This window comes from Onychostoma macrolepis, chromosome 08, assembly GCF_012432095.1.
Source record: "Onychostoma macrolepis isolate SWU-2019 chromosome 08, ASM1243209v1, whole genome shotgun sequence".
Lineage (NCBI taxonomy): Eukaryota > Metazoa > Chordata > Actinopteri > Cypriniformes > Cyprinidae > Onychostoma > Onychostoma macrolepis.
In genome coordinates this window covers 24,967,033-25,039,121 of record NC_081162.1, presented here as the reverse complement: position 1 = coordinate 25,039,121, position 72,089 = coordinate 24,967,033, and the positions used below count along the sequence as shown (strand labels likewise).

The following is a 72,089-nucleotide window of genomic DNA, read 5'->3' as shown; positions in this document are numbered from 1 at the left end:
ATTGAGGAAAACATTCTCCTAGTGAACTTTATTTTCACATTCACATAATTTCCAACATGTTGTGCGTTGTGATGTTGTGGACAGACAATTACAGCATTTCAATAAATCTGTAATGAGAAGCATTTGTAAACCTGTTATCACAGAAAATGAAAAGTCGTTGTGCATCTTTTCTGCCAAAATTAAAGGGGTGGTTGACTGTGATTTCATTTTTTTAACTTTAGTTAATGTGTAATGTTGCTGTTTGAGTATAAACAATATCTGCAAAGTTACGATGCTGAAAGTTCAATGCAAGTGGATATATTCCCCCTGTTTCACAGACAAGGCTACAGCCTAGTCACAGGCTAAAATGTAAGTCTGAGCTGTTTCAGCTGAAAAAAAACTTGCACTGACTGATCTTAAAATATATCTTGAATATCCTAATTGAATTATGGCCTAATCCTGGCTTAGTCTAAGCCCTGTCTGTGAAACCAGGCCTTTGTCTTTTAAAATTATGGCATTTAATGCCTACAAATACGACTGGTAGGGACTACAGTGAGCTACTTCCTGGGTTGGTGACATCACAAACCCTGAAATTTACATAAACCCGGCCTCCGGATGCGACAAAGTGGGAGAGGCCATCTGCTTTGGAGAAGAGGAAGAGTTATTGCCATGCCGTCAAAACTAGGGGTGCACGAAAAAATATATTGATTCTGAAATGATTCTGTCTTCTAACTATTCTAATGGATTCACAAGTTTCAGAATCAATGTTCAAAAGCAGAGGTTCTTCATCCTGTTCCTCGCGTCCCCTGCTGTCTTTTTATTCTGTTCAATTTCACTGAAAGAGGTTTGAGCTTTGAGAGTTTGTTGTGTTTGAAAGTGCACCAAACTGATGCTTTTATCTTAAAAATGTAAAGTCCTAAACGCACATCTCAGAATGCTGACTGTTTTTCTATAGCAACCGGGACTTCTAACGGCAGCTGCAGTGACATGCTGACTTTACCAATTAGTGATTGGCTCTTTCATTCAGAAGGCGGGGCTTTCTGCGATTGAGCGGCCATATTGAGCGTTGCATTTTTCCTCATTCAAAACTATACGAGTGACACGTCTTGGGTATTCTATAGTCTTTGATAGAACATTGGCCTCAAACTCAATTCCTGGAAGGCCACAGCTCTGCACAGTTTAGCTCCAACCCTAATCAAACACACCTGATCCAGCTAATCAAGGTCTTCAGGATCACTAGAAACTTCCAAGCAGGTGTGATTTGGAGTTGGTTGGAGCTAAACTTTGCAGAGCTGTGGCCCTCCAGGAATTGAGTTTGAGACCACTGCCATAGAAGAACCATTTTTGGTTCCACAAAGAACCATTCAGTCAAAGGTTTTTTACAAAACCAGCTCTTCCTTACCTTTTTATAATCTGAAGAACCTTCTTTCACCACAAAGAACCTTTTGTGAAACAGAAAGGTTCTTCAGATGTTAAAGGTTCTTTATGGAACCATTTAGACAAAAAGGTTCTTCTATGGCATTTTTTAAGAGTGTACCTGGGGGAGTCAACAAAGGAAATGTATACATGTTCAATTAGTTTCTTTTTAATGCAGCACTTTATAGAAACCGCGCCTAGTCTTACCAGGGGTCAAAGACCACTGAGCCATCACTGAAGCCAGGACGTGGAATGGGAATACTGTTCAGTGACACATCACTGGGTTCTGGAGATCCTCTTCTCCATCTCTTCGCCTCTCCTTCCATATCTTTAAAAAGATTAGAATATGGCAACCACATGAAGTTCAAATAAATAAATTTAAAATTTATTTAAGATTTACTTCCTATAGTATTTGCAATTTTTTTCAAACCCTACTACCAAAATTTAGAACATATCTAAACACTGCAATGTTTAAAATCTGAATTTGAGTGATTTGAGAACATACCTGGTGGAACTATGATGTCACTTTGTAGGCAAAAACCCAGAAGTGAGTTAGCATTTTAGCACTTCCGGTTCCATTGTCCCAGAGCCAATTAGTTTTTTTTGTTTTTTTCGTTAGTTTTTTTTTTGATTGGGAGTTTGATTAAATCCCCTAAAATAAGGTCAGTGGTTCACACAAGCTCAAGATACTTTCACATTTTATTCTACGGCATAAAACACACCAGTTACACCCCACTCTTGATTTTTTAAAAACTGTTACGTTTCTTAAAAAAGACAGTTGCTAACAAGTTGCTAAATACACACACACACACACACACATATACACATATACATATATACATATATATATATATATATATATATATATATATTATTTGTTGGCTGTGGAGTCAAGACATTTGCAAATATGATGAAAAGATCAATATGAGACAAAACAACAGAATGTCACATTTTATTATTGGCCGTTTCAACACATACATGTTTTACCAAATAAAAAGAACAGCACTTTTAGAGTTCATCCCACTCATTGATGTGAGCATAAGTATTGGGACAGTTGAACATAATTCAGATATAAAAGATTAAAAGCTATTATTTAGTTGCAGATCCCTTGCGCACAATCACAGCAGTGAGTCTGTGACCCATAGACATCACCAGACTCTTGGTCTCATCCTTTGAAATGTTTTTCCCAGCCTTTAATGCAGCTAATTCCAATTGTTGCTTGTTTTGGGGAGTTTCTGCCTTTACTCTCCTCTTCTTCTGGTGAAATTCATGTTCAATCGGATTTATATCTGGAGATTGACTTGGGCAATCTAAGACTTTCCATTTCTTTGCCCTTATAAACTCCTTGACTGAACTGGCAGGGTGTTTTGGGTCATTGTCCTGATACAATATGAATCACCTCCCAATGAATCTGGTGGTATTTTCTTGAATATTGGTACGCAAGATGGTTTTGTACTCTTCCAAATTCATTATGCTACTGTCATCATACATTAAGTCATCAGTAAAGTTGAGAGGGCCTGTTCCAGAGGCAGCCATGCATGCCCATGCCATGACACCACCTCCACCATGCTTTTCAAATGAGGCTATATGCTTGGGATCATTGCAGTTCCCTTTTTTCTCCACATTTTTGCTTTCCCATCACTTCGATAAAGATTCATCTTTGTCTCATCGGTCCATTAACACAGTTCCAAAACTCTTCTGGCTCACCTTTGTGCTTTTTTGCAAACTCTAATCTTGCCTTTCTATTTCTGGAGCTGGTCAGAGGTTTGTATCTTGCTGTGTAGCTTCTGTTATTCTGTGTCAAAGTCTCCTGAGGACAGTAGATTGTCAGAGCATCACCCCAGCTTTCTGGAAGTTGTTGGTGATTTTACAGACACGTCTTTTAGGATTCATTTTCACAGCTTTTATGATTTGTCTGTCATCACCTACTGTTGTTTTCTCAGCCGATCAGTTTGTTGGTGGTGGTTTCCAAACACTTGATTTCTCAATGCCCTTTGTTTTTGCAAGAGCTCTAACTGACTTCCTCTTTTCTTTTAGCATCCAAATTGCTTGATTTTCTCTCAAAGTCGGCTACCTCGTCTTCATCCTGGTTTGTGTGTAATCATCAAATGCAAGATTCAGAATGCAGAAGTAATGCATATAACTGATACGACACATTCCCTGCTTTTAATATCTGAAGAATTAATGCAACAGGACACAGCTGATCACTTAGAAAGACCTGCGAGGCAACTGTTCCAATACTTATGCTCACATCAGATAGAGGGATGAAACTCTAAAAGTCCTGAACTTCTTAGCTGGTAAAACATCTATGTGTTGAATCACCCAATAATAAAATGTGACATTCTGTAGTTTTGTCTCATATTCATCTTTTAATCATATTTGTAAATGTCTTAACTCCACAGCCAACAGAACAATTTTGTCTTTACTGTTCCAATACTTTTGGAGGGCACTGTATGTAATATATATATATATATATATATATGTGTGTGTGTGTGTGTGTGTGTGTTTGGCTATACACATATGTAGTTGTTGTTGTTTTTTTTGGTGTTTGGCTTAGTGTTATGTTAGGATCATTATTATACTCATACGTTTTGTTGTTTTAGTATTTTGAATTGTTTTTAGCTTTATTTTTCGTTTTCATTTAAATCTGTAGTTTTGAAATGTTGTTGTATACATTTGTCATTTTTATTTAATTTCTTTATTTTCTTAAATATGTATATATAGTATTTATAGAGTTTTAACTTTTAGTTTTAGTTACTTTTTCTTATTTGTAAGTCGCTTTGGATAAAAGCGTCTGCTAAATGACTTAAAGTAAATATATAATATTATTTATTTCATTCTATTTCATTCTATTTTATAGATAGTAAAGTGCTTTGCTTTCCATAGATATATATATATATATATATATATTTTTTTTTTTTTTAAGAATAGAATTAGAATAGAGACAGCTAGAGTTAGAGGGTCAATTAAAGATGGAAGAGATGTGTTTTTAGCTGATTCTTGAAGATGGCTAAGGACTCAGCTGCTCGGATTGAGTTGGGCAGGTCATTCCACGAGGGAACATTTAATTATTTAATTAATTAATTAAAATGTTTAATTTAATTTATAGCTAATCATGTTACAGACCTGATGTCAATTAACTTAATTAGTTGCTAGATGTTCTCCCAGCTGAATCTTTTCAAAATTTCTTGCTTTTTCAGCCCTTTGTTGCCCCCGTGCCAACTATTTTGAGACCTGTAGCAGGCACCAAATTTGAAATGAGCTCATTTTGTGCATAAAATTGTACAATTTCTCAGTTTAAACATTTGTTGTGTTATCTATGTCCTATTGTGAATAAAATATTGGCTCATGTGATTTGAAATTCTTTTAGTTTTCATTTTATTCAAATTTAAAAAACGTCCCAACATTTCCGAAATTCGGGTTTTATATAACACTAAATAAACAGTACGAAACAAAAGCTTTATCAAAAATAAATTAAAAAAATGAAATAAATTAACTGTTTTAACAGCTTTAAGATTCTTGGAAGATGAAATAAATAATAAAGGATATTTTTCATTTTAAAAATAATAAATAAAGGTTTTTGATGAGTGAATTTACTGCGGTGATTATGAAGTTTTGCAAGAAGTAATAATAGGTTAATAATAAAATATTCATTAATATTATCTTTTTATATAGCCTATTAAAGAAGCCAAACAGTACTACATCCTTTAAAAACAAAGAGAAACCCTGGAACACACTGCGATTAATAACATTACAGAATTAAATCCAAAATAACTGTGTGTGAGGACAAATCGCAGAAGATATGCATATCAGGTTTCCACAAAAAGAAAAGCTTTTATCTATGTCTGATTTAAACTTTTTCAAAAACACTTTAGCTGCGTCAAATCTGTGTAACAATTTGACACTATTTCATTTTCTTTGTCAATATGCGCTGTCAAATGAGGTCAACATCCTCCACCAACATTGTTTGTTTACAAAGCCATTAACAAAAAGGTTTTTCTTGTTACGTGCTAAATCTTCTTAAAGACATCTTGAAATAATAAAACATCATAAAAACGTATTTAAAAAAAACCGTCAAACTTGAAACAAACATTTAGCGAATAAATTCCACAATCTACGTCTACCTGAATCAAGTGAGATGGAGATACAACGTATAGACTATACATCACTTTAGTCAAATATCTACAACAGTGTAATTTCAAAATTTTACATTAAACAGATGTCTCCATGATGTAGTGTGCTATCAGACAATGAGAAAACGAACTTACTGTGAATTTCTATCACTCTTTTCCTCAACGCTCTCCAAAACGTCGATGAAAAACAGTAGTCTGTTACTTTCGGTTTTGGTTTTAGTGAGGGCTGTGCGCAACAGACTGTATTTTGTGAACAGGCAGCCTATCGTGACTTCCAGTTCAAATGTTATGCGCTTCACATCAGCTTGGAGCTGTTTTAATCAAGGTGCCTTCAAATGACACCAAATATATACAGTACTGTTGTTGTAGTAATGTTAGCTATAGTAACAGGAGAGTTTGCATTGTGTTTTCGTGAATTGAAATGAAGAGAGGAGTGTGTCTGTATGGGTGTTGATTTCAAATATCAACAGTGTTTCAACTGAGAATTTATAACTCTTCAATATTTTTCTAGTATTTGCTGTTCACAATTTTTAGAACCATTCCAATGCAGTAACATGTAATGGAATAAGACATCAAACTGAATATAAACATTCAATCATCCTATATAATGTAATTTGCACTCAAGTGATTTTTAAAAAACAGCACATGTTAAAAGTGAGAGAAATATACACTATATGGACAAAAGTAATTTGGGAAACCCCCTTCTTTAGAAGTTCTAAATTAGAACAGAAAAAGGCACTTCCAATACAGTTGCAACAAAGATGGAAATGAAAGAGCATATCGCGAATCATTCGATTTAGATTGGGGCTTTGGAGCAGGTATTGCGAATCATTAGATTCCAATCGAGACTTTGGAGCGCTTGCCAATCATTTGATTCCGATCAGAATTTCGGAGAAGGTTTGCCAAACTTTTGATTCAGATTTGAATAATGATTCTCAAAACATTATTCAGATTGTGACTTTGGAGCATTTTTCACAAATCTTTCTGTTCAGATAGGGACTTTGGAGTGCTTACCAAGAATCATTTCATTTAGATCGGCACTTCGGAGCGGGTTCACTTCTTGAATTTTCAGTGTGAACATACTACTCACATTTCAGCAGCTCCAAACTATATTATATATTCACACTGTACAATGCAAGAGATTCAAACATTTCTTCAAGACCCAAACTACAAAGTTTATCTTCTTGAGGCACATTCAGAATATCACATAAATGATAATGCAAAAATTGGAGACCAATTCCAATCAGCAACCTTTAACACACACCAAAATGATGCCTCATCACCTCATCACACCACAGCTGTTTCCTCCAGTGAAAATGAAGCACACAACGCATACTTTATAAAACGATCATGTTGCACATATACAGGTGCATCTCAATAAATTAGAATGTCGTGGAAAAGTTCATTTATTTCAGTAATTCAACTCAAATTGTGAAACTTGTGTATTAAATAAATTCAATGCACACAGACTGAAGTAGTTTAAGTCTTTGGTTCTTTTAATTGTGATGATTTAGGTTCTCAACAAATTAGAATACTTCATAAGACCAATAAAAAAAAAACATTTTTAGTGAATTGTTGGCCTTCTGGAAAGTATGTTCATTTACTGTATATGTACTCAATACTTGGTAGGGGCTCCTTTTGCTTTAATTACTGCCTCAATTTGGCGTGGCATGGAGGTGATCAGTTTGTGGCACTGCTGAGGTGGTATAGAAGCCCAGGTTTCTTTGATAGTGGCCTTCAGCTCATCTGCATTGTTGGGTCTGGTGTCTCTCATCTTCCTCTTGACAATACCCCATAGATTCTCTATGGGGTTCAGGTCAGGAGAGTTTGCTAGCCAATCAAGCACAACCAACACCATGGTCATTTAACCAACTTTTGGTGCTTTTGGCAGTGTGGGCAGTGCCAAGTCCTGCTGGAAAATGAAATCAGCATCTTCATAAAGCTTGTCAGCAAAAGGAAGCATGAAGTGCTCTAAAATTTCCTGGTAGATGGCTGCGTTGACTGTGGACTTCAGAAAACACAGTGGACCAACACCAGCAGATGACATGGCAGCCCAAATCATCACTGACTGTGGAAACTTCACACTGGACTTCAAGCAACATGGATTCTGTGCCTCTCCACTCTTCCTCCAGACTCTGAGACCTTGATTTCCAAATGAAATGCAAAATTTACTTTCATCTGGAAAGAGGACTTTGGAGCACTGAGCAACAGTCCAGTTCTTTTTCTCCACAGCCTAGGTAAGAGGCTTCTGATGATGTTTCTGGTTCAGAAGTGGCTTGGTAGCCCTTTTCCTGAAGACGTCTGAGCGTGGTGACTCTTGATGCACTGACTCCAGCTTCGGTTCACTCCTTGTGAAGCTCTCACAAGTGTTTGAATCAGCTTTGCTTGACAGTATTCTCAAGCTTGCAGTCATCCCTGTTGCTTGTGCACCTTTTCCTACCCAAATTCTTCCTTCCAGTCAACTTTGCATTTAATATGCTTTGATACAGCACTCTGTAAACAGCCACACCTTTCAGTAATGACCTTCTGTGACTTACCATCTTTGTGGAGGGCGTCAATGTTCGTCTTCTGGATCATTGCCAAGTCAGCAGTCTTCTCCATTATTGCGGTTTCAAAGAACAAGAGATACCCGGAATTTATACTGTAGGGATGGTCATTAATTGAAACTCAAACGTAAATATTATAATATTTTGAGATACTGATTTCATGAGCTGTAAGCTGTAATCATCAAAAATAAAACAAAAAAACTTTTTAAATGTTTTACTTTACATGCAATGAATCTAAAATATATGAAAGTTATAACTTACAAGAAAAAAAAATCAACTTTTTCACGACATTCTAATTTATTGAGATGCACCTGTATGGGTACAATGGGGCCAAAGGCACACTTTAAGAAAAAATGTGCTATTCACTGCGCTTAAAATGTATAATTGCAGAAAAATATATATTTGAACATTAATGGAGCAACAGATTTTGTGTGAAAATAAATCATTCAAGTTTAATTTTGTTTAAAAATCTTATAAATGTATGAGGTGGCAAGGGGGGCCTTTTACCCCACACACGGGGTAAAAGGCTCACCAGCATCGGGTAAATGACACACGGTATTGATACAAATACTTCAGCTAAAATAATGTTTGCTTATTAGTTAATATTTGTTCAAAACAATCACTTAAGCAAAGTTTGTACTGTTTTCTGCTTATTTAGAAAAATAAAAATGAATTTTGTTCAATAAATATACTGTCATTAAAATGTTAATATAAAAAATATATTTAAAAATACAGAAACAAAATCATTTTAAGAAGTAAAGATTCTGAAAGCACTGAAGGAGATCCAATAATAATTGAGTATATATTTACAGTAACAACAAATTATATTTTAATATATGATATGATTAATATCATGTTTTTAAATATGATGGTTTCATTCTAAACATGGTGACTCCCAACATAAGATATGATATTTACCATCTGAATCTAACCATGTCATGTCAACAAATGCATAAGTCAGCCATCTATTAATTATAATGTTAATTACTGTGCCTTTTAGCCCCAACAGCAGGGGCGCTTTTTACCCCAAATACCATACCTTTACATATTCTTTCATTATTTAAAAACCATTGCTTTAATTCTTAAACAAAACTGAAAATTAAGACCATTGTCTCAAAATATATGCCTTAATTTTAGCGATTCTAATTTGCTACAACATCTACAACATTTAAAAAAAAAAAAAAACATACAATATTAGATCAAGTGCACAGAATCAACTTTGCGCTGCTTGAAAAGCTAATAGGTGCGTTTGAGATGCACTACACTAGCCTGCCACCGGCTGGAGAGAGCAGCCGCTTGCAGTCGGGGCGGAATTAAAAGCGGATACCTTCTGCTCCCGGTAGTGACGCTCGCACGGTGTTTCCATACTCATCACATATAATGTGAATTAAATGCAAGATTTGTCAAATACACAGAAACGTTTTTATGAGCAACAGAAACACTTTTTATATACTGCTTAATACAGCGCCATCTGTTCATGAATAAACTTCAACATAAACATATACCATTTAAATACCAATAAAGTGGGGGTATATATGCTTTTATCAGTGTTTTATTGATAAACGTGTTTCAATATAACAGTGCGACTACACTAAAAAAGCTTTTACTGTTAAAAACACAGATTTGTGAGCATTATTGGAATTGAATTGTTAGAATAAACATGCAACACACCTCGAGTGATGCAGTGTCATTTGAAAGCCAGAAGACCACGGGCATCTAACAAAGGTCTTCAGCCTTGTCCCTTATGCACAGAGAATTCTCCAGTTTCTCTGAATCTTTTGATGCACTGTAGATGATAAGATTTGCAAAGCCTTAGCAATTTGACGTTGAGGAACATTGTTTTTAAAGTATTCCACAATCTTTGTATGCACTCTTTCACAGATTGGAGAGCCTCTGCCCATCTTTACTTCTGAGAGACTCTGCCTCTCCAAGACATCCCTTTTATAGCTAATCGTGTTACAGACCCGATGTCAGTTAACTTAATTAGCTGCTAGATGTTCTCCCAACTGAATCTTTTCAAAATTTCTTGCTTTTTCAGCCCTTTGTTGCCCCCATGCCAACTATTTTGAGACCTGTAGCAGGCATCAAATTTGAAATGAGCTCATTTAGTGGATAAAAGTGTAAAATCTTTCAGTTTAAACATTTATGTTCTCTATGTTCTATTGTGAATAAAATATTGGCTCATGTGATTTGAAATTATTTTAGTTTTAATTTTATTCACATTAAAAAACGTCCCAACAATGTTGTACTTTGTATTGTTTTATATATGTGCTATTGGGGCCCCCTCAAAAATTAGATGGATCATCAAGGGGCTATCCTTTTAATAGATTCAATTCAAAATTCAATTCAGTTTAAAGTCTCTTCTATAGCCAGACGGCAGACACGGGAGGCAGGAGACGATGATGATTAAAAATTATTTTATTTAACATTTATTTGTGTCTTTGTCAAAGAACAGTCTGATCAGAAACAAATTCAACAAAGTGTTATCATACCAAGCAAAGGAAATGGTCACTGCTCTTATGTGTTTTGTTTTAAGGAAAGAAAATAAAATGTGTACTTATTATTGGGTTCGGCTAATTATTTTGCATGACATCCATCATACAAAGTTTTGTGCATATCCAAATCAACAGACACTGGACAAAGGTATATTTCCACAACTCTGCTCTTCATGTGACACTTGCACTAAAGATGAACAAGGGATGCAAATGCAGAAGCCTGCAATAATTTCACAGCCATCTATACGGCATTTCATCATCAAAGTGTGGACTCTGAGGTGCACTGCAAGAGTAGGCAAGGCAAGGCAAGTTTATTTATATAGCACATTTCATACACAGTGGTAATTCAAAGTGCTTTACATAAAAGGAAGTGAAAAAGTCATTAAAAAAAGGAATTAAAAAATAATAATAATGAAAACAATATATACAAATTGATTTAAAAAATAATTTAAAACAGTTAAGAATAGAAAATGATTATACATAGTGCAATCAGTTCGGACGTAGCACAGTGCTCATTTAACAAATGCACAGCTAAACAGATGAGTTTTGAGTCTGGATTTAAATGTGGCTAATGTTTTAGCACATCTGATCTCTTCTGGAAGCTGGTTCCAACTGCAGGCGGCATGATAGCTAAAAGCAGACTCCCCTTGTTATGTGTGAACCCTTGGTATTTCTAACTGACTCGATCCTAATGATCTGAGTGGTCTGTTAGGTTTATATTCAGTGAGCATATCTGCAATGTATTTAGGTCCTAGGACATTGAGTGATTTGTAAATGAGTAAAAGTACTTTAAAATCAATCCTAAATGTAACCGGAAGCCAGTGTAAGGACCTGAGGATTGGTGTGATATGCTCAGATTTTCTGGTTCTAGTCAGAATCCTGGCAGCAGCGTTCTGGATGAGCTGCAGCTGTCTAATGGTCTTCTTTGGAAGGCCGGTGAGGAGACCATTACAAGAATTCACCCTGCTGGTGATAAAGGCATGAACAAGTTTCTCCAAGTCTTGACTGGACACAAAACATCTAATTCTTGCAATGTTTTTGAGATGATAGTATGCTGATTTAGTTACTGCTTTGGCATGACTACTAAAATTAAGGTCTGTCTCCAGAATCACCCCAAGATTTTTTGACTTGATTTTTAGTTGTTTGACCCCTAGAGTCAAGGTATGCATTCACCTTGAGAACTTCATCTTTGTTTCTAGATGCAATGACTTCAGTTTTCTCCTTCTTTAACTGAAGAAAGTTCTGGCACATCCAACAGTTAATTTCATCAGTGCATTGGCAGAGGGAGTCAATGGGGCTGAAGTCATTTGGAGATAAGGCTAGGTAAATTTGGGTATCATCAGCATAGCTGTGATAGGCAATTTGGTTCTTTCTCATTATTTGACTTAGTGGGAGCATATACAGGCTAAACAAGAGTGGTGCAAGAATTGAGCCTTGTGGGACTCCGCATGTCATGGACGTCCACTTAGACTTATGCTCTCCTATACTCACATAATAACCGCTCCCTTCAGCTGCACGGGCTAACCTGCTACCGAGCGGACAGAGATACAGCACTGTCCGGTAAGACTCGCGGCGGCGGCTTGTGTGTGTATATTAACAAAGAATGGTGCAACAATGCTGTGTTACTGTCAAAACACTGCTTGTCGCTGGTGGAGTTTATAATTGTGAAGTGCCGACCCTTCTATCTGCCGAGGGAGTTCACGGCCATTGTTATCGTTGCTGTGTATATACCCCCGTGTGCAAACGCTAAGGACGCACTTCGCGAGCTGTACAGCGCTATCAGCGAGCAACAAACAAATAACCCTGATGGCTTTTTCATAATATCCGGTAACTTTAATCATGCAAACTTAAAGACAGTTTTGCCAAAGTTCTACCAACATGTGAACTTTGCAACAAGAGAAAACAACACATTGGACTTGGTTTACACAACAGAAAAAAAATGCATACAAACCTGCAACGCTGCAGGTCCCGACAACATACCAGGCCGCGTACTGAGAGACTGTGCTGAACAGCTGGCAGATGTCTTAACAGACATCTTTAACATCTCGCTAAGCCAAGCAGTTGTCCCCACATGTTTTAAGTCCACCACCATCACCCCAGTACCAAAGAATTCACCTGTGTCCTGCCTGAATGACTATCGTCCCATAGCACTGACCCCAATCATGATGAAGTGCTTTGAGAAGGTTAGTCATGCATCAAATCAAATCTCCCCAACACACTTGACCCGCTACAGTTTGCATACCGTCCAAACCGCTCCACGGACGATACCATTTCCTCCACCCTCCACCTGGCTCTTACCCACTTAGAAAACAAAGACTCTTATGTTAGAATGCTGTTCATCGACTTCAGCTCAGCATTCAACACAATAATCCCACAACAGCTCATCAACAAACTAAACCTGCTGGGCCTAAATGCCTCCCTCTGTAACTGGATCCTGGACTCTCTAACCGGAAGACCTCAGTCAGTCCGTGTTGGCCACAACACCTCGAGCACTACCACACTGAGCACAGGTGCCCCACAAGGCTGTGTGCTCAGCCCGCTGCTCTTCACGCTGCTGACCCACGACTGCACTGCCAAGTTCAGCTCCAACCACATCATCAAGTTTGCTGATGACACAACTGTGGTAGGTCTCATCAGCAAAAATTATGAAACACCCTACAGAGAGGAAGTGGCACAACTGGTTGAATGGTGTGGTGCAAACAACCTGTCCCTCAATGTGAGTAAGACAAAGGAGGTTGTGATGGAGCACTACCACACTGAGCACAGGTGCCCCACAAGGCTGTGTGCTCAGCCCACTGCTCTTCACACTGCTGACCCACGACTGCACTGCCAAGTTCAGCTCCAACCACATCATCAAGTTTGCTGATGACACAACTGTGGTAGGTCTCATCAGCAAAAATTATGAAACACCCTACAGAGAGGAAGTGGCACAACTGGTTGAATGGTGTAGTGCAAACAACCTGGAGGTTGTGATGGAGCACTACCACACTGAGCACAGGTGCCCCACAAGGCTGTGTGCTCAGCCCACTGCTCTTCACACTGCTGACCCACGACTGCACTGCCAAGTTCAGCTCCAACCACATCATCAAGTTTGCTGATGACACAACTGTGGTAGGTCTCATCAGCAAAAATTATGAAACACCCTACAGAGAGGAAGTGGCACAACTGGTTGAATGGTGTGGTGCAAACAACCTGTCCCTCAATGTGAGTAAGACAAAGGAGGTTGTGATGGACTTCAGGAGGAACTCTGTTGACCATCGACAGCTTGACTGTGGAGAGAGTCAGCAGCACTAAATTCCTGGGGGTGCACATAACAGAAGACCTCACCTGGACCACCAACACTACATCACTCTCCAAGAAGGCGCTACAGCGGCTCCACTTCCTGCGCCGACTTAAAAGAGCAAGTCTCCCTCCACCCATCCTCACCACATTCTATAGGGGAACAATTGAGAGTGTGCTGACCAGCTGCATCACTGTCTGGTACGGGAACTGCAGTGCTGCTGACCGCAAGACCCTACAGCGGACAGTGAACACAGCTGCAAAGATCATCGGTGCCCCTCTCCCCTCCATCCTGGACATTTTCCTTTCACGATGCTCCAGTAAAGCTACTAGTATCGTGAAAAACCCCACCCATCCCTCCCACAGTCTCTTTCAGCTCTTGCCATCAGGAAGACGGTACCGGAGCATCAGAGCCCGCTCTGCCAGACTGCTCAACAGTTTTTTCTCCCAGGCTGTGAGAGCCCTCAATTCCAATCACCTCACCCCCCTCTGAAACCTCATCCATAACTCTAGTTCCTGAAACCAGGATCCTCTCTCCCCCCATCCCCACAACACCACACCACACGCACCACTAGAAAACTGCTGGAAACCTCAAAAACATTATGCAATTCTGAGTGTGCTACACACAGGTGAGTGGGCTATACAAACGACCTGTGGAAAAACACACTCTTTCCTCTCCATATGCACCAGACACTTTTTTATAAACACTCCATGTTTCAAGAAAAACACTGTGCAATTCTGAGTGTGCTACACACAGGTGAGTGGGCTGGACAAACCACCTGTGGAAACATACTCTTTCTCTCTCTATATGCACCAGACACTTTCCTAAAAACCCTCCATGTTACAAGGACTTAATAAGATAATACAAAATGTTTACTTGTGAATGCACCACAAATCTTGTGTACTTCCTTCTTAACCTTAAATACCTCTATTGCACAATATCATGTACAGTTGTTGTTATTATGTAAGTAATTGTATAGTCTGTCTTAGGTTATGTGTATGTATAGTCAACTGTTTATAGTATATGTACAGTCAGATTACCGATTCAGTAAGTTAGCTATGTAGGTCTAAAAACTGTTCTTACATCTAGTGTTGTATGTTTATATTTATGCTTATTTATGTAGCACCGTGGTCCTGTGAGACATGACATTTTGTTCCACTGTATGTCCACACATGTAGCGGAATGACAATAAAGCTCGACTTGACTTGACTTCTAAATATGACCTGAACCATATGAGTACCATCCCAGAAAGCCTGACCCAGTTCCTCTTCAGGAACTCGAGCTGTGTCCAAGAACGCTAGGGGAACGCCTCCAGCGTGACCGCGCTCTGATACAAATGTAATCTGTCCAAAGGATGGGCGAGACGTCACGGGCGGGTGACGTAATGGCCAGGAGGCATAAAAGCACGTGCGGTGGAACCGGCGCCAGCTTTTGTCATTCAGCAACCGCTACTCTGTGTGGTGAGTCTTATTTAGTGTTGTTTGTCACTTGAAATAAGCTCCACAATGTCTAAAGTGCAGAGAAACTAGCACTTGGGCGAGAGCAGATCGCATTACAGGCTGTGTGTTTTTCACTAACAGTCCGTGTGTGGTCTGCTTGAGAGCTCTCGAGGGAGCTGACTGCCCACTTTGTGAGCGTTTGTCGCTGCGTATGCTTACTCTCAGAGGGCTCTCTTTGAGGAGGGAGCTTTCACCTGCGTTCCTTGCGTTACCGGCCCGCTTTCACCGAGGCGGAGCAGCGGCTGCGCTCGCGGGGATCGCAGATGGATCAGGTGGAGGGAATGAAGACGGGCGATCCCCTATCTTCTTCCTTCCCATCAGATCCAGCGCCCTCTCTCTGGGTTCGGAAGCCCCGCGGGTTCTTCCCCCCAGAGAGAGGGCTCGACGCTCCGCCTGTCTTTCTCCGAGGAGGTAGACGTGAAGGGCGTCGATGAGCTTTGTAAAATCGCAGTCTTTGCACGAGCATTGTTTGCACAAGCTTATTATGAACGAGGTTGTCATTATAGCAGTGTCCCTGCATAGGAACGGAGTTCGCGCTGTCAGCTCGAGAGAAAAAAGAAGAAAAAAAGGGCTGATCGTGCTGCTCCCCGCCGTATGATCTCGCGGTTCCGGTCCGCCGCTGCTGAGGCACGGCGGCGAATGAGATCGCGGGGATCGCACATAGATCTGGCGGACGGGTTGGAGACGGGTTCGCCCTCTCTCCACCTGCAATCCCCAGATCTAGCGCTCTCGCTCGGGGCTGGAAGCCCGCGGTGCGGTTCTTCCCCCTTTGAGTGAGAGCTCACTGTTGCAGTGCGCGTTGCCGAGGCGACGCGTGCATTATGTCATTCTCGTTCGTTTCATGAATCCTTTTCATATCAGACCGTATTTACTTGTCTGGTTGTTTTTCTCCATTTAATTCTGAGGAATTAAATTATCTATTTTATCTAACTAGGAGAAGTTAGATGTGTATGTGTAAAAGGAACCTAAGAAAACTTGGGATTTTCTCGAGTGAGAGCACAATGTTTTACTTCTCTTCCTCTGAGGAGGTTGATGTGGTCAGCAGGGGATGCTGGGCGGAGCAGCCCCAACCGTGTTCCAGCTCCTCATATAGGGAGCGTCACTTCTCGTACTCCCCAGTATGTTGGAGTCAGAGTGGCGCTCCTGGGCCGAGGCCTTCTAGCAGAAGGCGGATCTGCGGACCGTCACTCTCGCTGGATAGTCTTTGGCTAAAACATCCTGCTGCCTATGGCCCAGGACTTCTGAGGGCCAGCCCCTCTGGGGAAGAGTGGCATACACGGTGCCCGTCTCTCCTCAGTGCCCTCAGGAGATCGGTCTGCCAACCCTGCCACGTACGGTGTTCCAGGGCGCAGCGATCTCCAGCGAGCACACATCTCAGTTTCTTCCGCCCGGAAGCGTGGCGGAGCTGAGATGCTCGCCACCCTTCGGGGTCTCTAGAGCAGCTAGTTTGGCTTTCTCCTGCCGGTGTGCCGTTCAGGATACCGAACTAGCCGCTCTGATTATACCAGAGGCCAGTCTCCAGAGACTGGTTCCTTAGTAGGCACCTGGCGGTGTGGGAGCCCCTGCCAAGCGTGTCTCATTGGGTCCTGCGTTGCAGGCTCTGGTTCTACCAGTCTAGTCTTCCTAGAAGATGACGCGAGTCTGAGGACAGTCGCTTCAATAGGAGACTGCAATCCCCAGATCTAGCGCTCGCTCGGGGCGTGAAAACTACTGCCAAATGTGTCTCCATGGGACCTGCATACTGTAGAGAGAGGCTACAGAATCCAGTTTGGTTCTCCTCTGCCTCGTTTCAACGGGGTTAATCCCACTCTGGTGGGCCCCGAGCAGGTTCTGGTAATGGAACGAGAAGTAGAGTACTCTCTTGTCTCTGTTTACTCTTTGTCTCGCCCCTGTTATACCTGTTTGACACTGTTTGACCCTGCCTGTTATGACCACGTCTCTGCCTAATAAAAGTCTGCAAATGGATCCGCACGCCTCTCGTCTCGTCAGCCCCGTAACACATATAGTGCTACATCCTTAATAACAATAGATTAAATGTTTAGACCTCTACTGATGAGTAAATCTAGAGTGTGTCCACGATTGTGTGTGGGTCCATGCACATGCTGAATCAGGTCAAAAGTGTTTAAAACAGTAGACTAGAACATAAGGACTTCACAACATTTTTATAATAGTGCACTATTCACAACAAGAGCAGTGTTCACTTGTTTTGTTTATTGTTGATATGTATTGGAAATAATATATAAAATGTTGAAATATTTGGTTTTAGTTGACAAGGGATTAATACAATTATAATACAAACATTCTGAATAAAAATAATGTAGCAAGAAACATGATGTGATCATAAGTCCTATTCTAGCACAATACTTCCATCTGTAAAGCTGCTTTGAAATGATGTGTATTGAATAAATGCTACTTAACAGAGTATCTGCTCACAGTCTAAATATGCAGCAAATATCATATAACAAGAGTAACAAAGTCCCCATCTGTGAATCACAGAAGTGAAAGAACAGCAACTTATAAACTTTGTCTTTCAGTGTTTCTTTGATGTCTAAAGGGAACACATTTAATCAAATCCACTGTCTTGATAAACATCCCCCTACATCCTGTTACATACAAAGGTTCACTGTACTATGAAACATTCTGCAACATTCAAAAAAATCAAAACTTCCTCCCCAACAAAAACATAGCATTTACAGGAACAACAAAAATTACTTTTTCTAAAACTCTGCAATCAAATTACCAGTCCTAGTGAGCTGAATGTAAACCAGGGCTAAATAAATCAAAATAAAACTAAAATTCCAATATAGCTTTATGTGATTCTGTATTTAGATTACATCAAATACAGATAAAGCATTCAAACAAGATTACACATAAGGAGAAAAATATGGAGAAAATAACTAGTCATTTGAATGCAGGTACTATTGAGAGATACTACAGATCATATGTACACCGCAGTCATATCTTATATAATCTTGCATTTATAAGAGTATCCAGTAATATGACAATAGTCTAAAAGGTCTGTATTGTCTGTACTGTTACTGAAATCTACAGATGCAATAAAATAGTGTATAAAAATTGTATTTTGGAAGATTTCTTTCCAATTAGACTGAAATACAGTAATACCAGTAATACCCTTTCACACAGTAATACCAGTGAATTGCTGTAAAATTACCAGAACAAATTTACCGGTATATTTAAAAAAGGGCCTGTTCACACATGATCTCTTGACCAATTTACCGGTAATTTTTTTCCAGTAAAGTCTGTATGATTTATCTGTGGTGCCATGTGTGTTATGAAAAGCACTACACAAATCAATTTGACTTGACCTGATTGTGGTCCTGCAATGGTCATGGTAATTTTAACATGTTTCTTGCTTTTTAACCCAACACTTGATCATCATTTCATGAATTACTTAAAAATAAACATTGCTGAATCACTGAAAAAAAAAAAAACACATGCATCTCTCTTCATTAAAACTGTCTTTTCCCACAAGCTATTCTTGAAGTGGTAGTGCAATATTGATAGCAATAATAAGGCACAAAGTATAATTAGCTTCATTTATGCTGGAAAAAGTGACAATGACTACATTAAAAGATGCATATAGCACCTGGGGCCGGATTCACAAAACATTCTTAAGATTCGTCTTAACTGCTATTTTCTTCTTTAATTTGAACTTTTAAAAAAGAGTTACAAATATTTTGTATTCCCAAAGTTACTCTGTCAGAATGTTTTTTTTCCTTTCTTAAACTTGTTCTTAAGACAAAACTTTAAAAGAATTCAAATTCTTGAAAAGATTCTTCTTAAAAATCATTGCAAATAACTTCATAAAGTTTATGAAGAAGAAGAGAGACACTCTGACTCATAAATCAGAATGAACAGACAGCACTGTACATCTGACAAACACGATATCATTCATGAGTACTGGAAAAAAACACACACAACTGAATCATGTGTCAATGAATCATTCTGAATTAATCAGAATCAGAATCAGAATGAGCTTTATTGCCAGGTATGTTTACACATATGAGAAATTTGTTTTCATGACAGAAGCTTCCACGGTGCAACAGAATGACAGTGACAGGTCAAAAACACAGATAATAAAAGATTAAACAAAAAATAGATATAAATAAAGGGATATAAATATAAATAAAGTAAATAAGGAATAACAATATACAAATTGACAATTCAATTCAAGTTTATTTGTATAGCACTTTTCTTTGTATTGTACAATTGTATGTACAGGTATATTACAATAGACAGTTTTGTATGTACAGGTATATTATGTGCAAATTTGAAATGTAAGTATGAGTGTTACATAAATAAGTGTATAAGTGTATAAATGTGTGTTCCACAATTGTTGTCAAGTGTTCATGAGATGGATTGCCTGAGGGAAGAAACTGTTCCTGTGCCTGGTCGTTCTGGTGCTCAGAGCTCTGTAGCATCAACCAGACTGCAACAGTTCAAAAAGGGAGTGTGCTGGATGTGAGGGGTCCAGAGTGATTTTGCCAGCCCTTTTGCTCACTCTGGATGAGTACAGTTCTTGGAGAGTGGGGAGGGTTGTACCAATGATTCCGGACTACCCTCTGTAGTCTTCTGAGGTCAGATTTGGTAGCTGAGCTGAACCAGACAGTTATTGAAGTGCAGGACAGATTCAATGATGGCGGAGTAGAACTGTTTCAGCAACTTCCTCAGCTGGCGAAGAAAGTACACCCTCTGCTGGGCCTTTTTAACAATGAAGTCAATGTGACTGTCCCACTTCAGGTCCTGTGAGATGGTGGTGCCCAGGAACCTGAATGACTCCACTGTCGTTACAGTGCTGTTCGTGATGGTGAGTGGGGGGAGTGCAGGGGGGTTTCTCCTGAAGTCCACGATCATCTCCACTGTTTTGAGCTCCAGGTTGTTAAGACTGCACCAGACAGCCAGCTCCTTAACCTCTTGTCTGTAGGCAGACTTGTCACCGTCCTGAATGAGGCCGATCAGTGTGGTGTCGTCTGCAAACTTCAGGAGCTTGACAGAGGGGTCTTTAGAGGTGCAGTCATTGGTGTAGAGCAGGGGTCACCAAGTTCGGTCCTGGAGGGCCGTTGTCCTGCAGAGTTTAGCTCCAACCCTAATCAAACACACCTGAAGCAGCTAATCAATGTCTTACTGGGTATACTTGAAACTTCCAGGCAGGAGTGTTGAGGCAAGTTGGAGCTAAACTCTGCAGGACACCGGCCCTCCAGGAATAAGTTTGGTGACCCCTGGTGTAGAGTGCGTGAGTGTGTTTACAAACCTGTTGTCAAACCAAGAGAACATTTATTGACATTTAATGACTCTGTCCATATAAGGGATTTCCTGGAACAGCATAAGTTTTATTACTTCTGAAAGGCTTACTTGTGGAGTTTCTGCATGAGGGTGCCCTCTGGCTACGAGTATGAATAAAAACTCACTACTCACTAATGCTCACTGCACCCTATTTTAGGTAAAAATTGAAAAAATAACACTAATCTACTGATGTCAGAAAATAGTTGTATCTCTTTTATCAGCACAGATTGCATTTACACTTCTTGTTGGAATTTTCAGTGTGAACACACCACTCACATTTCAGCAGATCCAAACTATTTTATATATTCACACTGTACAATGAAAGAGATTCAAACATTTCTTTAATACTACAACTACAAAGCTGATCTTAAGGCACATTCAGAATATCACATAAATCATCATAAAGAAAATGGAGATGGATTTGATTCCAATCAACAACTCCAAATCAAGCTTAAATACAAAAACACACCAAAAAAAGAAAAGAAAATGCACATACGGCAGTGAAGCTGTACATGATATTAAAGATTAAACTGTAAACAATTATCAGTTTTCATACTGAAAGATATACAGATAAAGTACAAAATTGAGAGAAAATTACTGCCTGGTAATGTGTAATAAAATGAAGTTACTGTCATTTTGACACAGAAAACACCAAGTCACATCATTTGCATGACATTTATAACACTTATTTATATAGTTTTTATTTATTTTTTCATATTTTTATTCATAGTATTTATTCATTTATCACTCTCAGATCACCAGGAATATTATGTTTCTGCATGTTGATCAAATGAGTCAGGCACAGAGTATCTTTTATCTTAGTTTTAATGAATGCAGTGGTCATTAAGGGCTCCATATTTACAAGCACACAAATAAAATGTGTCTCTCAGCGTGGAGAACGTCGAGGTTTGAATCTGTCCCAGCCGGCTCTGTCCCTCCAGCTGTTCTCTGGGAGCAGCGAGTCCTTCAGTCTGTCTGGCAGTGGCAGGGCTTTCACCTTCTCCTCAAAGGGCCAGGGCCGCAGACAGTGGCGAATGAGTCTCCTGCAAAGGCATCTCAGTGTCAGCGGCCGCCTTTCTTGCTCCTCTAGCCTGCTGTAGAGCTCCAGCAGGGACTGATGGGCAGAGACCTGGTCCAGCGCGGGCAGTTGTGAGCGGGGAAAGAGGGGAGGAACGGCCGGAGAGCAGATCCTGGCCAGATCCAACAGCACTTCAGCTTTAGCTACAACATCAGCCGCTTCGGCAGCATCTAAAGCTTCCCGGAGAGCTTCAGTGAGACGCGTGAATATCAACTGCTGACCTGTCCAGTAGGAGGCGCTGTGGTGAGAGCAGAAGAAGGTAGCACCATGCTGGAGGAGAAGGGCGGTCAGGGGAAACAGCAAGTCGAAGTTCTCCAGACTGGTGTAGGTTAGTGAATGTTCCCACACTTCCCCGTCGGTGGCGTTCAAGCAGCAGCTGGGATCGGCGCCGTGGCTGATCAGAAGATGTGCCATCCGGGTACAGAAGTGCCCGATCTCCTTCGCATCCTCCGTGCTGCTGTCCAGAGCCTCCTTCACCAGGAACGTCAGCGAGGACATGGGGGTCTCGCCGTCATGTGTGGTGGCGTTCACATCTGCACCTGCAAGGGATTATAAAAACACGATTATAGCATTGACAACAAGCAATGAAAAATATTTTTAAACCCCATTAAAGAAATGTAAAAAAATAAATAAATAGCTGTGTTAAAAATAAAAAAAAATACAATAAATAAAAATATAATTCAAAATTAATCAAATAAAATAATGACTGTTTGTAAAATTAATTTTAATATAATTATGAATATAATTTCTAACATTTTATATTAAATATATATATAGATACCAAGAATATATATAGGTACCAAGGCTACCAAGATATATAAATATATATAACACATCCAATGTTTTTATAAAATTACCCCTCCACAAAATAAAATTAAAATGAATACACACACACACATATATATGCACATATACATGCATGTATATATATAGAGAGAGAGAGAGAGAGAGTTTTTAATTTTTATAACTGAAGGCTGTGAAAATTAACCTGCATTCTTAATCCTTTTGATCTTTTATTAAAAAAAAAAAAAAAAAAAATCACAAAAATCTAACCTTTCATTGGATAATAAGAGTATAAAATGGGGGGAAATATCATTATGAAATAAATGTTTTTCTATAATACGCGTTGGACATAATTATTGGTACCCTAAGAAATTATCTCTGAAGTATATTCCCATTCATATTCACAATTTTGAGCACTCCAGGGTGATTATGAACGTGAAATTATCCAGCCATGGCTTCCTGTTTCACAGAAATATAAATAGGACGGAAAACCCTCTTTGTGGACCACTGCCAAGTCAGCAGTCTTCCCCATTATTGTGGTTTCAAAGAACAAGAGATACCCAGAATTTATACTTTATGGATGGTCATTTAATGAAACTTAAATGTAAATTTTCTAATATTTTGAGATACTGATTTTTGACTTTCATGAGCTGTAAGCTCTAATCATCAAAATAAAAACAAAAAAAACTTTTGAAATGTTTTACTTTACATGTAATGAATCTAAAATATATGAAAGTTTCACTTTTTGAAATAAGTTACAAGAAAAAAAATTTTCACGATATTCTCATTTTTTGAGATGCACTTGTATGCATGTGTATATATATATATATATATATATATATATATATATATATATATATATATATATATATATATATATATATATATATATTATACAAATTAAACTTCTTCAACATTGCAATAATAACTATATAAAATCTTTGTTTAATATTTGAAAGAAATGCCATCTTCCATGGTGAAACCATTTTTAAAACACCTATTAATAAAAATTTCTGAATAAAACTGTTCTCTAGCAATGTCAGAGCTGATGTTTTACATGCACAGTGAAGCACCTCTTTCTAGAAGCAGCTGTATATTGTCCACATTATTGACCGTGAGTCCATCGCTGCTGGCTAGAGCATGAAGCAGTGCAGTTTTTCCTGTGAAAGAGCAAGCATGTGTAACATATAATAAGAAGCCATTCTATTATAACATTCTATTTTATTAGTTAATTTAGCTGAAATACCATTCTTGTCTTTTGAATTCACATCAGCACCCAAATCCAGAAGCACACGCAGACACGGCAGCTTGTCCACCTCCTCGCTGGCCAAATCAAGAGGGCTGCTTTCATGAATCTATTGCACAGACGAAAAAGCTAATACTTAAACTTTTTTTTTTTTTTTAATCCCTGTAATATATAAAATGGATATAAAATGTAGAAAATGTCTGTATTCAAAAAAAAAAAAAATTACAATTAATAAAAATCAATCAAACTGAAAATTTATGAAGCAACATAATTACATTTAAATAATTACATAAATTCTCACCCTGTCCCTCTTTTCGATTTCAGCTCCGTGAGATATCAGCATCTGCACCATGTCTGGCTTGTTCCTCAACACTGCGATGTGTAAGGGGTTGTAGTACGATACAGGGTCTGGATCCATAACAAGAAGTGTCTGATTATGTTTCCATGATTATAATGAGGCTTATCAGAATCACAAAATCATCCACAAACCTTCAAAGTTGAGATCAGCTCCGTAACGCAGAAGCACCTGTGCCGCGCCGACCAACCCGAGATCAGCCACTCGAAACAGAGAGTAACTGATTCCCTCCATGAAGACGGGAGACTGAGACTCTCTGTCCAGCAGCTCCACGAGAGCCCCAGAGAGTCTTTCTTCATCATCTTGCCTGTCAAATTCAGAATATCAAAATGAAGTTCATACAATTCTGTCATCATTGCAGTCTTTAAAACGCAGTTGGTTTGCTGACCTGTGCTGGTTTTCTCCTTCTACTCCCAGGACACGCATCACAGAATCCACCAGCGGCTGGTACTCGTACACGATCCTCCTGAAGCCGTGCAGGAAAGGCATAGTCTGTTCCCTTTGTGCCACGATCTCTGAGCGCTGTAAAACAGCACATACATGTAAACCATACACAAATCATGTTGTCAGACAGCAAAACATAACATGCATAACATTACACAATTTTATACAACACAGATCAATCTGTTTGTGGCAATTAAACAATGTTATAAATTCTTATGGAGCAATTATGGTATGTAGTAATGCATAAATATAGTAAGGCTTTAATTATAAGAAACGATCATTGAATCCATCTTCCATCTTTATTTGACCCTCTAACTTTAGCACTCTCTATTCTAATTCGATTTTATCTATTGGTCTTCTTTTTATTAAAAAAAACCAAACAAACAAACAAAAAAAAACACACATTTGACCCTCTATCAATTGCATATTTATTCTCTAACCTAGCTTTTCTTGAAAAACTAACACTAGCTTTCTTTTTCTATTCTATATATATATATATATATATATATATATATAGAAAAAAAAATTTTTTTTTCTATATTCTAGCAACTCGTTTTCTTTAAAAAATATAAATAAATAAATAAATAAAAAACCTTTCTACGTGTACTGCATTAGGCTAACCGAGGCTTGTCATAGCACTTTCATGTTGTTGCTCTTTTGTTGGTTTTGAATGCTTCTAATGTCCTCATTTGTAAGTCGCTTTGGATAAAAGCGTCTGCTAAATGACTAAATGTAAATGAATCCTCTTTTGAGTTTTTAAATAATGCACATTCAGAAGAGAGACTCAGTTTATCAGATGGACCACACCTCTGAAAGAGCGGTATATTCACATGAATGAAAATATATATTAATTTAACACCTTATAAGGTGTCTTTAAAATTATAACGTCTGAATTAGGAGAAAATAAACCCAAGAAGCAGATTTATTCATTTTGTTTGTTGTTTTATGTGGTGGGATCTTTACTTGCCTGCTAACTGTCTACCGCTTTCTTTATGATTCATGCATAATCAAAGCTCCCGGAAATCTTTTTAACATAAATATATTTAATAATTTGCGTTTTATTCTTATGTTTGTTATTCCTTTAGCTTACCCACTGTAGAACCGGAAGTAGTTCCTCCCACATGTTACAGTGAAATTAAAGTAATGTTTCTTTTCAAAATAAAAGCACACGCAGAAACGTCGGCTGATTAATAATTAATGAACGTTCATTTCAAAATAAAAGCCTTTATATATAAAAACAGCAACGAGATTTAGTCTTTCATGTGAATCAAGTCTCACTCTCAAGTCACCAAAAATCATATTTACAATCAAAAATACTTAAGATACATTAAAGAAATATTGCAAACTGTATTAACACAGGTTAAAGTTTAATAATATTATTCACTTGAGGAGGCCTATTCATATTCAAATTTGAAATACAACTAGGTTTTCATCAAACATGTGCTTCAATCTTTAAAAGTGAAAAATATACATCCAAAAAATACAAAATATGAAGGAAAATAGAAAGATCAAATGTGGCTTAATTCAGTTAGTGTGATTAAATTTATTGAGTTCAACAAGGCATAAATACAGTAGTGTTATTGTGCAAGCGAACGCAACTTCAGTGACACACAGACTCAACGTTCTCATTCTCACACACGCACTCACTAAGACACACAATGCACAAAGGTGAACAAAGTATTATATTAACATCTCCTCTCTTAAGTTGCACATTTATGACCACAAAGCACTAGTGAATTCCACAAACAAGCGCCAAGTCCCACAAAACCAAAAACAGAAACATCAGCCCTAAAACAAAGATAAGACACAAGTTTCTTTCATGGTCCACATGATTTAGTTCAGACTCACTCAAAACACAACAGTCATCTTGACATTTACAGTAGGGGTTTCATTGCACATGATTCAAGCCAGCCTGCACGGAAGATGCTGTTGCCAAGGTAGCGAAAGCTTGCAGTTGCCGTGGTTACTTCTGCTCCCGTCTCCAGATGATCACCATTCCGGTGGCGTCAGAGGAGGCCAGCAGGCTTTCGTCGCAGTTGAAGCTCACGTCCAGGACGGGCCCGCTGTGGCCCTGCAGCTTGTTAACGATGGCCTTAGTGTTGCGCTCGACGTCGAAAAAGTAGACGCACGCATCCTCACTGCCGGTGACTGCATAAGGGAAAGAACAGGATTCACTTACTTTGGCTTTGTTCCAAAACATAGTGAGCTGCCTACATAGGCAACATCCTAACTGAAAAGAAACCTCATAAGTGATTGTGACCATTCAAACAGAAATTGATTGATTTCAAAAGTTTGCCATTAACATGATGCTAATCTAAAAACAAATGATTCAAAAGATTTTTTAATGAATTAATTTGATCAAAAGACATTTATAATGTTATAAAAGATTTCTATTTTGAATAATTGTTGTTATTTTGAACTTAATATTCAAAGAATCAAGAAAATCAAATATGAAGCAGCACAACTCTTTTCAACATCAACAATAAGAAATTATTATTTACTTGAGCAGCAAATCAGCATATTATGCTGAGCATGCGGAACTGTTTCATATGCTGCAACGATTGTGATATGACGTCATGCAGTGCAGCGTCTTTTTAAAAACTTCAATTCAACACAACAATTTATAATACATCTAAAATGTAAAAATATACAATCTACTCCACTTTCCTGCAGTGCTGCAGTTTTAATTTTGTGTTCTTTTAATTCAGTTACGAGGTCATGCTGTGACGTATCGATCTGCTGTTGGTCACACAGCTTCACGTGATGCAAATTCACAGGTCAGAGTTCACCAAGCTCGAACTTTGGCATGCAGCGAAATACGAAACTTTTTGCACGAACTTGTATTTGCGGTCTGACGCATTTGCACGTATGAATGGAAGTAAATGGAACGAAAAGTGCAGTCTGCAGCCCCTTTAGAATGAATTCTGAAGGATCATGTGACACTGAAGTAATGATGCTGAAAATTTAGTGTTGCATCACAGAAACAAACTACATTTTAAAATATATTTAAATTGTATTTTTGTTCAAATAAATGCAGCCTTTGTAAGCACAAGTGACTTCTTTCAAAAACATTTAAAAATCATGCCAACCCAAAACTTTTGAATAGTGAATATATAACACACAGAACAGACAGAAATTGCCCGTAATATGATGATTGCGGTCTTACCAACACAGGCTCCCTGTCTGAAGGACATGAGAGGACAGAAGATGCTGTGCAGCGGTTGGGATCCGTGTTGAATGGGGAAACTCCTCTTCAGCTGTAGAGTCCCCTCATTATCCACGACCCTGTCGACACCAGTTCCACGATGATCAATAATCATCTCAGTCAAGAGAAAGTGACGATCTGAGTTGCTGTAAGTGCATTCTAACCTGTAGAGCTGTAGTTTGTTGACACAGGCGTTGACGAGCAGCGACGGATCCCTTGCCTCTCGACTGATCCACGAGCGGGCTGAGATGCTGGAGATAGGGCTGCCCTCATTCACCACCAGTCTCTTAGCTTTGGTCAGTTTTCCTGTGGAAAAAGAACCTCAGCTTTACAACATAGTAACTATACTCTCATCTATATTATGTTGTCCTGATTTTCCACTCATGCTTTATGCAAGAAAATATCTTTGTACTGTACCTGTGGCCATGTCAAAGAGGAAGGAGAAAATGCTTCCCCTGTCATCACCAGCCCACAGGATTCTCCCCGGAGCATCAAACGAGAGAGAAAGCACTCGACCGGTGAGTTTACTGGAGCCTCCTTTCACTTTCTTCCCAGTGGAGATGTTCACCACCTGGAGGTGGTGTTTACTGTTGCCAACCTGGGGACGGACAACAAAGGACACATTTGATGCATCATATCAACTGAAAACACTTCACAGCAAAATCATCATGCAATAGATGGGATTCAGGGTAGGATATGTGTAACAGATGTTTAAAGACTTTTTTTTTTTTCAAAATTTAAACATAAAATAACTAGAAAAATAAACAATGTGTTTTGGTTTTGGTTAAAGCTGCAATCAATAATTTTTGTTTATAATGCAGCATTGTATAAAAGCAAATATTTAGATTACAGATGTTACTGAGTGAGTGAATATTATTTTAAAATATATTTTCAGAAGTACAATGAATTTCTGTTGGGTTTATTACCCCGAAAAGCCTGACATAAGAAATAATTATTAAATTATTTGTTTAGACGAAATCTAAAAAAAAAAAAAAAGTTTGCCTGTGTGTTTTTTTTGGGGGTTTTTTGAATATCATATTGATACTTTTCTGGCTCATATAGTATGATATAGTTTTTCAGTGGTCCAGTTCAATCAAAATGTGCAATTGTGATTTCTGACATTTATTTATGATTTTTTTTATATTTATATTTTAGTTTTAAGGCCAAAAAGTAAGATGGCATTCTGGGCCCATATTCACAAAACATCTTAAGGTTAAAAGTAGCTCATAACTTGCCAATTTAGGAGAAAATCTTAAAAATAATGGGTGTGTCAGTCCTAAATTTAGGACTCCTAAATTTTTGCTCTAAGAGTATTTCACAAAGCGTTTTAGCACTAAAACAAGCTCTTAAATCTGTGAAACATTAGAAGTAGTGAAGAGGACTCCTAAGTTAATAAGACCAAACCCCAAACTAGCCTAAAATGGCTGTTGCCGGCAATCTGTCTTGGAATGTAAACATTTTAGAAACATTTGACAATAACGAGCTTTTATAACGAGCCTTTCCAACTATCCCAACTCCAAATTTTTAATTTTTAAATTTAATTTTTAAAAATTCAAATTCTGTTTTATTTTATATTTTACTGTATGTTATGATTGCTTTGTACAGCTCTCAGTGTAAGCTGAATTTAAATGTGCTCTATAAATAAAATTTACTTACTTCATTAACCAGTTGGGCAAGAAGTAACTGTAACTGTAGCTGTTCTTTCGTCCAGTTTAGTTTTCTTTTATGTTTGCATGTCTTACTATCAGCCATGATTATTCTACTCTGTTAATTAAAAGGCTGTTTATATGCATATTCACTAATTGTTTATGTGAAGCATACCTGTAAGAGGCTGACAGTTAGCTGAACATATGACACTTGCATTTTAAAATCTTTTTTTGAATGTGGCAACATTTTTACTTTTTAACCTTTATTTGAATATGGCAACATAATATTGTTCTCTACAATATTTCTATGAATAAATCTCTGACAGAGACTCCTCCCCTATCAGCCAATCACTTTGCGCATAGTTAGTAAGCATGCTGACATCACCCATACCAACGAGGTCAATCCCACCCTTACTCTGAGCTTAAGACTTCTCTCTATTCCTTAGTAAAAGTTTGTCTCAGCAGCTTTGTGAATAGGTTTTAAGAGAAAACTCTTAGTTAAAAACTTTTACTTTTACTATTTAGGAGAACTCTTAGTGGTAAGATAAAATGTTTTGTGAATAAGGGCCCTGATTTTGATACATATAATAGTACAGCAGACTGATGCATATAAATATCACTTGTCACTCTATATCTCCTAATAATGTCCAATTGTAACATGATTTTTAAATGCTTAGTTTTATGATCAAAGCTCTGCAGTTTCAAAACATTTAATGCAAGGCAATACAATGATGACTGCAATTTATTTTGTGTTCACAATGCATGTTATGAATTAATCAAACTCAAAGCACCTCCTGAGATTGTCTGAGTTTAGTTGGAGTGTTCACATTTAAGACAAAATTGCTTTAAAAGCCACATAGAAAAAGAAAGTATAAAAGATATAATCAAACCATCAATTGCATTTCTTGTCAAATGTCATTCAGATATATTTTATAGGTCCACCACGGTGGTTGGTGGGTAAGTAAAATTTCCCATCACTGCACACAAATTACTCTTTTTGGCTGGTGGCGCGTGTTAATTTCACACCCTAATAGGATTACTGAAAGGGCTGATGGTATTTGTCACAGCTGTCTGCAGTGTTTCATCAGCATAAACAATTCCATATACTCTATCCCATTCTAACTTTATATTCACCTAAAAAATACTCATTGTGGTTTCTACAAAAATATTTAGTGGCTTAGCTATTTTCAAAATATAACAATAATAAGAAATTTTTCTTGAGCAGCAAATCAGCATATTAGATTGATTTCTGAAGGATCGGTTGATGCTGAAGACGAGAGTAATGATGCTGAAAATTCAGTTTTGCGTCACAGAAATAAATGACATTTTAAAATACATTAAAACAGGAAAAATTTATTCACAATTTCACAATATTACTCTTTTTTTACTGTATTTTGATGAAATTAGAGCATAAGAGACTTCCTTCAAAAACATATAAGAATTTTACTGAGCTGAACTTAAATGGTAGTGTACACAGGAAACAAAAATGGCTGGCATTTGGACTCACCACAGTCAGGTTGTTGTTCATGGGCTGAAAAGTGCAGCACAGCAGCTCACTGCCCTCGGGGTCGGACACCTCTCGGATGCAGCGTCCATCCTCTGTGTTCCAGATACGCAGAGTGCCGTCTTTTGACGTGGACACAATGATGTCATTGCTGAGCGACCAGGCGAAGTCAGTCACGGGACCAGCGTGGCCTTTTAGTGTCACCTTTACAGTTGGTGGAGGCGGGGACAACGTCATGATTGACAATGTCCCATCCAACGAGCAGCAGGCAAGGAGGTGTTTATCATCATTGGCAAACTGTAATCGAGGAACTGAGGAGATAAAATAGTAAAAGGTTAAAATGAGAGGGTAAAACAACAGTTCAGAGCCAGGACTGACAGACGGCTACTTTCAAACATTTACGTGCATGCACTGAAGCAGGCTAGTGATAATGCAACTGCACAGGAAAAGGATTAAAAGCACTTCTTGGTCAAAATGCTGGTCTTGATGAAGCATTCATCTAAATATGGTTATGTCTAAGGTGCAGGTTGGATGTATACCAAAGTTTCAGATCTGTCATTTAGCAGATGTGGCAAAGCAAAAATTAAACAAAAATATTAATCAAACAATATTTTTTAAAAAGAAGAAATCCAGTCACTGCTTTTTTTCAGTTTGGCTGATAAATGAAAGTGAAAGTGACGTGAAACGTGGCTAAGTATGGTGTCCCATACTCGGAATTTGTGCTCTGCATTTAATCCATGCATTTAACCCAGTGTACACACACACAGCAGTTGGCAGCCTTTTTTTTTTCTTTGCTGTGGTGCCCGGGAGCAATTAGGGTTCGGCTTACCCAAAGGCACCTCAGATGTGGTTAATGAAGACTTTTATGTAGAAAAAAGTTATATTATTATAAATCTATATATATATATTAGGGGTGTCAACGTTAACGTGTTAACGCATGCGATTAATCAAAAAAATTTAACGCGTTAATATTTTTTTAACGCAGATTAATCGTTTGATAAGGTTTGACCCCAACTTCTTCCCGTCATCGCAGCGCGGAAGGTCATCTATCATTGTGTGATGAGGGTACAGCACAGTGTTGCCAGGGTAACGGCACAAGTGGGCTATTTTGAAAATACAGTCACAGGAAAAAATTACAGAGCCGTGGGCTGCAGTTTTTTCTGCTACTTTTTTAATGTACCGCGGCCGCTCAAAGTGTATATAGACAAATAAAAATTAAAATAGATCCTTTTACTAATGTGTATTATACTTGGAATGTATCCCTGGCAACTTAAGAACGGAGAGGCGGTTGTAACATCAAACAACGTGAGTTTCAGCAGAGCATACATGCTTTTACACAGCAGAAATAAACATGACAACAGCCACTATAGATTATATAAGATAATAAACACATGATTACGATAGGATATGGTCTGTATGTGATTTTCTTGAGATTGAATGTGTACATCTGAAATGCTAATTTGTGCAGCGATATAAAAGGCTATAAATAGCATATTTTAACGACAGTAAACAACCAAATTCTACATGTGATCGCAAAAGGAAGTTATTACAAACACTCGATGGTGGCTTGAAGTTAGTTCTGAGTAAAAGTGTACTATTAATCTCATAAATTGTCTTATGAAGCATGATGCTAATGTTAGCTCTAATGCAGCTGCAGAACAGGTCCAATTCTTCTTCATAATGCATTTTGTCATAATAGGCTACTTCATAAGGTCGCAAGAAATGTTTTGTTTTATTTATTTAGAAATACTTTTGATAATAGTTGGGTAAATGTATACTGGGATTGAAGCGATGTGGCTTGGTAAACGTTTTATTGCCAGTTTAAAGGCTGATAATGGCTGAATAAAAACAAAAGAATAATGCTAAATGAATAATAAGGATTATGTCTCATACCTGGCGGAAGTGTGAAAGGTTCTGTTTCCTTAAACTAATTTGTCATGCATTTCTTTATTTCAACACATTTACAGGTAAATCCTAGTATTTTAAATTTGCGATTAATCATGATTAATCACAGCCCGTAACTGTGATTAACACGATTAAATTTTTTAATCGATTGACAGCACTAATATATATATATATATATATATATTCTATAATAGGATTCAGGTCTCAACAGAATAAGCTTTTCACTCGCATTTGCGACTAAAAATAGATGAGTGCAAACTGTAAAATGAGCATGTGTGTCAAAGTCCTCGTGGGTTCTTTAATGTATAATTGAATAATTTAAATTTTGTTTGTGGTGAAAATAACAGTACGCTTTCGTCAGTTATTTTACCTATGGATCAATGCATTTCTTAGATTTCTGCTCATTCGAAATCGGATACAGATGAAGTAGGACTGTAAGATTACATTTGTTTGAATGCATTATTGAGAGAGCGATTGCTTGTGAATAAGTGTTGTAGTACTTGTTTAAATCATGCTTTCAGCAGAAAATATTCAGTATCTAGAAGGAACAAACAAATTCCTTGAGAACTATCATAGCCTTCACATTCTTTCTGATTTGGGTGATCCTTCTCTATCAAGCTAGCTAAATATGTTTAACATGAATTCTTGCTAAATATGCCGTTATATTACAGGCTGTTGGCATGAATTGTACTCGGAATGGAGCGGTGGTGGAGCGAGTGAAAACCACGATGCTCCGACTTTTAAAAAAATCCACTGCGTACTCTGATTGTGAGTAACTGTTGCTGTCATGACAGATCTATTTCAGAACCAGCTGCTATCAAAATAATCTGGTTGCGGGCGCGGGCCAGGTATTATTGCTGGCGGGCCAGTTTTCGCCTGTTGCCAACCACTGGTCTAAAGTATAAATCTGTATATTTATTTTGTCATTATTTTTTCATACTGCTTCATTTTCAAATGATTTATTTCTAATTTAGTAAGTATTATGTTGATAAATCTGTGGCATGCAGCATTTGTTATTTACTATTTTTTAATTAAATAGGCTTTGTATTGACATTCACCCTGCTCTTTAAGGTACTGGGCCCGGTTGCATGAAAGCCCTTAAGCTAAGAAATCCCTTAGTTATAAGGTTAAGGGAACCCTTAGTGAAACTTGGGTTGCAAGAAAAATTCTAAGAGTCAACTTAAAGGAACCTTAAGGCTGTCATTAAGTATTCCCCTGAATTATCTAAGTGTTCCCTTAAGCGTTGCTACAAAGTCCTTATTAACTATTTCACCTTGATAAATTTAAGGGACCAAAACAGCTCCCTTAAATCATCTTAATCTCAATATTTTTAAGATTTTTAAATGTAACACTTAAGACATTTTTTAAGACCTGCACAAATAAAATATCATATAAGCATAGTAGGGCAATGACTATGGTAACATATTAAACTGTAAAATGACTGTAAAATGCATGACTTACAGGTTTTCACAAAACAAAACAAAAAATGTATATAATTTAAGAAAATGGATGAGTTGTATCAATTATTATATTAACTTAAAACAATTATAATTAATCAATTATTAGCCTACATTAATTAAATAACAATATAAATGTAATGTATGCCTTAACTGTTTAACTTTTTATAATGCATTATCTTCTTGTCGATCCACCTGTTCACATTTACAACTCCGCGTGTTTGCAGCATCAAAACATGGGTTAATTTTCACATTTGTTAACATTTCCACCATTGTTCAGCAGGAGGCGCTTTCACTTTAGAAACAAAGCGGTTTCCATGGGTTTAACGACTGTACACAAAACAGCGCAGAAACAGGCAGCGCTCGTTTATTTGTTCGTGTTTTAGTTGGTTAGGTTTATATTTCGTTATGTTCTGTTTATTGTCATACATATACATATCTATGTTTATTGTGAGATGTAGTAACTATAGCAACCGCGGCGCCCATTGCCGTATGTTGCCAGGAACTATCGTTAAATGCTTAGTATAAACACTTAGGTAAGGGTGACAGTTAAGACGTTTGTTGCAACGCTCTTAAAGAAATCCCTTGCCTCAGAGAATTTTTTCCCCTCAGGGATACTCCAAAGTCAAATTACTTAAGGACTTTCATGCAACCAGGCCCTGACCATCAATTAAAAAAAAAAAACTCGTATAGAAAAACTCGTATAGACTAGAGTAATTTTTTGGTCACCACCCTTAGTCATGTCATTAACAGCTCACTCACCAGCTGAGTCGACATGCTGGTCAAAGATGTGGTGCATGCCGGCAAAAGCGTAGTTCTCACTGAGGGTGGTGTCACCTGCCATGGCCCGACTGGCTTCTGCCACCGAGGTGGGCACCAGACTACCTGGAGGCCTAGCACATAAGATAAAACCAGAGAATTATTCATACACAGTGCAAAATACGGTAATAACACCCAGAATTATATTTGCTTAATGAAATCCAATAATGGTTTCTTACTAATTTTGGGATGCTGATTCAACAAATAGTACCTGTTTTGCTTAAGCATGTCACACTTTCTCACAAAACATTATGCATTTCATAACATTTGTCAGATGAAGAAGTTAGTGGGCTTTACCTTTCATCATACACCACCCTGTTCATCTGGGCTTGCAGCTGGTATGAACCACGACTTACTGATCTCCGGTGGCCTCTGGCACCCTGAGCCCTGGGATCCTCCTCGAAGTCCTTATTGAAAGACAGAAAAGAGGATAAAAAAGACCACGAAAAGAGAAAAGCAGGCAGTAATGAAGGATGATTTAGCACTACAGCAACATAAAGCCCATCATGCTCGCAAACTACATGCACTGCAGCTCTCACACAACACAATGACCTGGATCTGGATTGCTATTTATATCAAGGACTATATAGATGTTCTATCTTGCCCTCTGTCTGTGTTTTTGTGGGGCATATTTCAGCCCAGAACTCCTTATCCGCATTTCTCGAACCCTTTTCCCTGTTTCTGAATGCACCTAACCTCCATGCGATCCAGTGTGGTGCGGGAACTGCGCACACTGCTGGCTCTGAAGCTGCTCTGCTCTGACAGAGGCCCGTAACGCAGGGCGAGCAACTGACTGCGCAGACGCAGATACTGCCTGCGCAGCCCCGGCTCAAAGCCACACTTGGCATTCTCGCGGAGCAGCTGGCTGCGCCGGCGGATGTACTGCGTGCGGAACTGGGGGAACGTAGGTGTGCGGTAAGCATTGTACCTGAGAAAAAAAACAAAAAGAAGCAGAAAGACAGAAAATAAAGAATAATATAACACATGATTAGGCTCTACACATGTCAAAAACGTACATATAAATACATGGAGTCCTGCTCCAATGACAATCATGCACACACCTTGCGTCCACTGCCAGCACCTGCTGCCAAACAGCAGCCATGAGATCCACAATCACAGAGAGATGCAGGAAACACAAGAGCTGCAGGAGACACAAATACACTTTTATAGACATTAAATATATAAATAAAAAACACAAATATATATAAAAACAACTAAAGATGTCAAAACATTATTTGTATCATTCAGTTCAGTTGAGATATGATACAAGTTTTCATAAAATAACACTAATAACACTAAATATAAACAATAAATGCAATTAACAATTTAATTGAAAGGTTTTCAAACTTTTTGAAGTTAAGGACCCCCAAATATGGCGATTCCCTTATGAGAGACTCTAAATATAATAAATATGTATTTACAAATATAAAGGCAGCTGCATATTTTATGTGCAAAATCCATTTATATAGTGTAAGGAAACTATTCTATGTTATATTATTAAGAATAAAGCAAATTAAATAATTGTTTCACAAATGAAATATTTGGATTTTGCATTGTCATTTTACTAAAACAAAATGTTAAAATGTTATCTGGAAAGATTTACGTTTAATTAACTTGACAACGTTCATAAAATTACTTTTAGAAAAAATAATATTATATATATAAAAACATATTTATGAGAAAAAAAAGTGAAATTGTGTCTTGATTTCTTTGGAAAGCAGAATGAAATGACTATGACAAAAAAAAAATACGTTAAACGTATTTCATTAATACCTTAAATGCACACATTAACAGTACTAAAACATATTTTGTAAACAAATAAACCTTATTAATCCAGTTTAATGTACAAATAGTACAAGCATCCAACACACTAGCACAATGCAACATGACTAACGTAAGCACAACGTTTATAAGAAATATATAATAACACAATGATTCATATTTATAAACAAATAATTTATTTTTGACGCATTAGCCACAGTTAGCAGAGATGCTAACAACAACAGCCGTTACACACCGATTAACAATCCTCCTAAAAAACCGTGTCAGTCAGCCTGTGGCTATAATATTTCGCTAATAACAATTTCTGAATGGGTTAAACTTACTGAAACGTAATGTCATGTATAATTTTGTATCTAAAGGACACCTACCGTGCGAGACTCTCACCGGTTCATACTGTCTGAAGGGACTGGTGTGATCACGTGACCGACCCGCCCTTCCAACAGCTGATCTGCATATCATTGACGTCACCGCAGCGCGTGTAATTAAGACTGTCCGATGATTTGTATGATGTTGAAGATGGACAGGTCATGCTGTGTCACTTGGCCACGAAAATTGATGTTTACATGTAGGTACAGTAAACAGCAGTGTTTTCCTTACATTTAGAATCAGTCAATATAGCCTACCATCAGAAAAGTCAATATGTATCTCAAGTTCAACAGACAAATGTCTCATGAGAAATATCACAAACTACAAATATCCATATTAATATACAAACACATATTTAAATATGTAACTAAACATTTAAATCAGGGATTCCATTATTTTCTAAATCATATTTAGCCTATTTTTAACAAGTATTTTATATATTTATATTATTAACACATTTTTTTATTTGATTTGATTTGTGCCAGGTTTAGATATGTCTAAACATTTTGCTTTGTGCATGTCAATACTATTCTTAGTCAAATAATGAAGATACAACATTGTCTTGGTAAAACTAACATAATTCATCAGAAGTGTAGATCAGAGTCTTGTGACCTGAAAGATCGCTCTAAATTTCAAACTGGAATATCAACATTTCAGATCTCAAAAATTAGTAAGTATATCTGTGTTGAGGGAAAGGCTGTGGGAGCGAACTATTGATCTGTGTTCAGCAAAATATAAGGATTAACTGTACAAAAGCTACATACACATCCATGATTTCACCTGAGCTCAGCAGAGGCCCATGGAAGGACAGTGCAGAGGCACAGCTGACGGGGCTCTTTGCTTGTTCCTGATGCTCTTTCCCGAAGGGGGCCCGTACATGGAGTCATTCAGTGGCCGGGACCATAAATGAGGGCCTCGCCATCGGCTCAGCACTGCTTATTCTAAAAGGACACAAGGACTTGGGAGCGCAGCCAAAATGCCTGGAACAAAAGGTAGATATTGAAGCAAAGCATGAAATATGCAGATTTTTTTTAATGATTTCATATGATATGCAAAACTGCTGTGATAATAATATTAGTAGATTAAACCAGGCATGCAAAAAGTAATGTTCTGAATGTTTTAACAATTAACAGGTAACAAGGCGGACAAGAAATCCACCACCAAGGTAAAAATTGCCCACAGCAGACTCACTGCACATATTGGAAAGTTAACGCATGCATAATTCATAAAGCCTTCTCAAAATTAGTCACTGTCAGTTATGGCTAATGTTCTGGCAAGGTTCTCTCAAATGAACGTTCGTTGTCTGGGCTTTTAATAACAACTGTTATTAATAACAAGTTTTTATCAACTTTTTATTTATTTTTCTACATAACATTATAACATCCATTGGCTTTTAATAACTTTTAATAACAAAACGTCAACAAAAAAACAAACAAACAAAAAAATATTTATGAAAAGTTTTATTAAACGTTACTACTTGTTTCAGGATGTTCAGAGAACATTAAAAAGAACCGTTTCTATAATGTTTGCACAGTTTTCTTAAAACAAATTTTTATTCTCTGGGTTAACTGAGATCTTGAAACATTCTTCCAGTAACATTCACAGAATGTTCATCTAAAGTTTCCTGGTCTTTAATAATGTGCACAGAAATACATTGTTCGTGGAACGTCTTTTCTGAAACATTTTTTAAATGATATTTCTTACTACTTGTTTCAGAATGTTCAGAGAACATTCAAAAGTAGCTTTCATATAATGTTTGCAAAATGATGAATGGAACATTCCGAAATAACGTTTTAATTAACATTAGCAAAACATTCTTAAATAATGTTTTTGTTAGCTGCAATAAATTAGATCTTTAAATGTTCTTCCAGTAATATTACAACATTCATTTAAAGTTGTTGGTCTTTAATGTTCACACAAAAACGGTATTTATACATCATTCATGGAAAGTTGTTTTCTGCAACATTTTTTTTCAACATTCTTTCAGAATTCAAAAGAAACATTCTTTTAATGTTTGCACAATGATAAATAGGACATTCTCTCAAATTTCTCTAACATTCACTTAACCAAGAATAAATGTTTTAAATAGGCCTATATTAAATAACGGTCATTTGAAATATTCAGAGAACATTCAGACATAACGTTTTCATAACTTAATAGGAACATTAGCAAAACGCTATTAGAAAATAGAAACTGAGATGTTTAAATGCTTTCTTTTGAAATTTAATTTTATTCATTTATTTATTTTTCCCTGTAGCAACCTCACAGTCCTAAGGAACAGCCGAAGAAAGGTGATCAGAAAGGAGATGACGCCAAAAAGCAAGGAGGTAAATACTGACAAGAGCATAGAAGACACGAGTGAAAAAAGGCATTTCAGATGCATGAAATACAAGCAAAAATGACACTGCAAATATCTGAAATGTAAAATGCTTTTTATGGCTTATGAAAGTAAATGTTTGACTCACAAATAAAGATTTGCTTGATTGATTACAATAGAATAAAGTGTCAAACGATATTTAGTGTGTGGGAGAAACACTATACGTTATCTTGACGCAAATGAGAGAGAAGATTGCACATTTCTTGCTCTCAGGGACAAGTGGATTTAATTGCACTTGCTGTATGTTTCCAGTCAAGGTATCTGTCTCTGTGTCTTCCCCAAGCAGGAGAGCCGAAGGGAGAGAAGCAATAATTTCCAGGCCTTCGTGAAGCTGGCTCTGGAGACTCTCCTGGGCTCTTGTCGACGCAAGCATGGGGGCCCACAGGGAAGGCAGGGCTAAGGTTTGCTCCTCCCGCCACCCAGCCAATCACCGGCATCCATTTGACCGTCGCTAGACAGAGCTTGGCCTAAGCCTCCGTAGTCTGTCCCTTCTGTACCTCCTCACATGGGTTTCACGTTTGAATAGCACTGGTGATTTGCTCATTTGAAGTTGGGTCAATATAAAGACTCCAGAGACTCTGTGACCCCGCCCTCATCTGTTCATTTGACTCCGCCCATGTCATAGATCTCAACTGTGCTGTACATAAATGAACTGATTTACAAATAAACATGATTTCATACACTTGCCATAATTTGACATTTTGACTGATTTTTAAATCAGATTATTTATTTATTTACACACACAATACTATTCAAAAGTTTGTGGCCATTAAGAGTTTTAAATGTCTTTGAAAGTAGTCTCATGCTCAATAAGGCTTCATTATTTTGATTACAATAGCTAATATTTCATAATATTATAATTTAATATTAATATTGCAATTTATATTATAATTTAGTATTATTATTTATCATTTGTATTATAATTTAAAATAACCGTTTTCAATTTTTATATATTTAAAAATGTAATTTATTCCAGTCATGACCAAGCTGAATTTTCAGCATCATTACAGTCTTCAGTGTCACAAGATCTTCCAATCATTCAAATACACTGATTTGCTGTTCAAGAAGCATTTCTAATTATTATCAATGTTTAAAAAAAAAATTGTGTTTCCTTCTGAGGGGGAAATCTTATGAAAATTATGCTTTTTTAAAGGATTCTTTGATAAATATGAAGTTAAAAACAACAGCATTTATTAAGTAGAAATATTTTGTTACATTTTATTATAAATGTCTTTAGTGTCACTTTTGATCAGTTTAATGTGTCCTGGTGTGAATATTGATGAAAGACTGTGAAAATTACAAAACACTTTTTTAGAGTGGCCTTTTATTGTGGCCAGCCTAAGGCACACCTGTGCAATAATCATGCTGTCTAATCAGCATCTTGTTATGCCACACCTGTGAGGTGGATGGAGTATCTCGGCAAAGGAGAAGTGCTCACTAACACAGATTTAGACAGATTTGTGAACAATATTTGAGAGAAGTAGGCCTTTTGTGTACATAAAAAAAGTCTTAGATCTTTGAGTTCAGCTCATGAAAAATGGGGGCAAAAGCAAAAGTGTTGCGTTTATAATTTTGTTCAGTGTAATTCTATTACAAAAAGACATGTAGCCTCTTGCTTTGACCTACAATAACATTTGCCTTATAAAATAAATCCATTTTTGCCTGTACCAGCCCCATGTGAACCAACATCTGGCCTAGTAGACAGCAGAGAGAAATAGGTGTAGTGTAACCATGCATTAGAGACAGCGCTCAGGGGATATAAAGCATGTATGTAACACTGTTTTAGGCTGAGGCAGCAAAACCATAGAATGTATTTGTGCCAGAGAACAAGTGTTTTAGGTGGTGCATGTAGTCTTCAAACTGGATTAGGGGTTTTGTTGGTTCTGGAAGTAAAGCATATTAAATGCACTCTGGGATTTGACCATACAGTGCTTCTGCTTTATGGAATGTCAGAAAGCAGAATGTCATTTTTATCTTGACTTAACCACATCAGACAGATTGTGAGTGTGTGTGATCATATATGCAGAGCCACATATGCAGAGCCATAAACCTGTCAAAGTGAGCATTTCACTCCGGATGCACTCCAAAAAATGTGCCATTCATATTTAATCTCAAGTAATGAATATTTACTGACAGCAGCAATGCTATCATATGTGGCCATTTAACCAAAGATGTCATGCGATGGTCAGACCTGTATAAACCGGTATACTGGCTCAAACTTTTATTAAGAGAGAACAGACACAGGATATGAGAATAAATCTAATCTAATCTAATATAATACTCCTGTAAGTGCTTATGATTGTTCTTATCTTTATGAAATATACTGTACACAGTACTTGAAGATACATGTCCAAAAACACTAAACAGGCTATTATAAAAATTTACTCAAAAGTACCATGGTATTTCTATGGTATTCTATGAAGTACCATATATGGGGCATAAATATATGATACTTTACAGAATACCATGGTATTACCATGGTACATGTCTGATAAGCAACATAGGCTACCATAATTACAAAACACATTTGAAAAGTACCATGGTATTAACATGGTATTCTATGAAGTACCATATACTGTACTACATTACTTAACAACTATATTTATGCACTGTAACGTGGTATTTGCATGCTCCAAGGTACATAATAGAATACCATGGTACATGTCCAATAAACAAAATAGGCTACAATATTACAAAAACATGCCCAAAAATACCATGATATTAACACAGTATTCTATAATGCACCGTATTCCTATGATATTCAATTACTATGTACTGTACCATAGCATAGCATTTACATACTCCAGGGTACATGGAATACCATGGTAGGCTATCCAATAAACAAAATAGAAAATAATTACAAAAATGTGCCCAAAAAGTACCATGGTTGCTGCCATGGCATAGTATTTTAGACATGTACAATTATAGTACCATGGTATGTGGATAGGTGTCATAGTAATCTGATACCATTACTGCGTGGTAAAGTAGCAGCAGATGTCATGTAATTTATGATATTGCCATAGTAGGTAGGCTACTTGTTCTGAAACCCTGGCATTACCATGGTACATGTAATACGATTGTGGTACGTTTTCTTATAGTACTATGGATTCATAATTGTGTGGGTTCACGCCCACAAAACTCCCTCCTACCCACCCACTCACCCTCTCCCTCACCCTCTCTCTCTCTCTCTCTCTCTCTCTCTCTCTCTTACACTCACGATCCTTGGCTTCCTCCATTAGAGCTTCAGGATCGTCACACGAGAGCATCCAGCGCGCGAAGCATCATTTCCTCACAGATATGTCTTTCCGTCAGTCTGTCGGATGGACGGCGGGATCGGATGATTTCTGCGCGAACGTCGGAGAAATGTTCGGATAACTGGCGTCGCTTTTCAGGTCCAACATCTTTCTTCTGAAGTGCTTCAGGTAAACGCTCGTGTGCTACAAGTGACGCTGCTGTTCCAATCACTGTCGCGCTTTGACTGTCTGTGGGATTCTGTTGAGTGACACAATGTAACAAGCCAAAAAAATCGATTCGTGATTTGGCGCGTTTCACCTGAGACTGTGTGCTTCTCACGAAAGGTCAATCTCATGAAAACAAGTCCGGCTTGCATTTTACCCTAAAATTAAAAGGGGAAGATTTTTTGTACTATTATTATTTTTTGAGTTATGACTTTTTTTTTTCTTCTTTTAAATAAAATTAAGCTTTCACACAATTTTCTTGATTTAAATGAGCCCAGATGTTTAGCTTTTGAGTTTTTATTGTCGTTGATGATTCTCATTCGATTTTATGCAGTAATTAGAATTGTCCTGTACGCATTATATTTTAATTTTACTAACTGAAATTATCTATCTATCTATCTGTCAGTCAGTCTATCTATATCTTATTTTGCATTATGTTAATGAGAATGGGTGCTTGCTTAATTGTTATGAAAATAATGTCACAAATGAATGCCAAGGCTCTAGTTGTCTTTATGCTAACATATTTGATTTGAGGCTGCAATATGTTGTTCTGATTATGAGATTTTCCTGTCAGCTGATCTGTAGACTATAATTAAATGCTATTGGGAACTTGGCGTAGGCAGCAAATTGCCCTTTACAAGCTCTCTGTAGGTGTCTGAACTATATACAGAGAAGAAGCATTGATGTACAGTGTCTTATACTTGCACATTATGTTTTAATTTTACTACATTTCTGCTACAGACAATAATTGACAGTCCCCTGTTGAAGGCCCCTGATATTGGGACATAAGATGGCATTGTGTTTGATAATTAGTCGATTCACTTCTTATAGACACAGTTCTCTGAGAGTAACTTGATTTGTGTATTAGTGTTGTTATTGTTAATTAAAAATAAAACAATCAAAAACAGTTTTTATTTTTGTTAGTGAATAATAAAATATTAATATTAGATGCAAAACGTAATCTTAAAATATAGTGAATAGAATCATTTATTGTCTGTGATGTGAAATAAAATGTCAAATTGCTTCACATGATGGCTTTATTCACTGTCTAAAAATCATTTTGGGAAATAAAATATTAATAAAATATGAAAATAAAAAATGAATAAAATATAATATTAGAAGAAAAACTTAAGCGGAAATTAGAAATGTTGCCTTAGAATCTAACTGAAATAAGTTGAATCTGAAGTACTCAAAGTACTTAAAGCGAAAAATAAATTAAAGATAACTATAAATGTTAAAAACTATTAAAAATTACAAAATCATATAACAAAATGACTAAAACATTAACTAAAATTAATATTGAAAACTGAAAATGTAAAATAAATAAAGTTAATTTAAAATAAAAAGCTATAATGTTAAATTAATAATAATAGTAATGAAATATAATATTAATAAAATATGAAAATGAATAAAATATCATGTCAGATGAAAAGCTTAAATGAAAATGAGAAATGTTACCTTGGACTAGAAGTACTAAAATGACTTAAATAAAAATGAATTAAAGCTAAATTTTTAACTTAAAATGTCAAAAGCATGTAACAAAATTACTAAAACATTAACTAAAAATGAAAAAAAAAATAATAATAATTTAAAATAAAAAAGCTATGATGGTAAATTAATAATACTAAAATACACTGTCAAAATAGTGACATTTCACGAATCAACCCTTGTGGGATTTTAACCACCAGCCTTAGATTTTCCAGCCCAGCTTAATAGTTTCATCCCAAAATGACGTCTTTGCTGAATGATGACTCACTTATGATCACAAGAACTATTGAAGTAAAATGTGTGTCTCTGTTTTTAACATCTTAGGGAGAGTTTCGCAGCTTTGCAGTGGAAGGACTGTGCGATGAAGACATCAGTGATGGATCTTAAAGTGGAACCCATGGACATCGATTACGACCAGCCGCCTCCCATCCAAGTGTTCGCTCACACCTCGACTCTACACGGCATCTCGCATATCTTCTCCTATGAGAAGATCACGGCCAAATGCTGCCTCTGGGTTGTGTTTTTCCTCAGCTCACTGACCTTTCTCATGTACGTCTGCGTCGATCGGATTCAGTTCTACCTGGAGTACCCTCACGTCACCAAGCTGGACGAGATCACGACGCCCATAATGATTTTCCCAGCGGTGACGATTTGCAATCTCAACTCCATCCGCTTCAGCAGGATCACACGCAACGACCTGTACCATGCAGGCGAGCTGCTTGCGCTGCTCAACTCGAGGTTGGTGAATGTGTATCAGTCGAGGGGCTGTGGTTAAGTTTTAATAATGAGCATGAGTCACTCGCTCAGTAGATTATGCTCTCGTATTCCCTGCATGAATGCACAAGCACATTGGAGTGTAAATGATTAGCGTGCTTTTATTGAACTTGAGGAGCAGAAATGAAAATGCAGAGCTCTGGGGAGTCCCTGATGCTGAACTCATGATATTGTATATATTTCTGTCACTCTTGCCTCTTCATCCTAAGTGCTTTTCTGGCAAATTGAAAGATGCAGTCTGATTATTGTTCATTTTTTAATCGTGGGAAGTGCACTCTTGAAAATAAAGCTTCCAGTAGGGGTTTTGCAGCAATGCCATATAGAAGAACCATTTTTGGTTTCACAAAGAAACGATCAGTGATCAAAAGGAATAGTTCACCCAAGAGTTAAGGCCATTCCTCAGGCCATCCAAGATGTAGATGAGTTTATAGATCAGAATGGATTTGAAGAAATTTAGCATTGCATCACTTGCTCACCAATGGATCCTCTGCAGTGAATGGGTGCCGTCAGAATGAGAGACCAAACAGCTGATAAAAACTCCAGTTTTCCTCTCACATCAAAATCCACCAACTTATTTATTTAGGACTGTTTTGGCTTGTAAACGGTGCTTTATCTGTGCTTGTTTCTCTCCTGATTCAGATTAGATGAATTTTTCACTAGAGGAAGCAATATTATTCATTGAGTACTCATATTTTAGCCAGAAACAATTGTTTAAAATGAAGATGTGTTTTTATCACAAAGATGCAGTTTTTTGCTTAATAAGATGATGGATTACTTGTGTGTATTTTTGTGATGTTTTATCAGCTGTTTGGACTCTCATTCTGACGGCACCCATTCACTGCAGAGGATCCATTGGTGGGCAAGTGATGTAATGCTAAATTTCTCCAAATCTGTTCTGATGAAAAAACAAACTCATCAAACATCTTGGATGGCCTGAGTAAATTTTCAACAAATGTTCATTTTGGGGTGAACTATTCCTTTAAGAAGATTTTAATCATCTAAAGAAACTTTTACTAATATAAAGAACCTTTTGTCAAATGGAAAGGTTCACTGGATGCTTAAGGATCTTTACGGAACCATAAATGCCAATAAAGAACCTTTATTTTTAAGAGACATGTAGACCGTGTATCATCAGATTATACAGGTCTTTTATGAATTGCTGAGGTGCAACTCCCATATTAAAATGTTTAAGTAAAATGAAATCTTTGGCATGAGCATCAGTATCCGCTACCATCTGGCTTCAGGAAGTCGTGATTTAGTTACTGCAGTGTTGTAACACCCGGCAGCTGTGATGTGATGTGGGTTTGAATTGGACTTCAGTCATGCCTGCTTCTGCATTCCAAGTGCTTCTGCACAGTGACACACACACACACACTGTCTCTCGTTTTCTCAATTTTATTCTGTATTTGGTCTAGTGTGGCACTTTCGACATGTTTACAGAGAATTAACCTTGACTATTCATCTTCCTGAAAGGACAGCTGAAAAGAACATGCACAGCTTTGCTGCATCAAGGGCACAAAATAAATGTTGACATTGTGCCATTATTTGGGATCAGTTATGGGTGTAGTCAAATTGAGATTCAATCTAGAGTTTGCCTCTAAATTCTGCATGTCTTCATTTGTATAGCACCTGTTCTGTCATAATTTACTCAAACATGACTTCCTTTCTTCTTTGGAACACAAAAAAAGCTGAAGAATTTCCGAAGAACAACAGCTCTTTTCTTCCATAATGTGACATACATCCTAGTGTTATTTTAGTATTATTTATATACAGTTTTAGTTTTTATTAATATTTTAATTAGCTTTTATTTTTGTACTTTCAGTTTTCATTTGAATTACAACTTCATTTTTAGTAGTATTGCACTATCTAATGTATATATTTTATTTCAGCTTTATTTCAGTTAACAAAAAGCTTTTTAATAGTTTAGTTAATGATTTGCATAACTTGCTTTCTTGGAACAAAGAAGATATTTTGACAATGAATATTGAGTTATGACATTTCGATTGAGAATTATGAAATAAATAAATAAAGCATGCATGAATTAATATTTCATAATGAGATGACTAATATATATTTTAAAATTAGACATGAATTTTCATTTTTTTCTGACTTTAACAATGCAAAAATTAAAAAATAAAAATTCATACAAACAAACCTTGTTGAAAGTAAAAGCTTAACCCTCTGGTGCTCTTCGGTCACTTTTGACCAAAAGATTTTCTGTTTTTAATTTTTTTAAATCACAGCTTCCTCGGAATGGCACGAAACTTGGTGACTTTTATGGCATTTGGAATGTGAACACACACACAAATTGAGGGCTTGTTTCGAGCAGGCTAAGTGGTCGTAAAAGAAAAAATAGTCATACTTGTGCTCTTTGGTCAAAAATTACCGACCATAGGAAATTAATCGGAAATTGACGAAAACAATCAACAATCTTTTGTACAATCTACAAATCTGCCACAATGCAGAAAAAAAGTACACAGCAATGACGGGGTGAAACTCTAAAACATCAAGAGTGCAAAACCAACACATCCACTCACACACACACGCGTACACACACACTTATACACACACACACCTATGAACTGGTGTGACTGTAACACAGCAAATATATAATCTAAAAGCAATAATTCAACTACAATGCAGTAAAAAAGTGAACAGCAAGGAAGGGGTTAAACTCTGAAACATCAACTGCAAAACAGGCACATCCACTCACACACACAGACACATACACACACACACACACACACACACATACACATTCAAATGAATTGGTATGGTTATATTGGTTATATATATGGCTATATAGCCATAACAACTCAGAAAACTGAAATAAGAGGTTGAAATCAGATCAGACCCAGAAGGATTAAGCTCTGATAAAACATTCCTGTTCATTTTTGTTACTTTTTATAGAATTTTAATATTTTGTGAAACAAAATGCTTTCTCTGTGTTCAGGTTTGACTGTAGTAATAATTTAAAAAATGATGCTTTAAATCAACATTTCAAACCAAAACAAATCTAAACCTTTACAAAAAGTTGTCTTTGAAAAGGTATATACAGTGAGGAAAATAAGTATTTGAACACCCTGCTATTTTGCAAGTTCTCCCACTTAGAAATCATGGAGGGGTCTGAAATTGTCATCGTAGGTGCATGTCCACTGTGAGAGACATAATCTAAAAAAAAAAATCCAGAAATCACAATGTATGATTTTTTTAAACTATTTATTTGTATGATACAGCTGCAAATAAGTATTTGAACACCTGTCTATCACACTGTAAAAAAAAAATAAGTTGATTCAACTTAAAATAATTTGTAACCTGGCTGCCTTAAAATCTTGCGTTCAATAAGCTAAAAAACATTTGTTGTTTACACATATATTGGAGTTCCTTAAACCTAGATTTAATAGTTGGGGTAACAAAGGTGAAGCTGAATCAACTTTATACTTTGTATAACCAACATGCTAGAATTCTGACCCTTAAAGACCTGTTAGTATGCCTTTAAAATGTCCACCTCCACTCCATTTATTATCCTAAATTAGATGCACCTGTTTGAGGTCGTTAGCTGCATAAAGACACCTGTCCACCCCATATAATCAGTAAGAATCCAACTACTAACATGGCCAAGACCAAAGAGCTGTCCAAAGACACTAGAGACAAAATTGTACACCTCCACAAGGTTGGAAAGGGCTACGGGGAAATTGCCAAGCAGCTTGGTGAAAAAAGGTCCACTGTTGGAGCAATCATTAGAAAATGGAAGAAGCTAAACATGACTGTCAATCTCCCTCGGACTGGGGCTCCATGCAAGATCTCACCTCGTGGGGTCTCAATGATCCTAAGAAAGGTGAGAAATCAGCCCAGAACTACACGGGAGGAGCTGGTCAATGACCTGAAAAGAGCTGGGACCACCGTTTCCAAGGTTACTGTTGGTAATACACTAAGACGTCATGGTTTGAAATCATGCATGGCACGGAAGGTTCCCCTGCTTAAACCAGCACATGTCCAGGCCCGACTTAAGTTTGCCAATGACCATTTGGATGATCCAGAGGAGTCATGGGAGAAAGTCATGTGGTCAGATGAGACCAAAATAGAACTTTTGGTCATAATTCCACTAAACGTGTTTGGAGGAAGAAGAATGATGAGTACCATCCCAAGAACACCATCCCTACTGTGAAGCATGGGGTGGTAGCATCATGGTTTTGGGGTGTTTTTCTGCACATGGGACAGGGCGACTGCACTGTATTAAGGAGAGGATGACCGGGGCCATGTATTGCGAGATTTTGGGGAACAACCTCCTTCCCTCAGTTAGAGCATTGAAGATGGGTCGAGGCTGGGTCTTCCAACATGACAATGACCAAGCACACAGCCAGGATAACCAAGGAGTGGCTCTGTAAGAAGCATATCAAGGTTCTGGCGTGGCCTAGCCAGTCTCCAGACCTAAACCCAATAGAGAATCTTTGGAGGAGCTCAAACTCCGTGTTTCTCAGCGACAGGCCAGAAACCTGACTGATCTAGAGAAGATCTGTGTGGAGGAGGGCCAAAATCCCTCCTGCAGTGTGTGCAAACCTGGTGAAAAACTACAGGAAACGTTTGACCTCTGTAATTGCAAACAAAGGCTACTGTACCAAATATTAACATTGATTTTCTCAGGTGTTCAAATACTTATTTGCAGCTGTATCATACAAATAAATAGTTAAAAAATCATACATTGTGATTTCTGGATTTTTTTTTTTTAGATTATGTCTCTCACAGTGGACATGCACCTACGATGACAATTTCAGACCCCTCCATGATTTCTAAGTGGGAGAACTTGCAAAATAGCAGGGTGTTCAAATACTTATTTTCCTCACTGTGTATATATATATATTCAAACCCACAACTTAATAAAAATAAGTATTTATGTCTAAAAACAATTAGAGAATTTATAGGCATTTTATATAGAGCTATGTAGGAATCTATGGGCTAAACCCATAGACTGTAGAAAAAAATGGACGTAGTGTTTCTGAAGAACATTTTTGAAGCTCAAAGTGGGCGGAGACGGTTATCGGTCATTTTTTTAACGGATGAGTTAAAAAAAAAAATTCACGCCGCTTGGCTAAACCATGGAATTGCAGATGTTTTTCTTATTTTACTGCCACCAGATGGCACTAATCTGGCTTCAAAAATTGTATTTTAAAGGCATTGCTTCTATTTTAAAGGAACACTCCACTTTTTTGGGAAATAGGCTCATTCTCCAACTCCCCCAGAGTTAATAAGTTGAGTTTTACCGTTTTTGAATCCATTCAGCCGATCTCCAGGTCTGGCGATAGCACTTTTAGCATAGCTTAGCATAGATCATTGAATCCGATTAGACCAGTAGCATCGCGTTCAAAAATGACCAAAGAGTTTCGATATTTGTCCTATTTAAAACTTGACTCTTCTGTAGTTCTATCGTGTACTAAGACCGGCGGAAAATGAAAAGTGCTATCGCCAGACCTGGAGATCGGCTGAATGGATTCAAAAACGGTAAAACTCAGCTTATTAATTATGGGGGAGTTGGAGAATGAGCCTATTTCCAAAAAAAGTGGAGTGTTTCTTTAACATGAAATACTGCCATAATTGAAAAGTAATAGAAAATATAAAAAAAATTATATTTTTATTATTATATTATTTTCAATGGGAAAATTTGATTTTTACATAATTATTGTATAAATATAAAGTTAAATTTTAGGTGTCCGGTCACTTTTGACCGTGAAGAGCACAAGTATGACTCTGAAATGAGGAGCACCAGAGCACCAGTTTAGCTGGTCTTCCATGTTGACCAGCTGACAAAACTGCTCTGAAACCATAAAACCAGACCATCCTGACTCATGGAAACTGGTTTGGTGGACAGCTACAGACCACATTAGACTGTCTTAGGCTGTCAATTTCAGGAGGGAAACTTCCCTAGTGAAAAATGAATATACTAAAATGTATTTGAAATACATTTATTTCATGCTTAGTATAATACAAATACATTTACATATATAAGTGCTTGATAAAAATACCCTGCAGTATTACCCTGCAGTATACTAAACTGGTATACTTTTAAAGTTTGCTAAATTGGAACAGCTTTAGTGCTGAAGTCCAACTAAAGATTAACTGAAGTATATTTGATTGTGCTAAAGTGGAGCTATTGCAAGTATACTTCAGGTAAACTTTAAATATCTTGCATTTAAAAACCAATATTATTCAAAGATTAAACAATTCTCATCATCAGTGACATTAAAACACATTTTAGGCTTAATATTAAGAAATGTGCATTGTGCACAAGTAGTACTCCAAATGACATTTAATTATAATTTTTATATCAGTGAGTCTCGAGTCATATGGCAGTAAATATTTTAAAGGGGTCATCGGATGCGAAATGCACTTTTACATGTTGTTTGAACATAAATGTGTGTTGGCAGTGTGTGTACACAACCACCCTATAATGATAAAAATCCATCCAGTGTTTTTTTTTTTTAATCTACTAAAATCATTACCCCTTTCTCAAATCGAGGCAATCTCAGATGCCTGTCTGTGTGACGTCACACAGATCCAGGCCTTCCCACTGTTTTTGCTGTTTTTGTCAGGGTAAAAAAGGGTGTTGTTTTACACTACCATTGAGAAATTGTAGACTTTTCATTAAGACCCTAAAGAATCATATCAACTTGTGGAAAATGGGCATCCGACGACCCCTTGAATGAATGAATGATGCATTTATATAGCGCTTTGTGTATTGCTATACACCCAAAGCGCTTTACAATCATGTGGGGGGTCTCTCCTCAACCACCACCAACGGTGCCAGTGCACTCACCACGCACCAGCTACAGGTGAGAGAGAGAGACAATCAAGTGGATGGGGATTATTAGGAGGCTGTGATTGACAAGGTCCAGTGGAGGGAATTTGGGCTGCAGGGTGATATGGCTGTGGCTATAATAGATTAATGGATTTAATAGATTTGAACTATACTTAGTATGAAATAAATGTATTTTAAATACTAGGGTTAATAAAAAGATCTATATACAATGAATAAACTCCATGAAATTAGCCCCAATGTTGGAAAAAGAAATGCCTATCAATTTTCCAACTGATGGGAGCAGTTTGTTTATACCCACCACTTTAAAATAGGTAATTCCAGGATGACACACAAGTTTTCAATACTAGGAGAAGATCCTTCAACATGCTCTCTCTGCCAAAACCCATGAAGCATGTTTTATTAGATTGTGCTGGTTTTATCCCTGTGAGAAAACTTTTTTTTATTCAGTTAACTCTTTTGAAGAGAGTTAAGCCAAATACAGTTTTAGAGTTTTTAGTGAAAATAAATTGTAAAAACCTGATATAATTAAGCCATAAATGTTTATCACCATGAAAATATCCACAGAAGCTGGCATGACACAAACAAACAAACTCTTAATAAAAATTTAATTAAAGCAATGCATTTTGCACTAAGTTTGACAACTGGACAAATAAAAGCTTTAATATCCATGGAACTTTTTCATTGCACTAAAGGTGAAATGTTCTTCACACTAAGTTCATTGAAAGGTTCTTTTGGGAACCAAAAATGGTTCTTCTATGGCATCGCTGCAATAAAACCTATTTAGAACCTTTATTTTTAAGAGTGTACTCTCATGTTCTTTTGTTTTTTTTGTTGCCTGTCTCTATAGACATGAGATTCGGGACGCTCACCTGGTTGAAGAAAGCGTGATGGAGGTTCTCAAGAGCAAAGCAGACTTTCGCTCCTTCAAGCCGCGACCCTTCAACATGTGGGAATTCTATAATAGAACAGGACACGACATAAAAGACATGCTGCTGTCCTGCCAGTTCAGAGGTGCGCCGTGTCAACCCGAAGACTTCAGCGTGGTGAGGCACTCTAGGGATGCACAGTGATAGATTTCTTTGAGCTCTTTTCACTTCAAGTCCCATTCTGCAGCCCTGGTGTATTTATTTGATGCGAATCTCTCGGAGCGCTGGAGGCTTTTTCTAGGTTTCAGCCAAATGCTGGGGTGTGATATTTGACAGTCCAATCATTTACGCCGCTGGAATGAAGTTTGTAGTTCTCGAGATTTCCCAGGGTTCACATTGTGCTGTTGAGTTGTTTTATGGCTTTCATTTAAGCAACACTGACAAAAAGCACCAAAAAATACCCTTTTCTTTTATGTGTCCGGCTACATGGTACAGCCAGAGCTCAACTATAAGGATGGCGTGATGGCCTGAGGCTAATGTGAGGGAAGTTTGGCCAGAACTGTCGATTCAGTTCAGTTGCGTGCAGAGCTGCTGTTGTATGAGTAGAAGTGCATTGAAATTTTAATTTATACACTATGGTTCAAAAGTTTTGGGTCTGTAAGATTTTTTTATGTTTTTTGAAAGAAGTCACCATGGCTGCATTTATTTGTTTAAAAATACAGTAAAGTCTTCAGTGTCACATGATCCTTCAGAAATCATTTTATTATGCTGATTTGCTTCTTAGAAACATTTCTTACTTTTATCAGTGAATGAATTCAAAAGAAAGTTTAAAAGACAAGTCTTTCTATCACCAACCGTGGCTTGTAGAGTTGTTGTTTTTTTTCTGATGGTTTGATGCATTATCTCAAAAAAAAAAAAAAAGTTATTTGAGCAAGTATCCATCAGAGTAGTAGCAGAAATTTCTATTCTTTAAAAGACATAAACATGCTAAATATATATTTTCATATTGTAGGCTTTCCGTAGTGAATCGTGTCAGGTAAGAACACAGTTTTGTTTATCTTTGCCCAGAAAATCTTCTGTACAGCTTTAAAGAAGATAGTAAATTAAAATGTATGCCAGCGCAAATGCATTTATGTGTATGGCAGACACTTTTGTCAAAAGCAAATTAAAGTACTTACAAGGGGTACATTTTATATCTGTGAGGTGTTTTCTGGGAATCAAACCAGGCGCTTCCAACTGAACTACAGGAATGCAAATTAAATGTTTTTTTGTGCCTGTACCATGTAGTCTTTTAAGCACATTGAAAAGAAATTGGTGTATGTTTACTTTGAAACCGTTTTAACTCTGAAATTACTCATTTTACAAATATTTACAAAGAAAGTAAACAAGTAACAATGAATTAAAAATGAAATTCTGACTTTGTTCCTCTGAATTCTCAGATTTGGGGAAAACAAGTTTGAATTGTGAGATAAACTCAGAATTGCAAAAAAAAAAAAAAAGGTCTGAAGTGTGAGATATAAACTCAGAATTGTAAGAAAAAAAGTCAGAATTATGAGATATAAACTCAGAATTGCGAGTAAGTCTAAATTACGAGATATAAACTCAGAATTGAATTGAATATAAAAGTTTGAATTGACACTTCGCAAAGACCCGCCCCCTTAGTTAATGTACGACAAGCCATGCCGCTCTCACGCCACACACAGTGTTCTCACACAGTGAAAATACATTGCGGAGCAAAGAGGAAACTGAAAACGCACCGACAGACAAGACAGTGCAGGTTACTTTTGGTGTAAAACAAAGCCTCAGCTTTCAAATGTTGTCATTTTTTTTAAGAAATTCAATAAATACCATTTATGGCTCTTTGTTTGCCGTGACCGTTTGCTGTAGAGCCTCAGTTCAAACGGCACGTGAACCAATCATATCTTGCTCTATACTAGTTAAAGCGCAAAATAAACATGAATGAACATCAGAAGGTTTTTTATTTCAACCGCGGAAAGTTGTCAATACACAATTTTTCAAGTTGAAGTCCACTGACGTTAATCTACTCTCCTGTCTGATTTGTTTGTCGGACAAAATGGCAGATTTGGTGTTATGATTGGTCAGATCGCCTGTCAGTCAAGCTCCCTGCAAAGGGTCAGTTGTAAGATAAAAAGTCACAATTATCTTTTTCTTTTTTTTTATCCCATGGAGTAAACAAGCATCCATAACTTTCTTCTAAAACCTACTCCTGTAATCTTTTGTTTTATTTACAACCTTGAAAACTCTTTTTTTACCGTGTACTTGCCATGCATATAATACCAAGATACATGCATGTGGTAATGATTTAATACTATATATCAGTGTACCGTGGTATTACCATATGAAACCACTGCTACAGTACTTTTTATGTCTGCGAAGCCAGTGACTCAGACCTAAATGTTTAACTGTAAGCGATGAGAGCAGATGTGAGCAGCAGCTCATTACTGAAAGCGAGCATCGGAGCAAGAGTTCACTATGACACTTTGAGGACTATGGTGCTGAAAAGGTTGCTTTGATGATGTAACCATGTTTCTCTCCAAGTTTCCATGGCGACATGTGGAACTGACTCCCCCATCCCCATCTGAAGCATCTGAAGTCTTTTGTGTGTGTGTGTGTGTTGGTGATAATGCCCTACTTACCCAAATGCCAACATGAGCATATTGTACAGGGATTTTTCCATCTCTAAATATAAATGCTTGTATAACAGCATTAGTAGTTCCCTGATGAGCAAAGAGTCTCCCAAAAATTCTGCATGTTTCTTATTCCCCGATGACTTTAGCTCACCTTCCATGCCAGGCTTTTGAAGAAAGCCTACAATCACGTTTGCTCCAGGCCGCTTTAAAAACTCCCACAGCGGGTTCAAAATACCCTGCAGCCTTTAAAATAGGTCAGTGTTAAATATTAGATTTGGTGTGATGTGTGAGAGAGTGTCTGCGACAGTCTATTCTTTATCTCTGTCTTTACTGACTCGGTGCTTTGGGAAAAAATAGCCCAGTGAAGTGCACCAGACTTTTTGTAATTGTTAATGGAATTGGAGAGATGGCTCTCCTCGGTCTGTCTTCACGGCCAGCCGACTCTATTTTGTGGTTTTCATCCCTGCGTAGCTACAATTAAATGCTTGATGGGTTTCGTTCTGGGAGGGGAATTGCTTGCTTCATTGGCCTTGATGACGAAAGTCATTTGGCTCAAATGTTGTTTATATACTCTCCAATCTGCTTTATTTGGCGCCTTCCACAAATAGGGTGAACTTGGTGATTTTTTTTTTTATTTTAATTTTTTGAATCATTGAAGGCAGAAATCTTGTCTAAGTTTTCTCTAGTTCTTTAAAAAACTTAAAATATCTGATGATTTTCTTGGTCTGTCATCAGAGGTCTTGATTTTCTGTTCCGTATCCGTAATTTATGTATCATAATTTTATGTACTCTGTTGAATTGATATTTAATTAATTGTAGTGAAAAGCTGTTATTTACTACAAGTTATCTTATAAGTTCTTATTTTATAATAAGAACTTATTAAAATAAGTTCTTATTGTAATAATTTAAAAACGTAATATTTAGCTCTCACATTTTGTGCAAAAATTGATCTCTGTTATAGCACAAATTTCCCGCCATTTCTAAAACTGTAATACTATTTAAAATTCGAACACCCAACAATTAACATAATTTGGACTCTTTGAAAAACATGGTGGGAAAACAAGTAAATAATAATAATAAGGTTGCACCGATGAATTAAATCGATCAAAAGTGACAGTAAAGACATTTAGAATGTTACAAAAAAATAAAAAAAATAAAGAATTTTCTATCTGTTTCCACAAAAATATAAAGCGGCACAACTGTTTTCAACATTAATAATAATAATAAGAAATGATTCTCAAGCAGCAAATCAGCATATTAGAATGATTTCTGAAGGATCATGTGACACTGAAGACTGGAGTAATGATGCTGGAAATTCAGCGTTGAATCACAGGAATAAATTACCTTTTAAAATATATTAGAACATAAAACAGTTGTTTTAAATTGTTATAATATTTCACAATTTTACTGTATTTTGGGTCAAATAAATGCTACTAGGGATGCACCGATACCGATACTGGTATCGGGTATCGGGCCCGATACTGAGCTCCTGTACTTGTACTCGTACTCGTTAAAATGCCCCGATACCAAGCGCTGATACCTCACAGCATGTGATAAGTGTCATATTCCGACAAAGAAACAGGACAACATGCAGCAGAATGGAGTTAATAGAGATTAAGGACGTCTACGAAGCAGATGTATGCAATGAATAATGTTAAACATTCAGTATTAATGCCTTTATAGTTGATGTGCGCGAACTGAAAAGCAAAGCGCTGAGTGGATTGAGCGCGCGGCGGCGCAGATGCGCGAGCTTGTCGAGTGAATATACTTTTCTCAGACATCACTGGAACGTTTGTAGTTCGGTCGGATATGTCAAAAACAAGTAAGCAAAACAATGCACAAGTTACTTAACGGTAGGGAGGGAGAGAGAGAGCGCGCGCGCACTTCTGTGATCTTTGTTGATGTTCGCTCACATAGCATGCATCACTTGGATTAAAACTGAATCGTAAATATAAGACAATTTATAGGGGCATTCACTATAAAATAAATAATTTATTTTCAACCTTAAGCAAACACGACTTTCTGGCGAAAGTGAAACTAGCAGACTGTGTGAAATGCGCGAGGCTGTACTGTCCCTCTCATTCTGCACCAGTACAAATACGTGCACGCGTTGTGCATGTTTTGCTTGCTTCATGAGTGTTTCTGCATTAGAAAGAAAAGCAAAGAAAAACGCAACTTCTATTTCTGAAAATATCACAGTTAGGAGATTTATAACGAGTGGTTCCCTGCATTATTACAGCAAAACACGTGATTTTAGCAGCTCTAATGCAACTGAATTAAAGATGATGTACCATAGAGCAAAAAAAAAAATGAACAGTGAGAGTAACAAAAACTTGTAAAATACATTTTAATGTGCATAATTAAGTGTGAAAATAACCGAAGGATATACAGTCAAACCAAAAATTATTCAGAGACCAAATATAAGTTTTTGATATTTTTTACTAGTGGGTGCAGGACATTATAGTTAATTTATGTAAGTGAGGATAGCAAAATAAAGTAAACTGTGACATATTATATCCAAAAATTCTTCATACAGTGGACTACCAATAAAATTTATACAAATTTGGGACCAAAAATTATTCAGACCGAGTCTGGGAAAAAAACTGAAGTTCAGGTTTGCATGAACCTGGTTGACAGCATGCCCAGGAGACTACAGGCTGTCATTAAGGCTAAGGGTTGCCTGACAAAGTATTGATAGTTGTGTAAATATTGTCATACTAACAGCTGTCTGAATAATTTTGGTTGATTGTAATGCATCACATACCTTTCTATCAAAGTTATCTGATATTATCGAGCTGAATTTGTTCTGACACAGTTTAACTCTGAGTTCTTGTCATATTTTACTACCATAAGCTATAGCGAATAAACTGATAATGTGAGAAATGTTGAAGGTGTTTGAATAAATTTTGGTTTGACTGTATCTATTTGATAAATTAAGTTAACCAACTAACATTATACATACTCTGTTGGTTTCTGTACCCAATATTTAAAAAATTTACAAATGCAATGAAAATATCGGTATCGGTACTCGGTATCGACAAGTACCAAAAATAAAAGTATCGGTATCGGGCGAGTACTGGAAAAAGTGGTATCGGTGCATCCCTAAATGCTACCTTGGAAAGCATAAGAGAAACCATAAAATACTAGCCCACATGTTATAAAATATAGAGCTGCATGAGAAAAAGAAAAGATCACAGTCACACACGTCCCCTTTTCTGCACAGAGATTTCTTTAATAATCAAAGTCAATGTTTCAGATCTTCAGCCACAGATGAATAAATTATTGTGCAATGAATAATCTCACATGGTAATGAGACAGTGATTAAAGTGCCTTTGCATGCCGTCTGTGCTCCCACCCCACGTAAATGATGTTTACAGCTAATCATGACAGCTAATTGGACTCCAGAGTGTTGCCGAAGGAGAGACCGGATGACGATGGTGGTGGGGGGTGTTTGCATAAAGAATGAAGACCAATGAGAAATGCACAGGCTATCAAACACTAGCTGACTAATCTATGCATCTTTAACACAATTACCCATTAAAAGGCTTTTAAGACGTACATTAAAAATCTGGTAGTGACAAAATAAGGAACTGGCATTTTTTTCCAAAGTTTTTACTTGGCATGTTATGCTGATGCAATAATTCATGCAAAGAACAGTTTGCAGATTTTCAGAAGTGAGTGCTGCTTGCTTGTGCAATGCCACGATAATAAGGTATTGTTATACAGTTGCTAGGGTGTTCTAAGTGTTGCTATGCAAATGTTAGGGTGTTCTGGTGGTTGTAGGTTGTTTTTTATTAATGCGACATATCAAAGAGAGGCGATATTGAGGATAAAGACTGATGGATTCGTTTCTTACAAACACAGCTTTTCACTTCACTAGATGTTAACTGATGGACTGGAGTGCTGTGGATTACTAGTGATGTTTTTATCAGCTGTTTGGACTCTCATTCTGACGGCACCCATTCACTGCAGAGGATCCATTGACAAGCAAGTGATATAATGCTACATTTCTCCAGATCTGTTCCTACGAAGAAACAAACTCAGCGACATTTAATTTGACTTGAGCCAGTAAAAAACCCCATCTAGCAACATCTTAGCACACTATCAACTGCATAGCGATGTAATGGTAACCACCCACAACTTTGTAACAGTCAATCATCCTGACGTTTGGTGGATAAATATCCCCCAAAGCTTTTATTCTTGAGATGCAGTGTGTCTTCTTTTCAGTTTATCAGCCAGTGGACATGATCTTCCAGATCAGTTTGTTTCTCTCCATGCCAGTGTCCTCCATCTATCTTTCTCTCTGCTGTTTTACTGGTGTAATTATTTCTCCTCAGCTCCTGCGGCGTACAGGTCTCTCGTGCACCGGGGATTTAAATCAGGCAGCTGTGTCGGGCAGACCTGCCCTCATGAGGACACGCTGATCACACATAGCCATGATTCAAGCAGTCAAACAGATTGAAAGGGGGGAAAATGCTACAGGGTTTGTGCCTTTAGACAACAAATCTGATCCCGTCCTGATGAACAAAACTGCCTAAGGTGGTTTGTGCTGATTTAGCTGGTTTCCCAAACTGGCCTAGCTGACAAGTGCCCCAAACCTTCTGAAAACCAGGAAAACGGTGCCGGTTTTCAGTTTGGCAAGGCTGGATGATCTTAGATACATTTATTTATTTAGCAGAATGATCTAAGCTGGTTAGCTGACACAGTGAGATGTCAGTATACATTTGTGCATTAAGGTTCTTGAGTGATACTGAGTTAAACTGCAGAATGTTCTTTCTTTTCTGTTTTTTAGGTTTTTTCTACGTGAACATGCGCTGAATGGATGTGTTTGAACTGTTATGATGCATCTCGCTGTCTTGTGCCATGAATGCGGTATTTTTAGGATGTTGTGTCTGTACGTAGAGTTAAAAAACACATTCCAAGGCCGCTCCAGAGGATTTGCATTGCTCAGAGATGTTGTATTGTCTGAGATAGTTCCTCTGTTTCTTAGTAAAATAAAAAGTAGACACAAATAAGACCATTTTTGACATACTGTAGGAGTATACAGCTATAAAATCACCGTGGATAGACGCTCAAATCATTTCGTCTTGGAAGAATTTGATGAGAAATATTTGAGATCATATTGAGATCTCTTAAGATTGTTTGCTTAAATTAGTATTTTGGCTAATCTGGGTACAGACATGTTTGAGATTTGGGTCTTCTTGTTAGGAGAAAAATCTTAGAAATGCAATGCAGATTTCTTGAATGTTTTTGAAAGTCTTGTTTGCTCACCAAGGCTGTGTTTATTTGTTTAAACATTACAGTAAAAACAGTAATATTGTGAAATTAAATAACTGTTTCCTATTTGAACATATTTTAAATTGCAGTTTATTTCTATGATGCAAAACTGTCACATGATCCTTCAGAATCATTCTAATATGCTGATCTGCCGCTCAAGAAACATTTATTATTATCACCAATGTTGAAAACATTGTGGAAAACTATAGTGATACATTTATTTTTGGGATTCTTAAATTTAACAGAAAGTTCAAAAGAACATTGTTTATTTGAAATAGAACTATTTTATAACATCGTAAATGTCTTTAGTGTCACTTTTGATCAATTTAATGTAATCCTTGCTGAATAAAAATCTTAATTTCTTTGAAAAAATCAAATCTTACTGACCCCAAAGTTTCGAACAGCCTTTTGTTGTTATCTCCTTCGATTTCTCTTTGTTGATGGAGCTGCTTTTTCTCTGTTACTCTTACTCTGTTAATGTCAATTCAAGTGATTCTACAGGGTCATTGAGTCTCGGTGGATGTTTTTGTGGCAGGATTTGCAGCGTGTTTGTGTAGTGCCCACAGGAGCACTAATGGATGCTGGTGTGGACGGCAGGAGAGCTCACTTTGATGCAGGTCTGACAGGTCACAGGAAACAGAGCAGAGATTCAAAACCTCTCAGGATCTCCCGCTATGTTTTCAACACAGTCAGACAGATGGAGTCGTGCTCAAAGGGAAATGTCTTGAAACACTTTAAATGTTTAATTAACGAATCAAAGAGAACACAGAGAGAGGACTGAGTCCTGTGTGTGTTCGTGCAAGCGTTTCTGTGTTTTTCACACTCGGGTCTCTGTTTCCATAGGAACCGGCTCCCTTTAATAACTCTCAGCAGGTCTACAGTGAACTTTTCATTTTTTATTCCTCTCGTACTCTCTCATTGTTTATGTCTCATGCCAGTTTTCAAGAATAGGGTGTTTTACTAGCAGTGTACAGAATTGTTACAACTCCTATAATATCTCTTTATTTCGTTCAGATCATTTCAGTGTGGCTGCATGTCTTTTCTGACAGCAGGGGGAAACTAAAGATGATAACAATAAAAAGCAACTGTCATGTTAAGATTATTTGGCCTGTGAAGCTGTAAGATGAAATATTGTGTAAATCTTAATACATTTTAATATCTGTATGCAAACAAATATGTTTATTGTTTCAGGTAATATAATGTGTGATAGAAAATCAGAGTTCAAAATCTTGAGTAGACATCCTTATTTATTTGTCGAGTTATCTTGACCAAATAGGCTGTGCAATATACAGTATGTAAATGTTGCCAAGGACACATTAAATTGATTAAAAGTGACAGTAAAAGACATTTGTAACATTACAAAAGGTATCTATTTCAAATAAATGCTGAAATATAAAGCAGCACAACCGTTTTATTTCAATATTGATAATAATAAGAAATGTTTATTGACCAATAAATCATTTCTGAAGGATCATGTGACACTGCATGAAGCAATGGCTGCTGAAAATTCAGCTTTGCATCACAGAAATAAATTCTATTTTAAAATATATACAAATAGAAAATGGCTACTTTAAATTGTAATAATATTTCAGAATATTACATTTACAATTTACTGTATTTTTGGTCAAATAAATGCAGCCTTGGTGAGCAGAAGAGACTTACCAACCCCAATCATTTGAACAGTAGTGTAAACGTCAGTATAAAAATACCAAATATATTATATAAAATGTATTTTTATTTATACATTTTAGTTACTGTATTATATGAACCATCTGGTGAGGTATATTATTTATTAATTTATTTATTTAGACATAAATAGTGAAAAAGAAACACTCGAATATTCCTCCTAAACTAAGCAGACTTTTGCACAGGCAAGCCTCTCTCACATTATCTTCAAATTATGTTAAATAAAAGGTTTTCTGTGTATGAAATGGCACTGAATGAACAGTCTAGTGCGTGCGTTGTTTCCAAATCATTGGCCCAGTAGAAATAAACAACAAAATTAGAGGCAAAACATTAATATAAAGGGTATGCATTAGTTTTCTTCTGTGTGTTTTCAGGTGTTCACGCGTTACGGGAAGTGTTACAGCTTTAACTCTGGTAACACCGGCGCGCCGCTGGTCAGCGTGAAGGGAGGGATGGGAAACGGACTGGAGATCATGCTGGACATTCAGCAGGACGAATATTTACCTGTGTGGGGAGAATCAGGTGAGGCTGCATGAGGAACAAACAGATGCACACTACTCCTATATCCTTCCTCTCACTCTCTCTTTTTTCTCTCGCAGACGACTCTTCGTTTGAGGCGGGAATCAAAGTTCAGATTCACAGTCAGGATGAGCCTCCGTTTATAGATCAGCTGGGCTTCGGAGTCGCACCAGGATTCCAGACGTTTGTTTCTTGCCAAGAGCAGCGAGTGGGTATCATGTTAATATGCACTTTAAATTGATTGTTGTTGTTGTTTTTACACTAGTACTATTTATTTTCCAGCTGGTGTATCTTCCTGCTCCGTGGGGCAGTTGCAAGTCCACTCCGCCAAGCTCCGATTACTTCAATGCGTACAGCATCAGCGCCTGTCGAACAGACTGCGAGACGCGCTACCTTGTGGAAAACTGCAACTGCCGTATGGTGCATATGCCTGGTGAGTCACTGCACCGATTACAGCAGCACTTCACATTCACTCGGCAGTACAACATTAAATACATTTTACTCTAATACTGCAGTTACTGTAATGATACACTTCAGAAGAGTCCATCAGGTCCATGAAATGGTGAGCAGGTTCATTTATTGTTTGTGCTGTGAAATTAAATCTCAAATTGCTTCACATGATGGCTTTATCCACTGTCTCTCAGTTTTGTTATTATTAACTAAAACTATTGAAAAAAATTTGGTAATTGAAATAAAGCTGAAATAAAATATAAATGTTAGGTGAAAAACTCAAACTTAAGAAACGTAAATGACAATTAGAAATGTTTTCTCAGTGGCTAACTGAAATAAGTTGAAGTACTAAAATTACAAAAAATAAAACTGAATAAAAAGCTATATACCACAAGCTATAAATATATAAAAAGTTCATAAAAATGACAAAAGTACATAATAAAATGATGAAAACTTGAACTAAACTTAAAATGCTAATAGCAAATTCTACATTTCAACAAATACTATAATATATAAATAATACTAAAACATCAGTGTCTTCTGTTATCAGTGTTGTTACGGTTAACTAAAACTATTAAAAGCGATTTTGATCATTGAAATAATGCTGAAATAAAATAAAAGCTAAATATTACTTGGAAACAATAAGGAAATTGAAATAAATAAGGTGGTGTACTAAAATTGCTTAAACGAAAACTGAAATAAAAAGATAATTTAAAACTATATATAAATATTACAAAAACTAATACAAATTTCAAGAGCACATAAAATGACTCAAATTAAATTTAAAATATAAAAATAAAAGCTAATTCAACATATTACTAAATACAATAATAGTATATTAAAATAATACTAAAATAAAGCTGTCTGTCGCCTTCTCATTTTCTTAAGGCATGTGCACTTGTTAATGACAAAGTTAATTTTCAGCCAGCATTTATATAATGGGACTAAAACCACACATCCTCACCTTTATACAAAGTCTTTAATGATTGTGCTTACGCACGTTTATAGTTACAGTAATTGTGCTTAATGGTCACATTTATAACATACTAGCAGGTATTTTAATGTGTACTTGTATAAGTACTTAAAGTATCTGCCTCTAAAAAGCAGAGTTCCCAGCTGCTTTGAGGTCAAGTTAATCAAGCCAGTGAAACCAAATTAAACCTGCTCCTGTTAAACCGCCACTGGCACTGAAACGCAATTTAGTTGATTACAAAAAGCTAAATTAACATATATTAGTGTGGGATTTTAACTTGAGGCAATTTATATCTGCATTAAGGACTCAAGCCATTGAATATTCGTTATGATGCACAAGAACATGGTAAAAAATGAAGATAATGAGAGAGCTTTGAGGTTTTTAATATTGTGTGTTAATAATGTTTTGATCTTATGATTTTACTAAATGTTACAAATCTTATGGTTTTACTAAATGTAGCCAAACTGTTTCATTGGATTTTACATGTGCATTTATGAACTAGTGTTAAGTATTATTTGTATGGTATTATTGTACTTATTGATATTTTGAGTTTATTTTTATATTTTCAGTTTTCATTTTAACTTTTAGTTTATGTTTTAGTCATTTTGTTATGTGTTTTTGACATTTTATTCGTTTTTTTGGTAACACTTTACAATAAGGTCTGATTTGTTAACATTAGTTAATGCGTTAACTAACATGAACTAATAATGACCAATGTATTTTACAGTATTTATTGTAGTGATTAGTTATTAATAAAAATATTCATGTTCATGTTAGTTCACAGTGCATTAGCTAATACTGACAAATACAACTTTTGATTTTAGTATTGTATTAGTGGATTAATATTATTAACTATATAAATAAATGCTAAATAAATGCTTTAGAATTATTTTTCACTGTTGTTTTATGTTAACTAATGAAACCTTACTGTAAAATGTTACCATTTTATATATAAATATATTGCTATTTATATTATGTATATTCTGTTTAGCTTTATTTTTATTTCAGGTTTAGTTTTTGTGATTTTAATACTTAAACTTCAACTTATTTGTTTCAGTTAGTTGCTAAGTTTACATTTTTCATCTATTATTTTTATTTTTATTTCAGCTTTATTTCAATGGACAAAAACTGTTTTAATCATCACCTTTTGAGAAAAGGCAGGAATTTTGAACACTCAGTTCACACAGGAAATAAAAACTCAAATAATCACCCTAATGTCCATCCAAGCCCATATGACCGTTTTTCTTTTGTGTAGTTTGTTTTATGCAATGTTTTCTTCTTCATATAATGAAAGTGAATTTCTAGTGTGCTGGCAAGCTCAAAAAGTAAATAGAGAGGCATGAGCTATACTCCGTGTCTTCTGAAGCCTCACAGCAGCTTTGTATTGGAAACATCAATTAAAATTAAATACAACAAGGGATTTGGAACAACACCAGGGAGAAAATGATGACAGAATTGATTTTTATCCCAATAATGATACTTAGACATCTACTGCCCCTGCAGGTGATGCGCAGTACTGCACTCCTGTGCTCTATAAAGAATGTGCACATCCAGCACTAGGTAAGTTAACTTTTATCACAAATCAGTGTCATAAACACAGTTTATCTTTCAGATGAGCCATGATTTTAATGTTTGCAGTGCTATGATTTATCTTGTTGCACAGATTTCCTGGTGGAGAGAGACAGCGACTATTGCTCATGCGAGACTCCATGCAACATCACGCGCTACAGTAAAGAGCTGTCTTTTGTCAAGATCCCCAGCAAAGCGTCGGTCAAATATCTCGCAAAGAAGTACAGCAAATCTGAGAAATACATAACGTGAGTGTTTCATAAGCATTGAGTGCTTTGTTACCTCAGTGACATACAGTAATACCTGTTTTCCTTCACAGTGACTGTGTTTCCAAAATTTCTTAAAGGTGCTGTATGTAATTTCTTGACTGTCTAAAGCACAAAAATGGCATGTTTACAGATATTTAGAAAACATTAGTTCACATAGGCCTACTTGTTTCTCCGAAAAACAATGCTACAGACAGTTATTCTACTTAGAAATGTGTGTTCTGTGTCGAAATGTCTGTTTTTGTTTTGGTCTGTGTGGTTCCATTTACTGCCAGTTTAACCAAAATTTTTCGAAAATATTTCTCAAGTCAGAGATCGCAGATTCTACCTGACCTAAAAGCCTTGGCATCCATCTAAAAAGCTCAGAGCCGTAATAAAACGCGGATAAATCAACTCATCAACTTACAGTTTAAGGCTTGTTGCCATCCATTGTCATTTGTGCCTGTTCCTGTTGCGTGTCTGTAATCTGGCAGCCCGCATGAGTGTTGAGTCTGAGGAGAAACAACGCTCTCCAGTATTTTGAATTTAGATTGCAGCACCCATTTCGACCGGGTTACATACTGCACCCTTAATTGATTAACTGTGTAGATACCAGTGACTACAGTGTGCTGTGTACTTTCAAAAAGACAAAAGTGTTGGATAATGTGTCACTTTAGCATTTTAATTTATAATCTGCTATACTTGACTGTTAAATTCATGCTAAACCGTGTTGTTTGTGCTGTCAGGGAGAATGTTCTAGTGCTGGACGTGTTCTTTGAGGCTCTGAACTATGAAACCATTGAGCAGAGGAAAGCCTATGAGGTGGCTGGTCTGTTGGGTAAGTAAAAACTATATTGCCTACTGTAAATATTATTGTAATTTAAAATAACTGTTTTTATATGAATATATTTTAAATTGTAATTTATTTCTGTGATGCAAAGCTGAATTTTCAGTATCATTAATCTCCAGTCTTCATTGTCACATGATGCTTCAGAAATCATTCTAATATGCTGATTTGGAAATTGCTACAGTTTTTCAGGATTTTTTGATGAATAGAACAGCGTTTATTTGAAATAGAAATTTTTTGTAACATTATAAATGTCTTTTCTGTCACTTTTGATCAATTTAATGCATCCTTGCTGAATAAAAGTATTAATTTCTTTCAAAAAAAATCATACCGAAATCAAACTTTTGAATGCTAGTGTACAATGCATTAGAGGTAATATGTACAGAGAATATCACAGACCTGGATAAGAAATGTATAGCAAACCATAAAATTGTGGCAATAAGTTTCGCACCTCTTAGTTTTTCTTCAAGAAATGTGAATGTCTGTACTGTACATCCTTTCAGCCCAATGTGTGTATGTTTGTGTGTTGGTAGGTGATATCGGAGGACAGATGGGGCTGTTCATTGGAGCCAGTGTTCTTACGATTTTGGAGCTTTTTGACTACCTTTATGAGGTAAGATATATCTGTATGGCTGTTCTGCCATAAACATTTCTACTGGGATTTGTGTGGTGACATTTTTATAGTTTACCAAAGGAATATTTTAAATTCTGTTACCCTCATGACTTTCATGACAACTCAAATGACTTTCTCTCTTCTGTGGAACACAGATTTTTCTGCAGAAAGTCACTATTCACCAAAAATCTCTTGCCTACATTACCCATTGCAATATGCCAAGCTTAAATACACTACCATTCAAATGTTTGGGGTACATAAGAGTTGTTTTTAAAAGAAATTAATACTTTTAATTAGCGATGATGCATTAAATTGACCGAAAGTGACAGTAAAGATCATTTGTCTTTCTATTGATCAAAGAATCCTGAAAAAAATGGTTGTTCACAATAATATGAGGCAGCACAACAGTTTTCAACATTGATAAATATAAGAAATGTTTCTTGAGTCGCAAATCAGCATATTAGAATGATTTCTGAAGGATAATGTGACACTGAAGACTGGTGAAAATTCAGCTTTGCATCGCAGGAATAAATTACATTTGAAAATATATTCAAACCAAAAGCAGTTATTTTAAATTGAAATATTTCACAATAATAGAGTTTTTACTGTATTTTAGATCAAATAAATGCAGCTTTGGTGAGCAGAAGAGTCTTCTTTCAAAAACATTTGAAATATCTCACCAACCTCAAACTTTTAAGGTTAGCATATGCAAAATTAAAGAAATCCCGAAGATTTAAAATAGTAATGACAGCCCTAGTTAAAAAGTAATATATTTAAAATACATTTATTTTCAAATCTATTAACATATTTACTGACGGATCACTCGAGGCTTACTGATAAAAAAAATTATAATTAAACTCTATTTGGAGTACTACTTGTGCACAATGCACATTTTTTTAATATTAAGCCTGAAATTTGTTTTAATGTCATTGATGAGGCTTGTATGATCTTTGAATAATATGTCTGAAGTATACTTGCAATAGTTCCACTTTAGCACAATCAAATATACTTCCCCTTACAGAAAAACCACATGAACTTCACATGTGAAAATCACTTGTTAAAATCATATGTGAAATGCATAGAAATGCACCCGAAATGTGGTTTTGGAACATTTTCATGGTGTAAACGTGTGAAACCCATGTGATGAAAATATGAAAATATCTTTAGTTGGACTTCAGCACTACTTCTGCTCAATTAAAGTGCATTAAGTACAAAATTAGTTCCAATTTAGCAGACTTTAAGTATACCAGTAGTATACCAAAAGTACAATTGCAGGGTATGTTTATTAAGCGCATAATATGTAAATGTATTTGCAGTATACTTTGCATGAAATAAATGTATTTCAAATAAATTTTTGTATATTTATTTTTCACTCGGGAGAACTTTCATTTTGGAGTGAACTAACCCTTCAAAGACAACAACTTTTTGTCTTTCTTTTTGTTGGTCAAGGTAATGAAATACAGGTTGTGCCGCTGCTCCGACAAGAAACATCACAACAACAACAACACTGATCACGGCACTGTACTCGGCCTGGATGATGTCAAATGTCACGTCAGTAAATTCCATTAACATTCCAGCTGTTTGCCTGCCAGTCATAGTCAGATTATGTTCTACATTTTAGCAGATGGCATCACAACACCAGCACGGTTGTGTTTTCTACGGATTGTTCTGGCATCTTGTGGTTGTTCTCTCTCTCTCTCTCTCTCTCTCTCTCTCTCTATTATGCCTGTGTGATTTTCTAGGATTTTTCCAAAAATGTTTTGTGGTTTTCTGAACAATCTGCTTTTGATTATGTCTCTATAGGGCAGGAATGTCAAAAACGTTTAATATTAATTAAATGGTTCGATCTCTGTGTGCCTGGCCTTTTGCGACAGAATTGCGTCCGCTAGCTTGAGGGGTTACTGTATGTGTCACATTTTATTAATTCTGTGCATCTTAATGGCTATTATATGGCTGTAAATGCATCGTGACAGGCCATTCATTGCACAGGGAAAGACCATAATATGAGGGAACACAAGTCTAAAAGGAATACTTCACCCAAAAATAAAAAAAAATTACTTAAAATTCACTCACCCTCAGGCTATCCAAGATGTAGATGAGTTTGTTTCCTCATCAGGTTTGTAAATATTTAGCATCACATCATCTGCTCACCTCTGCAGTGAATGGGTGCCGTCAGAATGAGAGTCTAAACAGCCTAAAAACATCAAATTAATCCACACCACTCCAGTCCATCAATTAATGTCTTGTGAAGTGAAAAGCTGTGTTTGTATGAAACTAATCCATCATGAAGATGGATTTTTATCAGCTGTTTGGACTCTGATGGCACCCATTCACTACAGAGGATCGATTGGTGAGCAAATGATGTAATGCTACATTTCTTCAAATCTGATCCCATGAAAAAACAGACTCGTCTACAGTGATGGGAATAACGGTGTTATAAATAAACTGCGTTACTAACTGCGTTATTTTTTTCAGTAACAAGTAATCAAACGAATTACTGTCTCCCCAGTTACAACGCCGTTACCGTTACTGACATTAAAATGCGGTGTTGCTATAATTTATTATAATATTATTATCTTTTTTTTTTTTTCAGTTCGTCTGAATGGATGCGCAGTGTAGCTGTATTTGATGTACAGTAAACTCTAGTGTGAAGGCGCACACCTCGCCGTTGCTTTGTCTCACACACGCAAAGAAAGATACAGAGCGAGAGAGTCTTACATGACATGCAAAATTGACACACTACATTAAAACGATATTCTTTGTTGTATTTTCCTGTCAAAAGTTCCTTTTGAATTCTTCAGCTTTTAAGAACTGCAGGTTTCTCCGGTTGTAGGCGGAACTAATGCACAAATGACAGTCTCATTGGCTGGCGCTCACCTATTATCGTCCCTGTTTTGATTTCAGCAAATCAATTCAAGCGAACGCAGACAACGTGATTAATATTCATGAACCCAGCCGCTCATTAATCCTTAGTCCGTTTTATATTGTTATTAGTAGTAGAACTCGTAGTAGTTTTGTTATCTTATCAGTATTATTTTTCTTTTTATCTTATTTATTATTATAACATTTTATATTAAGATATTTAAACAATATCTTAAGCACCACCACCAGTCCTAAGTTCAGTCAACATGACAAATATGCATTCATACATGGTTATTCTAATTACTAAATTTCTATCATCATATAATGCTAAATTATCATAATATCATGTTATAATGCTTGACTGACTGATGCTAAGTGTCAGATATTAATATTAGTCTGGTGAGTAAACTAAAAATTTACAAGCCAATGGCGATTCTATTGCCAAGGTGTCCGTAGAGGGTTGATAATATTTACAATAATCTATTGAATTTGACAGGTGTCTCTCACATTGTCCCACAGAAACATTAAAATAGTATAGATTAGTGTACAATGTTTTATAATAATAATTTATTCTATTTAGTGTCCATTTCATTCATTTTTAACATTGGGGGCATCCACATTATTTGACGCATTTTAACTTTTTTTTTTTTTTTTTAAAGTAACACAATAGTTACTTTCCCTGGTAATTAGTTACTTTTATAATGATGTAACTCAGTTACTATTTGTGAGAAGTAACTAGTAACTATAACTAATTACTTTTTTAAAGTAGCGTTCCCAACACTGCTCGTCTACATGTTGGATGGCCAGAGGGTGACTACATTTTAGCTAATCTTCATTTTTGGGTGAACTCTTTTTTTGAAGGCCTGTGGGTGCTACATGATGTGCGCATGATATCACCGGCCCATGTCAGATCAGAGAGAGGCTAACCCTAGATATTCCCAGGGGTGCATGTGAGCTCTCTAAGGCTTCTGTCCGCAGTGTCATGTTTGTTTCGGGAGCTGGGATGCGTGTGCATGTCTGTATATGTGTCTGTTAACGTTGTGTGCCATTGGTGTGTGTGTGTGTGTGCGCAAGCTTGACTGCAAGTGCATGGATGTGTTTGTCTGTTTGTAAGTGTGTCTTTGTGCATGTATATATTACATGTGATCATTTCTGGAATGGATGAGGAAAAGCTGGAGCAACAGGGTGGCAGATATTTTTAAACAGGAAATGAAGTATTTGTTGCATTAGAAAGATGTGTCAAATGCCAGCAGATAGTACGCAGTGATTTGTTGTGGGCTATGGTAGTTTATGAATATTTTTCATGTCAGATTTACATTTTAGACACAATATGTATCTCATATACAGCAGATTCTGGTCTGGTTTCTTTTCAGAAAAC

General features: G+C 36.7%; 4 protein-coding genes across 6 annotated transcripts in view; 1 reads left to right on the top strand and 3 right to left on the bottom strand.

Moving 5' to 3' along the window:
* Nucleotides 1–5,735, bottom strand: part of si:ch211-255g12.8 (NACHT, LRR and PYD domains-containing protein 3) — a 13,263-nt gene extending 7,528 nt beyond the window's left edge. Inside the window, exons 1-2 of one of the 2 annotated variants that reach the window (XM_058785550.1) lie at nucleotides 5,664–5,735; nucleotides 1,603–1,723 (exon numbers count right to left, since the gene is read on the bottom strand). In XM_058785550.1, coding sequence (XP_058641533.1) covers nucleotides 1,603–1,721 — 119 coding nt within the window. In that variant the 5' untranslated portion in view covers nucleotides 1,722–1,723; nucleotides 5,664–5,735. Of the gene's footprint in view, nucleotides 1–1,602; nucleotides 1,724–1,900; nucleotides 2,183–5,663 lie in introns of those variants that run through there. The other variant, XM_058785551.1, reaches the window with a different exon arrangement.
* A 15,724-nt stretch (nucleotides 5,736–21,459) lies between these two features.
* On the bottom strand, nucleotides 21,460–25,739 carry asb6 (ankyrin repeat and SOCS box containing 6). Its single transcript, XM_058785558.1, has 7 exons — nucleotides 25,649–25,739; nucleotides 24,503–24,636; nucleotides 24,249–24,421; nucleotides 24,061–24,167; nucleotides 23,760–23,868; nucleotides 23,587–23,673; nucleotides 21,460–22,269 (listed from the first exon to the last, which is right to left on the bottom strand). The coding sequence occupies exons 1-7, from the start codon at nucleotides 25,679–25,681 to the stop codon at nucleotides 21,539–21,541; spliced, it is 1,374 nt and encodes a 457-aa protein (XP_058641541.1). The 5' UTR covers nucleotides 25,682–25,739; the 3' UTR covers nucleotides 21,460–21,538.
* A 342-nt stretch (nucleotides 25,740–26,081) lies between these two features.
* Nucleotides 26,082–37,322, bottom strand: wdr13 (WD repeat domain 13). Of its 2 annotated transcripts, XM_058785556.1 has the most exons (10): nucleotides 37,245–37,322; nucleotides 36,156–36,235; nucleotides 35,791–36,022; nucleotides 35,392–35,501; nucleotides 35,038–35,168; nucleotides 30,917–31,224; nucleotides 28,181–28,361; nucleotides 27,928–28,069; nucleotides 27,725–27,843; nucleotides 26,082–26,706 (listed from the first exon to the last, which is right to left on the bottom strand). In XM_058785556.1, exons 2-10 carry the CDS (start codon nucleotides 36,194–36,196, stop codon nucleotides 26,522–26,524), a joined length of 1,449 nt encoding a protein of 482 aa, XP_058641539.1. In that variant the 5' UTR covers nucleotides 36,197–36,235; nucleotides 37,245–37,322; the 3' UTR covers nucleotides 26,082–26,521. The 2 variants fall into 2 exon arrangements, with proteins under 2 accessions (XP_058641539.1, XP_058641540.1); XM_058785557.1 differs by lacking the exons at nucleotides 36,156–36,235; nucleotides 37,245–37,322 and having other exon boundaries at nucleotides 35,699–35,931.
* Nucleotides 37,323–42,849: 5,527 nt separating this feature from the next.
* On the top strand, nucleotides 42,850–71,364 carry asic1a (acid-sensing (proton-gated) ion channel 1a). Its single transcript, XM_058785555.1, has 11 exons — nucleotides 42,850–43,041; nucleotides 44,890–45,303; nucleotides 53,001–53,196; nucleotides 63,008–63,155; nucleotides 63,233–63,360; nucleotides 63,435–63,585; nucleotides 66,079–66,135; nucleotides 66,239–66,392; nucleotides 67,136–67,227; nucleotides 67,770–67,849; nucleotides 69,299–71,364. Exons 2-11 carry the CDS (start codon nucleotides 44,927–44,929, stop codon nucleotides 69,416–69,418), a joined length of 1,503 nt encoding a protein of 500 aa, XP_058641538.1. The 5' UTR covers nucleotides 42,850–43,041; nucleotides 44,890–44,926; the 3' UTR covers nucleotides 69,419–71,364.
* The last annotated feature ends 725 nt before the right edge of the window (nucleotides 71,365–72,089 follow it).

Coding starts and splice junctions, on each gene's coding strand:
- asic1a (XM_058785555.1), top strand. CDS start 44,927: ATGAAGACATCAGTGATGGATCTTAAAGTGGAACCCATGGACATCGAT. Junction 63,586..66,078: donor CCGTATGGTGCATATGCCTG/GTGAGTCACTGC, acceptor CTGCCCCTGCAG/GTGATGCGCAGTACTGCACT. Junction 66,393..67,135: donor AAATCTGAGAAATACATAAC/GTGAGTGTTTCA, acceptor TTGTGCTGTCAG/GGAGAATGTTCTAGTGCTGG.
- wdr13 (XM_058785556.1), bottom strand. CDS start 36,196: ATGGCTGCTGTTTGGCAGCAGGTGCTGGCAGTGGACGCAAG. Junction 35,502..35,790: donor CCACACTGGATCGCATGGAG/GTTAGGTGCATT, acceptor TCTTTCAATAAG/GACTTCGAGGAGGATCCCAG. Junction 28,070..28,180: donor CCTCTTTGACATGGCCACAG/GTACAGTACAAA, acceptor CTTTTTCCACAG/GAAAACTGACCAAAGCTAAG.
- asb6 (XM_058785558.1), bottom strand. CDS start 25,681: ATGTGGGAGGAACTACTTCCGGTTCTACAGTGG. Junction 23,869..24,060: donor AAATCGAAAAGAGGGACAGG/GTGAGAATTTAT, acceptor TCTGTGCAATAG/ATTCATGAAAGCAGCCCTCT. Junction 22,270..23,586: donor ACAGCTGCTTCTAGAAAGAG/GTGCTTCACTGT, acceptor AATCCCTTGCAG/GTGCAGATGTGAACGCCACC.